Source organism: Chanos chanos, chromosome 2 (genome assembly GCF_902362185.1).
Source record: "Chanos chanos chromosome 2, fChaCha1.1, whole genome shotgun sequence".
In the NCBI taxonomy this organism is placed as follows: Eukaryota; Metazoa; Chordata; class Actinopteri; order Gonorynchiformes; family Chanidae; genus Chanos; species Chanos chanos.
This window is the reverse complement of record NC_044496.1, coordinates 26,217,258-26,288,771: the sequence shown is the minus strand read 5'-3', so window position 1 is coordinate 26,288,771 and position 71,514 is coordinate 26,217,258. Positions and strand designations below refer to the sequence as shown.

General features: G+C 41.1%; 3 protein-coding genes across 4 annotated transcripts; 1 reads left to right on the top strand and 2 right to left on the bottom strand.

Moving 5' to 3' along the window:
* Window positions 1–10,421: 10,421 nt before the first annotated feature.
* On the bottom strand, window positions 10,422–23,814 carry kcnj5 (potassium inwardly rectifying channel subfamily J member 5). Its single transcript, XM_030765207.1, has 3 exons — window positions 23,752–23,814; window positions 20,502–21,375; window positions 10,422–10,774 (listed from the first exon to the last, which is right to left on the bottom strand). Exons 1-3 carry the CDS (start codon window positions 23,812–23,814, stop codon window positions 10,422–10,424), a joined length of 1,290 nt encoding a protein of 429 aa, XP_030621067.1.
* An 18,320-nt stretch (window positions 23,815–42,134) lies between these two features.
* On the top strand, window positions 42,135–43,256 carry LOC115805697 (ATP-sensitive inward rectifier potassium channel 1-like). Its single transcript, XM_030766362.1, has one exon. It carries the CDS (start codon window positions 42,135–42,137, stop codon window positions 43,254–43,256), a length of 1,122 nt encoding a protein of 373 aa, XP_030622222.1.
* Window positions 43,257–49,499: 6,243 nt separating this feature from the next.
* Window positions 49,500–70,891, bottom strand: fli1 (Fli-1 proto-oncogene, ETS transcription factor). 2 transcript variants are annotated; one of them, XM_030764668.1, is made up of 9 exons: window positions 70,809–70,891; window positions 66,548–66,759; window positions 65,749–65,900; window positions 64,784–64,987; window positions 58,587–58,655; window positions 52,514–52,573; window positions 51,851–51,919; window positions 51,337–51,384; window positions 49,500–51,042 (listed from the first exon to the last, which is right to left on the bottom strand). In XM_030764668.1, the coding sequence occupies exons 1-9, from the start codon at window positions 70,824–70,826 to the stop codon at window positions 50,513–50,515; spliced, it is 1,362 nt and encodes a 453-aa protein (XP_030620528.1). In that variant the 5' UTR covers window positions 70,827–70,891; the 3' UTR covers window positions 49,500–50,512. The 2 variants fall into 2 exon arrangements, with proteins under 2 accessions (XP_030620528.1, XP_030620529.1); XM_030764669.1 differs by having other exon boundaries at window positions 51,851–51,916.
* Window positions 70,892–71,514: the final 623 nt, after the last annotated feature.

The following is a 71,514-nucleotide window of genomic DNA, read 5'->3' as shown; positions in this document are numbered from 1 at the left end:
AGTTACATCAACCACTGTCTTCTTGTACAGCTGATTCCTAATAGGAGTCAGATCTTGGCTACAGCCCTGAAAACTTACATTGGCTGTTTGACGCGCAAATTACCTTCTTCAGCACAGTTAGATGACAACTGTACTGAGAAATGAAATTCTCCAAAACAGATGATGATGAAGTGGGGTTCAGTGCCTTGAGTCTGAAGAACTGGAATGCCACATACTGCTGATTTTAACAGAGCTGTTACCAAAACAACAAAAAAATATACAGCGAGATAAAACTTGAGAGAGGGAGGGAGACAGACAGACAGACAGATAGGGAGAGAGAGAGAGGGAGAGAGAGAGAGAGAGAGAGAATATTGCTAAACAGACAAACAGCCTCATTTTACTTTTGCATATCAGGCTGCTATAAGTGCTTAGATAGTCATCTTGCACTTTTAAATGCCAGTAAATCCAGAGATTAAAAATATTTAAATCCTTCAAGTGGGAGAATGGTATATTTACTCATGAAGCTCTACGGAATAAAACACAAACATCAACAGTGCAGGGATGCCCAAGGCAGTGGCAAAATCAAAATAAGAGAGGAAACGTCACACACACGACAGGAACTCATAACAAAGTCAAACTGAATGCACTGAATGCAAATGAGGATGTGGAAGTTAATGATAACTGAAAAAAACAAAAACAAGAAAAAAACCCATGTGCATTTATACTCTAAGAATTCACTACCCTGATTTTTTAAATGAGAAATGCAAATGAAATTCCAGAGGCCTTGGTAGAAAAAAAAGCTCTGTTCGTCAACTGAACATTATATTTAAAAAAGAGCCTTAGCGTTTGCTAACTGAACTGCCGCCACGTCAAATGGCCAAGTGAATTGTACCTGTTATTACTGGTCAAAGGGAGACTGGATTCATATAATATAGTGGGAGCTGCCCAAGAGTGGCTTTAAACATAAAACTACTGTCATGTTAGTACTGTCTTCCATTGACACTACATTGTCTCACAGTGAGAAAGGGCCATTCTGCCATCTGATACAATGTGCAGTGCTGTGTTGAAAAACCTACACTGGTGATAAGGCAGCATAGTGCTGACTACAACAGAGAGGTCAAATGTCACAAGGTAAGACCCAGGGTCTTCCATATACACAACATTAATGTAATCTATCAAGACAAAAACATCAGCTGCAACCAGGTCCTCTCTGACCTTTTTTTTTTTTTTTTTACTGTGAAATCTAGTCTAGTCTTATGCTCTCTGGCAATCTGCTCAGTGTGAAATTAAAAGAGGAAAAACTTTGACCCAGTTAAAGAACTGTTTGCCAAGCTTTTCACTGCCAGAATATAGAATATGAGAAAGAATACGAAAGCTAATTTTTATTTATTTATTTGTTGATTTATTTATTATTTGCTATTACTACTTAGAAAATCCTGCAACTTAGACAATTCTTCAGCTGGTTGCTACAAGAGATTTCACAACACTGGGCACTGTACAAATTTCAGGAATAAGCAGGTAATTGTACAGTTGTGAAGGATCTCCTCTTTTCAACCAATCGCAGCTTCTACACTTGTGGAATTGTGCTTTTTGCATATTTAATTCTTATTTACCACGACACTTTTAAGCCTAAATAAAAGATATTTAAAAAATATATAAAATCATATTTTATGTTAACACATAAAACAGGATGTTTAACATATGACGTGTATTTTTTTTTTTTTTTTTTAGGGGGTTTTCTTGATTATGAGGTGGTTTTTGTGTCCGATATGGCAGAGATGATGTGAAAGATGAGCCTCCGGTGGGAAATTCAGACAGAAACAGCAGAGGGAATTGGCTATTCTCTTCTGTGTGAATAGACCTGAGGTGTTTCTCCACACACTGACAGAGGCGAAGAAAAGAGAGCGTCTATAGTTTCATTCCAGGGCATTGTGTGACAAACAGGTGGAGAGAAGCTTATGCTCTTGAACACAACATATTTTATTATATAACCTGGAAGTCATGTAAGAGATTAGATCACAATCCACTATGAATACAGGAAGGTGAGAGTCTAAGGACTTGGCTGGTTGCACTGGAAGCTATTATTATCATATGGGCCAGAGCACCTGCTCTCTCTCTCTCTCTCTCTCTCTCTCTCTTTCTCCCACTATCTCTCTCTACCCACCTCCACCTATGCCCTTTTCTTTCTCTCACCAAGGGTGCCCCCAAGGGGTGGCCAGGGGGTGGGAGGTGGTGGGGCACCATGCTAAAATTACTGGCCTCCCAAACTGACAAACCCCAATCGTTCCAATCTCTTTCTAACAGCAAGTCCTTAAAAATCTGTTATACAACAACTGAAGTTCTGGCTATGGCATTACAGGACACTTTTACCACACACACAATTCCCTCGTTTTTTGGAATTTTTTGGCCACATTCTCATTTTGATCTTTGGTGCAGTTTCGACACATGTTGAGGTGAGCCATTCAGCATTGCCAGATGCACGATAATTATCATATTTGTACGATAATTTTATCCGTGTATGATGTACGATCAATAATGTACGATAATTTGATCATTTTGTGACACTTATTAGTAGTATTAGTATTAGTAGTTGTAATCAGTCAAGGCTATCTGATTTTAATTCACTTCTCGACATGATCAGGATAGTAAAATATGGATCCTATGTCTGTGTTTACGCATCTCTTCTCATGTGACGTCTCTCCAGCCAATCATGTTATGAAATTGAGTATGAAATCTGATGTGTGGTGTTTTGTAATTGCATCAGAACTTTAGGTTAGACATTTTTGCATCCATAATTCATTGTTTTACTTTATAGAATACAGATACACATAGAATTATAGCCACTTGTAGAATTTTTGGCCACCTAGAATCTTGACATTTGAAATACAATTTCTGTTCAAGGCTATGATTCAAAGAATGGATGATATCTGTAAATAACATAAAATATGATGTGCTGGACATAAATGAAACCTTGGTTATGAGCTAAAATTAATATTTATGTTTAAGCAACCCACACCCTTGATTTATTGTTGATGATGCATTCAGATTGGAATTTGATGGGCTAATTAATGAAAACCTTTTGCAGTTTATTATGCGCTATAATGTGGTTTCTTTACCTTTGTATTAACTTGTGTAACCTGAAATTCCACTATGCTGTATAGCCTTTTTAGTGTGCCACCCTGAGATTTTCACTGGCCCCATCTGCCCCCCCCCCCCCCCCCCCTAAATATTTTCTGCAGGCGCTACTGTCTCTCACTCACTCTCTCTCTCTTGCACCCCCTCTCTCTTTCTGCCCTTTTCTCTATCTCCTCCCCTCTCTCTGTTCCTCTCTCTCTCTCCCTCTCCCTCTCTATCCATCCCCTTCGCTCTCTATCTCTCTCTCTCTCTCTCTCTCTCTCTCTCTCTCTCCCTCTCTCTCTCTCTCTCTCTATCTCTCTCTCTCTCCCTCTCTCAAAGGCACATGCACACACTAAAGTCTCTCATTATCATAACTGCATAAAATATACATACATTAAATATGAAAGCCGTATAACTTGGAATGCCAGAGTTTTAATCCCAGCTGTCCTGCACTGGCTGACAGCAGCTAGGATCCCAAAAGAATATAACTGACCTCACTTCACACTCTCAACACTCAGTATTAGTTACTGAGGCCCAAGCATCTATATAGTTGCCGGTAAACTTCAGAAAAATGCAATCGCCTCTGCAGTACCATGTGACCATCCACAGCTATACCATGTGACACACAATACATAATGGGAAAAGTGTGCTGGTCTCTCTCACCTCAACCTGGTAACTGTGGTATAGGCAGGCAGCTGACAAGACCATGACAACTGAAGGTCCCAAACTGTTTAATATTAAAACTAGAAAATATTTAAACTAGACTCTAAAGAGCACAGTGACAGGGGAACTGAATATGCAGAATACTGTCTCTGTCACACCTTCCGTTCAGATTGTAGCATTTTCCCTAGGTTGATTTAGACGAGTATTTACAATCAAATTACAATGACTGATATGGAGTGGGTAGATGCAGAGAAGGTAGATACTACAGATATGATCCGGGATGGAGACAATCTGTCTCATGATCAGGGGAGCAATGCTGTTGCTGTCTGTATACCAATAAAAGTGCAAACACAATGTTACACATGGCCTATATATGTCTACTTGAGCCTTTATTATATCTTGTCTGTGTTTAGATGAAATGTTCTCCTTAAGTCCTCTAAAAGATCAGAAACCAGCTAGCAGCGTTTCAAAAACAATATGAATGTGTCTTGAGACCTTGCTGAATCATTTCCTTCATGTGTTCATCTAAGGAGCATGTACTTAGATCATCCTCCTTAACGCAGATCCATAACAAACAGAAAATGCTGCCTGGTAGCTTTTTCCCCCATTTATTCATTTATTTATTTTAAAAAGGCAGTGATCACCTTTTTAGATAAAAACGGATTGGAGCTTCTTCACATCTCTCTGCTGTGATATCAGTCTATCAGCCTTAAAGGACATTTCCTCCACCCCAACACTCTCATAAATTCTGCTTTATTTTCAGAGCATGTTAATGTAATTACCATACTAAACTCAAGTAACTTTGCAGTCCTCTGGACGTGTTTTGAATCGTAAGGTATATATATATATATATATATATATATATATATATATAAAAATCAACTTCAAATGGATAGGATTCTCAATAGGTACTCCCCTCTCCCTGGCTCCTATGCAGTATTTTTCAAATCATTTTTAACAAGGACTATTACATTCATATCACGTTGAGGCTCCACTCTGGCTATGCCTCAAAACTGCAGCATCTGCTGCGATGCTCCAGGCCCAGATCACCAATTACGGAATATGAACATATGTCGAGTTGTGTTTTATTTTGAGCTGTTTGTTTGACATAGCTTTTCTTTGAAAAGCTGATTGAATTCATTACTTGGGCCACTGAGTTTTGAAGGTTTTAGGGTGGCTCCCTTTTGGAATAGATTTTTCTTATCTTGATTTTTCTGCAGCACGTTCTCTTTCTCTCTAAAGCTTTTCCAGGGGTAGTCTGGGTTGGTGGAGTGTGAATCAGGTGGAGCGTGTTGGTGTGTGTGTGTGTGTGTGTGTGTGTGCGTGCTGATGGAGTATGTAGTGTAGGTGGAAGTGCTGAGTTTCAGAGACCTCAGGAGTTAAACACAGGAGAAATAGAGAGAGGGAGAGAGAGAGGGGGCGGGGGGGGGCGGGGGGGGGGGGGGGGGGGAGGAGAGACAGAGAGAGAGAGAAAGAGAGAGAGAGTGAATACCAAGGACATAAAGTGTTTTCATCCCACAATATTAACCCCTGACAGTATTCTTACTGGAAGACAAAAGAGACTATTCCAGTTTCGTCAGTCATTTTAAATCAAATGAAACATTGTTCATCAACAGAGAGTCTAAAAGACATACATGGATGTTAAAACATTATTTTAATTGTTCACTTGGTTTTACAACATTCAAATTAGTCTCAAAGACTGTTATCTCTTTTGAGACTGGCCATTACTGACTTACTGAAATTTAAACAGTAGTGCACACAAACAAACATTTGTGACAAAGACTCAATGGCAGTGATAAAGGGGCGATTAGACATTTCCATCTGTGTTGTTCAGTGTGTATACACTCAGTGTGCATACACTCATTGGGCACTTAGGACATAAGGACTTAGCCCCTAAAGTAAGACTTTTCATGTAAGTTGTCTTTAAAAAAAAAAAAAAAAGATCATATGGTGTTCTGCACACAGCCGATGATCTTCCACTTTGACTAGACCTGTTCTGATAGACAGACTAGGCATATTCTTTTCTCATTTCACTGCAGAGCTGGAGGCCAAGAGAAAACTCTAGAAGTTTATTGCCTGTTAAAGTTTGTTTTGTTGAAAGAAAACATCAGAGCTGTCATATGTACTTTCTTTTACTGGAAACTATTGATTGACTGTTGATGGAAATGTTCTCTCTCTGGGACAAGTCTGAGAAATACATGGATCTGTGACAGCAGCTCTGAAAACTATCAAGGTAATATTTAGCACGCTTATCATTGTGATATGTCATTGATTTTCTGACTCCGTGAGAAAATTACTGTAAATATTTGGACAGGAAAATGGTGTGGGCACAATGTATGGAGGGATGTGTCATAAATGCATACACACACACACACACGCACACACACACACACACACACACACACACACACACACACACACACACAGGCACACGTGTAATGTCTGTATATATAAAATCTTTGTTATTTAGAGCTGTAAAACCATTCTTTTCTTCGAATGTATTTCATTTATGGAGGAAAGAGGGAAGAAGAAAAAGAAATCTCGTTAGGGAATCACTCTTTTAGAACCATCTGGCAGTCTTTGCCAACTTGGGGAAATAACAGATTTACAGATTTACTGTGCATGTTTGATGCCTGAGATAAATAAGCTCATTAAACAAAAACACTGGGAGCTCATGTTTGGCAGAAAAAAGAAAGAAAAAAGAGAAAGAAAAGAAAAAGTCTACTCAAACTACTCAAACTCAAAGGTAACTAAATGAGAAAAAAAAACCCACTGATAAACGTCCATCTAGAGAAACACAACTTGTATTTACAGTACATATCCCTTAGACAGTATCTGAAGCAGCTCATCACAGATATGATAACTGAAAGGTAATCAGTGAGTGGAACAATTGAAAACAACAAAGGAGGAAGAACATTTTTTCAACCTAACATCAAAGGGGATTAGGAGGACTTCTCCCACTGCGTTCTTGTTGAGGCTGATCTGTTTTGAGATGCTATGAAATCAAGATGAGAGCAAATCTGAAACAGAGTGGGATTCCTCAGTGAGAGGAAACCTTCAGGTCCAGTCAGACACAGTGATGAGTCTGATGTGGGGAAAAAAACAAGACCCTGGCATTCACCTTGAACATCAGTGTCTGAAAACATAACGACTTCAAAGTATGATATCAAATGGCCCACGTTCTTTGGTGTGATGCCTAGCTGCCCAGCAGGGCCACGTCTGAGGAGAAACTCCGTCTGGAAGGGAGCCAGGGAATACTACATGTCCAATGTCTGAAAAGACTCCTTTGATTTCATGTTCTGAGACAGCAGATCGTTTGTGAAGGCTTGGTAGCGTGTGGGGTGCTATCTGCTTAGCATTTTCTATTTTTCTTTCGCACTCACACTCTTTGTCTTTTAATGAGTCAGTTGACTGTGTCAAGACTACAGCATGCATCATATTGCGTGAAAAGGTCATTCTCTCTTACTCATTCAACATACTCGTGAGTGCGTTTGGAACACAACGGAAAATATGAGGGTAATGCGAATTATTATCGAGAAGTCAGTGCTTTTTTGCCAGAGTTCAAACAATTCCACAAAACAGTCACGTAGTACTTTCATAAACAGTGTCACAACGTAGATCATAATGTTGTAAAACGCCAAAAAAGCAAACCAAACCAAAACAAAACAAACGAAAAAAAAAATGGATGTGTTGCTTTTTGTACACGTGCAAAGTTGGCTTTGTTTGTCTGAGTGTGGATACAAAATGGGTCAGTTTGGTGTTGCTGTGTTTGACCTGAATTTTCCTCTGATGGAAATAAGACTTATATCCACAACATGATAACATAAATATCTTATTTAAAGACTTGGTGCAGTTTCCATAACAGTAAGAGGGACAGAGCATTGGCTGCACTGGAAAACCTGAACACTTTTCTTTCTTTGACTGGGTAGTTTCCATGACTGGGGTTGAATTTACACTCCCTCCTAAAAAAAGAACTGATGCAGAAATTGTGCAACACTGCATTTCAAATCTCCTTTTGAGATGAATGTATAATCAGAAAGAAAGACATTATGTTGCACGACTGCTCTCTGTGAGTTTCCTTTTGGCCCTTTCTAAGGAGAAATACCACTATTAGATGCTGATGAGACAGCCATGTAGAAATCACTCTGATTTAAGGGTGAGACTGAACAGAGCGGTACATTGTTTGTTTGTTTTTTTTTAAATTATTTTGCTGTTAGAACCAACAAGAGTCTGCACAGCACAATAATTTGAGTAAATGACTCACTGTGCTCAGACACATGATATTATTTCCAGGTAAAAGGTACAGCACAGGGTAGGGGAGCAGACCAGAGTCTTGTAGAAAAAAGGAGTTCAGAGTTTTCGCATTGGATGACTGGCTGTATTCTTATGTCAGTCAATAGGCAAGAGCTGGGGTAACAGGAGTAAATTTAAACAAATGCAGTTAACTGTACAGGTTAATGGGCAGTGCAAATGACTGCAGACAATGCAATTTCCTTTCACGCTTAAATAATGCATGCACATGCAGGAGCGAAGAGCTGCCAGCTCTTTGGATATACGCTGCCAGGGTGGAACATCCTGTTTTATACAGAAAATGAAACCTGACAAACGTGTGTGGGAGGAATTCACTTAGAGGAATTCACATGCACTGAAGAAGACTTAATCTGTCCTCCTGTGTTTGCACTAATGCATACACACACATGTACTTGCAAACGGACACACTTATACACACACACACACGCACACATGCATGCACGCACGCATGCACACATACACAAAAATGCACATCTACACGCAAACGCATATGTACATGCAAGTGCACATACACACACACACGCACATACACACACACAAAAAGAACTTGAGTCTTTTTACTTGATCAAGTCAGAGTTTATTTCCTTTGAAAACACAAAAAACAGATGGAATAACAGCTATGGAGCATGTCTTGAGTGGAGAGGATCTCATTTAATGCAAATAGCTTTAGGTAAAGATAAAACACTATGCTGCAAAAGTCTAATAAAAGCTTCTTCAATAATGTAATCAGAAATAATGTTCTTCTATATGTACTATCTCTTTGTATTATCCAGATTTCCACATTTGAAAATTTTGCTTCATAATATCTGTTGTAGAAAGCTTTCTCTGAAGGTTGCATGCCTGTAAAAAATACCCTGTATTGAGAGTGTGGAGAACTTGCCCAACAATTGGAGTAGGAGATTGGCTCGACAAACAGTTCCTCGGAATGAATGGACAGGAAGACAGGGTGAGTCAGCATCTCAGTGCATCAAACACAAAACGGCTGTGACAGACCTGACAAAGGTATGAATTCTCTCCCTGACTAAGAGCCAACATGACAGGGACCAAACGGGAAACTATTCTGTCAGAGAGTTTACACTCGCCCCATTAAGTTACTATAGCATACACACAATAAAAACAAAACAGAGTCCTCTCCCATAAAACTGTGAGCATACTGCTGAGAGAGAGAGAGAGAGAGAGAGAGAGAGAGAGAGAGAGAGAGAGAGAGAGAGAGAGAGAGAGAGAGAAAAGAGACAAACAAAAAAACCCAGATGGATTTATTCTTTCTGCGTTTCCTGTGTTATGCCATGATCGTGCATTCATATGCAGGATTGTGCTTATGTCAAGCATAATACGATTTCATCTGCCATTTCGGGATCTAACACCGCGCAATGGGTTTCACACAGCTATCTGATATGATTATGCGTAGCAAGCAACTGATATGATGGACGCAGCAGAAACATACAATAGCTCATGATCTGTAACTGTGAGCTCTGCCAAACACACTCAGATTGCATTTCCTCATTAAAACAGCATTCCACTTACAGTGAAGCTGGTGGCCTCTGATGGCGGGAGGGGCTGGGGATGGGTGAGGTGGGCGGGGGGGGGGGGCTCATTGACATTGGGAACTGGAAATCAGTGCATGCCATAGATGAAAAATAAGGAAGTCTATAATTGGTCAACCACAGGTTTTCCCAATTCCTGTTCCTGAAGGTCCACAGCAGTTTCTTGCTAAGGGCTTTCCCTGTTCTAAGACACCACCTTTACGCTGTAAAGGGTCTGATAATTAGCTGATGAGATGAATCAGATATGGAAGAGCCAAGAGAGATATCTAACATGTGTAGCAGTGTGAGTATCCAGAAGCAGGATTAGGGAGACGACGGCCAATCGGATCATTCATATGCTGTGATTTAAATTATGGCTACCTGTCCAGAGTTAAGTTACTGTACAGTACATCGGTCAATAATCATGAAAATATGGCTGTCTAAAGTACAAAAAGGCAGCCAGCCTAACCAGATGTACACAGCTGTGTCAGCTTATATGTGCAATGTGTACTGTAAATGTGTGTGTGTGTGTGTGTGTGTGTGTGAGTGTGTGTGTGTGTGCGTGTGTGTATGTGTGTGTGTGTGTGTGTGTCTGTATGTGTGTGTGTCCGTGTGTGTGCGCGCATGTGTCTGTGCGTGTGTGCATGTGTACAGTGCAGATAGGTCTTCTTGTATTTATATTCTAGATCTAATGTCAATCTGTACATCATTAGATAAAGTCTATAGGAGAAGAGTATTGCACAGGATTCACTGGGATCAAGGTTTGCCATAGACTGTGAGTGATATTGTCCTTCAGTCAGTCTACGGAGGAGAAGGGAGAGGTTGTCCTTAGGGCTTCTCTTCAAGAGGGTTGGCTGAGCCGTTGTTGGTTTCACCTCCTTTCTCCTCATCCCCCTGTGGCTCCTCCTTGTCGGTAAGGTGTTGGCGATGCGTGGCAAGATCCTGGTTGTGGGGTCGGGGCTCTGGGGTAAGGAGGGAGAGTTGAGGGAGAAGCTGCCCCTCCCTCAGTCTAGCAGCCAGCTCCTTCGCACTGCAGGAGGGTGTGTTAGTCTCATAGATGTCGTGGAAGTTGTTGTAATCCACCTCGTAGAAGCCTTTCTCCAGAGAGAGCACAGGCGTGAAACGGTACCCCCACAACACCTCTGTGTCCAGGTAAGAACTGCGTGCTTGGCAAGTCATCCCTGCACAATACACACACACACACACACACACACATACACACACACAGATAAAGAGAGAGACAGAGAGAGAAAGAATTAAACACTTGTGAGTTTTAAGCCTGAGGAATTTGAATGCTGCTCAGAGTTTGATAATTGTCTCAGACAGCTTCCACAGTGAGAACCCGCTAAGTGGGAATCTGTGAGAGCTGAGTATGGCTCCTTGCCTTATTCACCATGTCTCTGAGAGTATTCACACAAACAACATGGGTAACTGAATGGGTAACAGAGAAATACATTTACTGATACAAATAAACCTGATGTTTTTGTGCTAGCACATCCTCAGGTTAGATGTTTATCTTCTTGGCAACTTATCAGTGAATGTCAAACAGTGTTCAGCTATTTCTGCAGAGTAATAAATGACCAGAATAAATTTGCTTGGCCATTTGGGAACTAGTCATTATTTAAGTAGCTTATTAAATAAACTGTGTTGGACTCAAAGGCATTTCTTGCAAAGAGGTCTGCCCTCAATGAATGCTGGTAACTTCACAACAACAGTCATGATAAAGGACAGTAAGTGAAACAACAGTACCCATGGGGTGTGTGTGTGGGTGGGGGGGCGGTAATACAACTCTTACAGTTGCCTAATTAAAGTCCATCATGCTCAAAGCCCGGCTGAAAACAAGTAAAAACAAAGGAATTACTCCTCCACCCCACACATGTAATGACACGCTAAAGGACAACGTTTTATAGTATATCCTCTCACACTGTCCATTTGACTTATTTGCCAAATGCAGGAATCACACTAACACAAGGCCTCTGAATGAGAGACAGTATCACTCAGATGCAGAAGTCATAACAAAAACCATAGAACACTGAATGTTACGTTATGAATTTCTATGTCCTGAATATTTTAACCAAACCTACTGTTTATCTTTTCACTGTCGTGAGTAAGTGTGTAGTGGAGACCATGCACTCACTCACACACACACACACACACACACACACACACACACACTTGTTATACACCTTGTTAAGTCATGTGCCTTGTATGTTGACTGATGTGGTAACACAGTGCTCTGACTCATAACTCTGCCTTCTCTTGACCATGTGGTTTCCTGCTGTGATTGTGATTTCCAGTTGTCTGATCCCTGACCAGTCTCACTCAACACTGATATGCAGCCGCCTGTAAGAAGAGGATTTTCTCTGTCTTCAGAGTCCGTGGGACCTGTGAGGTGTATTCCTGCATGTGTCTTTGACCTCTGATATCTCAGCTGTAGGGTTGTATATCAGCCCTTCATTCTACCAGTCACATAGCTTTAAGACTGCCCCTGTGTAAGCCAGTGCATACAGATAGCCAGCCTGCCTTTTATCCTCAACACACACACACACACACACACACATGCATGCTTTTTTGTCCAAGTTGAACCTTTCTGACAAATTGCATACTGTCAACAGTTGAAAACAAGAAAAAAAGACCCTCTGAGAAATAGATATCTTAGACTCGTCTGTCTGACAAACTACTAATTTTCTCAGGGTTTCAGAAGCTTTGACTCTTATCACCTCACAGTGAACGTGACTCGTTTTCATCTTACATTGATAATGATCATGTGTGCTACATTTTTAAATTTAAAGACTGTGATCTAGTGTCTTTCTCTCTTGCTAGATCTATATTAACTTCCTGTCAGACTTAATCATTTTCACATTATTTCTTCATTTCAGTTTCATTTGACTTTCCTTGATTATTATCATTATTATCACCCATGATGCTGCCTGCGTGACTTTTCTTTTCTTTCTTTTTTTCACTCCACTGATTTCATTTTTTTTTTCTGCTGAACATAATGTATCTATGCATCATGACTTGTGCCCTGAATTATTATTAAAGATGACAGACTAACACCTCCCATGATTACAGTCCATTGTAGGCATGAGGGATATTGATTCAGTTGGATCTGCAGACCCAGGGTGCATTGGGTCCATCTGATTTATTCATAACAGAAATCTTTGTGAAGTCCTATGAATCTCTGCATTGTTTAATAGAACATTCATAATTCATTATGTGGTGCTGCACAGGCATTAATAACTGATATAAATATTTATTATCCTTTTCAGGTAAGCTTTAGGAACAAGCATTAACTTCATTTGCATAGCACCAAGATACAAAATGATCTACAATCTAACAGTAAGCTGAATGTATAAATAATTTGAGCATTGTTTTAAAAGCTGACATGAAAGTGGTTTAGCATTGTCGAGTTTATGCTGTATTTCTACAGTGTTTGCAGGATTCCTATAACACAGGGACAGATTAAGTATGAATAAAAGCTACGCATTTGTAAAATTCCTTGATTTCATAGTCTTTCTGTGAATGGCACTGTCCATGTATCAGTATAAAAGTTGGAGAAAATGTTTTTGAGACTGTAAGAGAATAACATGATTCTTTCTGTTAATAATTCACCAGCGTTGGAATGTGCCACAGAAGTCTTCAAAAACAATCAGACTCAGTACAAAGCTGAGGAATCAGGGAGTCTGAGGCAGTCACACACACACACACACACACACACACACACACACACATACATATACAAATACACACACACACACACACACACACACACACACGCACACACACAGACATACACACAGACACACACACATACGCATACATATACAAATACAAATACACATACACACAGTCACACACACACACACACACACACAGAGCATTCTGTTTTTCCAGGCCTGTTTCCCACATCAGGAATGTAATGAGTTTACTACTATATAAATGTTAGCTGGGCTTAAGAGGACTATTTTCAGGCATCTACCTAGTATTTACTGTCTGCTCAGTGCAAAAATACAGGCCTATTTATTGATTCATTTCCCCATATAAAAACCTCACACTCAGCCCAAACAGTAACACTGCACTTTCACTTTTTCCAAAAACAATGTGACGCTTGCTTTGCACTAACAAACTACAACATCAGCGAAAAACACTGAAACACAGCAAGAGTTGAAGTATCAACAGCTGAAGGTTTTTTTAAGGGTTTTTTTGGTTGTTTGTTTTGTTTCGTTTCGTTTTATGACGTAGGCTTCCATGACTCAGAATGATTGTATATTTTGGTTACTGTGGTGTGATGACAGGTTGTGACACGTTGGCGAGCTGTATCTAAGGTGACACGTCCGAGCTGCCTTTGGCGTTTCATCTTCACCACGCGCTCACAATGTGACAAATTACCTGTCAGCTCACATCAAAGGATTCCATTTTTAATATCCTACCAATTGCTGAAATTATGTGAAATTTATGTGAAATTTATGAGAATATATGGGTCTTCTATACCATGTGCAAGCTGCTTCATTTTAATGCCACTGTGAAAAGCTCAAATGCTGTGTAATACTCTTCTCACTATAAGGTTTTAAGCCTTAAATAAAATATTATAGGCCTTTCCAATAACCGTAATTGTAACTGTGGGTATCTCAGAAGAATGAAACAGAATACTTGTAATTATGGAGTGGACAAGACAAGACTGGATAACTGTACAATGGTTTTATTATGGGGATCATCCTCAGGGGTTGTGTGCAAGTAATGAAAGACAGGCTGCTTCTTCACTTCAATGTAACTGTGTTAAAACTGTGTTAAAACTAGTACCTTTAAAACTAAAATGTCATAGTCCTTGAATAAGACATTTTCCTCCATTTTATTGAATCTAATGCAATCTCACAAGAATGAAATGGAACTCTTGTAATTATGAACTTGATATCAAATAACTGTACGATGTATTTATCGAGCACTTTGCCTATGAAAAATCTAAATCTGAAGCTCTCTCGGTGACTCTCTGATGTTTGGAGAGTGCATTTGTGTGGGAGGCTGAAGGTACTCTCCATCTCCCCTCTTTGGTTTCGTTAAACTGCAGTACTGTGCATGGTACTCCCACATGCTGTTCCAGGCTTTGCTTGTGTGTGCATGTGTGTGTGCATGTGTATGTGTGTGTGTGCAAGCATGTGTGTGTGTGTGTGTGTGTGTGTGTAAATAGTGTGTGTGAGTTAATGAGCCCGGTGATGGCTGGTTTCACTTGTGAGAGAGAGCTACTTAACTATAAATACAGGCATGACACTTCAAGGCCAGGGTATCCTCGTGCTGTTTGAAGAGAGCTTCACTGACACTGGATCTTGCTGACAACAGAGAACACAAGGACCTCAATACAGCCCAGAGTCCTGATGAAAACGGCTCCACTGAGCTGAACGGTAACAAAGGGAAATGAATATTTCTCTGTGCCTGCCACCCACCCACACACACACACACACACACACACACACACACACACACGCACGCACACACATGCGATGTTGCCTTCCAGTCAAAGACTCTTATTTGTCCCATGATCGAAATTTCCTTTCTCCACTATATTGATTATAGTTTGTACTGCCTTCACACTGTGATTGGTCCATTCACTTCAGGCTAGAGAATTGATGACACCTCTGTGTGTTTCTTGTTCCTTTGTCATTGGCCGTAACTATTCGTGCCTGTCTTGAATTACGTCTCCACAGTTCATCAGACAACTGACAAAAAGTGAAGTTCCAGAAAACCTCTGTAATACATTCACAGATGATCTAAACAAAGGAAATGAGTAATTAAACAAAAGCACGACCACAAAATATCCTAAAATATTTACAGCTGTGAGGAAAATGATGATACTCTCACTCTCTCTCTCACTTCAGTTCCTCTGTTTCCACTTCATGTGAAGCCTCCAACAATCTGAATTAATGATCTGAATTAACCAAGTTAGTCATTTGTCTCTGGTTTTGAATGACTCATTGCACTCATTATAAAGAGAACAGTATAGTATGGCAGATGTTTTATCTAAGTCAACACCTGATTCGTTCTAATTACCACTGGACATATTCCACAGAGAACAGCTTACAATATTAAAAAATAAAGTCTTGGTACCTGCTGTTACAATGAGAGCTGTAATGTATCAATTCACACTGTGCTGCCAAAGCTACAACTGTGACAGCAGCTTTACACGCAAGCCAGCTGAAGTGTGTTTTATTTTATAATTCAATTATATTTGCGTTTTAGTGTCATTTTGTGATTTATTTCACTTTTCATAGAGTTTCCTTATATTGCACATTTGTTTTATTTCATCAAACTCTTTGGCCATTTGTAGAGTTATCAGATCAAATATCTCTTTATGTCTTCAGACCATATATTGTGTTATGCCTTTTTTTTTACCTGTGTACATGAAGAGGTTGCATATTTCTGCATTAATAAGTAACATTTTAGTATGATGTCTTCTTTTATCACTGACTTGCTTATTTGATAGAGTATGATCCTGGGGAGTCACTGTCTCCACAGTAAATGTTAATTTCATGACTGGTTCTAAGCCCAGTCACGTCTGATTGAAGTACAGACAGGACTGAGAGCAGAAGGGGAGTCTGTGTGAGGAGAGGATAATGAAGTGAACACACCAGCTCATCTATTTCCAGTGACAAATGAGAGGTCAAATAATTGCCCCTCAGAAAGGAAGCAATATACCATCATTAACACTTGGGAGTAGAGTTTCGACCTGATACTGTGTATGTGTGGATTGTGCACTGTGTGTGTGTGTGTGTGTGTGTGTACCACAGACCTCTATTTGTAGTTTAAGCTTGCCCAGTAACACACTAATGTGATTTTGGCTTGTTTGTCAGAGGCTGTATTGTTTGTAATTTACATAAACTCTGTCCGATCAATGACATTAGTGAAAGCCCACCATATTTAACCCCTGTGCCATTGATTCTCTCTGGCACTGGCAAACAAACTACCACTGCAGGACTACAGTGCTGTTTTAATTTGGATCGTACTGACGGCTCCATCTGCACAGCTATCTGAGCCATGAATGGATCCTAGCTGTCTCTTTCTGATGTTAGAGGAGTCAAACACTCAGGCCCCTGCCTCCACTCCTCTGGCTCCAGTACTGTGCAGTTCTCTACCAATGATGAACTGAGGGCCAGAGCAGCCTTAATGCATAACTGAATGAAGAGACATGGTCACAGTACTGTCTGGAACACAATGGGATGTTAAAGAAATGTCACTGGCTTTCTATTCTAGTTGAGAGCCAAATAAAGAATGAAAACTAATCTTTGGCAAAAGTGAGATTTTGAGATAATTTGGTAGTCTAAACCCTGTAGTTTTTGAAAAATGCATTTTAACTTTTTGAGTTTGAAACAAGAACAAGAACTAGAACTCTCTCACAACTTGCAAATGTGATCTTAATATCATTTGCATGTTGCTATGTTTTTTCATGCTAAATGCTGATGTTTCCAAAGCAATCTGAGGGGCAGCTGACAGAATCTGACAGTCTGACAAACTGTCCTAAAAACCAAAGTGGTCAGTCAAGCACTGATTTAATGAGCACAAACGACACACGCTACTGTCACACTCCGAATACAAAGAGATCTCAAAACGTTATCAAAACAGAATGCTAGGGATTTTTTTAAAGCTCTTTTCTCACTTTTCACTGCTTGACTAATGCAAACTCTAAAACTGGGCTCTGATTAAAATAATAAATAAATAAATAAACAGATTTATTTGGAACAGTTGGAATTTTCCAGAAACTCGCATACTATAATGCATAAAAAATACTATTTTTTAACAAAATTCACCATGCTACTGCTCTCCCTGTGCAGCCACACAAGTAATGAAAGCTGTAAGTCTGTGATTTCTGCAACCAAAGAGATATGAGCTGAATTGGTCCTCACTGTTTAAGAATGCATAGAGGACTTTATCGCACTACACTTTTAACTCATTCCCTATTGCATATGCATTATTATTTATCATAAAATAGGAAGGAAATGTAATATGGATGTAGAGTAGTATGTATAATGGGTTACATTAGATTAGATTTACATATGGAGGATAGGGTGACAGAAAAACTTGACCTGAAAATATTCCCCGTTTTTGAGACAAGACCAAATGAGCAAGAGAGGTAAAACGATGAAAATGTGTTCTCAGAATGACTCAGGAACAAAAAAAAAAAGACGAGAGAAAAAAAAGCCTTTGCACGCATCATGAGAGGCTGATGCAGCAGCTCCTCTGTTTCCAGTGACAGATGAGGGGTCAACTAATTGCTCTGCAATATTGGACAAATCACACAGCAGCTCATATGCGACCCTGTTAGACCAGGGGGTCATTAGCTCACAGCACCACATCACAGACAAGCCACAGGACATCATTATCAAATCAGCCTAGAGTTTCGATCTGACAGTGATTTTATGTGTGTGTGTGTGTGTGTGTGTTTTGTTTGTTTGTTATTGTGTATATGAATGTGTAAAAAATTTAATTTCTAAAGCTTGCCCAATAACATGCTGATATGATTTTGGGTTATTTATCAGAGGCACTATTTTGTAATTTATACAAACTTTTCTGATCAATGACATTAGCCAGGGTCCACCTTATTTACTCCCCTTCTGCTGTAGACTCTGCAAACATAAGCAAACCAAAATCTACAGCAGGACCAGTGTGCTGCTGTAATTCCTGGTTTGAGGTTTTCTCCATCTGTTATAAAACTCTCTGAGGAAAAGAACAATAATTACATCAGAGGTTCCCGTGGCTCCCTCTCTGATGTTAGTGGGGTCGAGGTTTTGGCATTCTGTAGCTGTGTCTTATGGCTTTAGCTTTATGTTTTAGGCTGAAACTGACTGACTGACTCATCCCAGAACTACACAAACTGAGACAGTAACAGGACCAGCAGTGAAACAGTGGAATGCTTGAGAAATAACAAAAACTATACAACTGTGATTTCTGCTTCCAAAGAGATAAGAGGGTAATCATTCCTCACTGTTTAAAAATGCATGGACGATTTTAATCTCACTGCATATTTTTCACTAATTCTGTGTTACATATGCATTGGGTCTCATCATAAAATAGAAACATGACAGAATACAGCTAAAGAGCAGCATGTATAATGGATTGTATTAAATAAGATTAGCATAACCTGCCCTTGGAGAATGGACTAATATAAAACTGCACTTGTACGTATTTACCTGAAACGTGTTCAGACAAGACTATACAAGCAATTAACTGGAACAACTCATGAAAAAACAAATATGTAGCAATTAACATTCTATATGGCACTTCCCATGGTTAACAGCACACTAGTAGGGCATGCCAGGATTATGGTCTGTTGCTTTAGATCTTCTGTCCTTGTTAGTCACTCAGTGGGGGCTTTCAGCTTCAAGCCCATCATTACAAACACACTTTAAGGCAAAACAGTAAGCCCCAGTCTCTGCAGACCCAGAGACAGATGATTCAATGTGACATTAACAGTATGAGTTATAGCTGTTGGCACGAGCATCAGTTTAACCTGCATATGGAGATTAACCGTCCTCGGCAGTTTGAAAAATTTCCGCGCTTAGCAATTTGCTGTGAATATATTCTTGATTTATAAGGTGTAATTTGATGTGGAACAAGCTGACCTTGTGTAATTTGGAATGGCAGTCACAACAGTATTAGCCTCCAAAACACATAAATGCTGTATCATTTCATCAATCGATCCACACTTACTCAAGTCCCTCCACTCTTATCTGATAACATCTTAAGACGTTGTTCATCGATATCAAAAGAAGTAAGAGACATAGAGGAAACACAAAAGAGAAGGAGAACGAAAGAGCAACAAAACAGTGAAACTGCACATTTTTTGAGGAGATGGATTGTTCTAAAGTTTATGTAAACTGACAGACTGAACTGTCATATCCAAACGAACCATAAAGCTTAATTAGCTGTTTTTTCCCCCTCTGTCACATCCCATACTCTTTTTAATTCCTTCAAAGGCTGTTTTTCAGTGCAAGACAAGAAGATTGCCACTGTTACTTTCTGTCCTCTTTTGATGATGAAACGACAGCCCTTTTCAGGGAAAACATGGAAAATTAAATTAAAAAAAAAAAGTTCCTTGCCAAAAGACCTAATGCATGAACAAAACTTTCTAAATGATCACCTACCACTGAATGGAAATTGCCTGAGGCCTAGCTCTCACTCCCTCCTGACCTTTGCCCTTGTCTCCCAGCCCCTGTGGGCCATAATAGCATATTCAGCAGGAAAAAAAACAAGCTCAAAGCCAGTTCCTGGTCTTACTAAGAATGGAAATATGGGCCTGGTATCAATATGGAAACATTTGTCTTAGAGTAACCCACTTTTACCTTTCATGTTTTGGGTGGATAGCTTCTCGAAATCCTAAAATCCTTCGATATTTACTTTAATAATCAATTATTTTGATTCCTCCGTTTCATCAAGACAAGAGACTGCAGCTGGCTATACTGATGGTGCTATGAGACAGAAATGAACTTCCTCTGCTCCTCCAAAATTGATAAACCTAGTTGGCTGCCTTCTTGTTAGACTAACTTCCATGTAATGATCACTTCAGTTCAGGTGAATGAGGGTAGGATAAGCTTCCTCAGTCAAATGTACAGCTAATCACTCATTTTTTCCATACATACAGCAAGCTGTGTAGTATTGCCATGTGATATAATATGCTTGGAGGTATAATTCACATAACTATACCTTAGAATTACTTAGATGTCTGACTATCAGTGTTCACCAATAAGTGAGAGGTGGAAACTGGCTAACAGAATATGGTTCTATGTTTTACAGAGCCTTTCTCAAGTGTGCCATTCACCAGCTCTGTAAAAGGGGTATTTTTAAATTGAGAGATTTGAATTAGAGATAATTCAAGTGGACCAGACTGAAACCCCGAGAAGGCTATTCAGAAAGATAACGTACCTGTGGCCTCTACCATGCCTTCCAGAATGACCACAATCTCAAACTCCTCCTTTTCCATCTGAGCCTGAGACATCTCCCAAAAGGGGCTCTTCTCGTTAATCTCGTGTGAAATGATGAGCGGCGACACCAGGAAGAGCCGGTCGTCGCCGGTGTCGAAACCGATGTTGATGTCAGTCTGGTTGAGTGGAATGAATTCTCCTTCCTTTGTCTGCTGAGAGCGAATGAGCTTGGCACGAATGGAGGCCTCCACGATGTGCGAGTTGCGCAAGTCTCCCACGCGAAACATCAGGCAAAGTTTGTTGTCCCGCACTGAGATGACAGCTTTGTGCGAGAACATGAGGGTCTCCGCTCGGTTCTTGGGCTGCGAGATCTTGACGAACATACAACCAACCATCATCGCGTTAACGATGGAACCCAGGATGGCCTGCACCAGCAGCAGGATGATTCCTTCTGGACATTTCTCTGTGATAACACGGTAACCATAGCCGATGGTCGTCTCGGTTTCGATGGAGAATAGGAAAGCCGAGACAAAACTGTTAAGGTTCTGTACACACGGAGTCCAGCCTTCCTCGTCAGCATGGAGCAAGTCCCCACGGATGAGCGCAATTAGCCACCAGAGCAACCCAAAGAAAAGCCAGTTGACGACGTAGACCAGTGTGAAGATGAAGAAGCTCAAACGCCAACGCAGGTCTACCAGAGTGGTGAATAAATCACTGAGGTAACGATAGGTTTCCTGAACGTTGCCGTGGTGAACATTGCACTTGCCGTCTTTCTGCACGTAGCGCTGCCGGGGTTTCTTCACAGGGTCGGCGATGAGGTGGGTGCGGTCCGTCGGGATCTGTGGCTCCCTAAGATGTTTGGGAAGCTTCTTCACCTGTTGAAAAGGGAGAGGGAGAGAGAAAGAGGGTGCGTGAAAGAGAAGACCAAGTTTAAAAAAAAACAAACAAACAAGATAACCTAATGTCCTGCATAGACTAGATTTGCTGACCGAGTTTCATTCTACAAAAAGAAAAAAAATATTGCACGTTCCAAGACTTCTATCTGAAACTCAATCGAAATTGTAGCAATAGAGATGCAAACTGGCATAAAATTGCTCTGCTTGAAATGTTTTGCCTTAATTCACCTTGAGAGGTGGATGGTTTATTGAGATTGCTGCAAGGCATAAAGGTTGATGAAATTCTCTCTGGGAGATTTTTATTTCTCCGATATATGATTGACTTGTTGTCTTTTTGTTCCATTATAATCCATGACAAGCCTTGACATATTTACCACACTTACACGCAATAATATTTTTATTGATTTATTTATTTTACAGAGCCTTCTCTTAATGATAGCTGTGTTTTTGTGTGCCTTGTGCCATGCCGTGACAGTCTTCATTGCTCTCTTATTTGGTACAGTACACAGGAGTGTGCCCCATGTTTTGCCCCAGTGACTACGCTAAAGTGTTCTGAGAGCTGCATAGTTGCTCTGACATTGTTACAGTGGTAGGCAGAATAAGGGAACACAAGGGCACTCAGGATCTCTCTCTCTCTCTCTCTCTCTCTTGCCCCCCCCCCTTTCTCTTTCTCATGGCTGGCTCTGGTCCAAACCTGCGATCTGGCTTCACAGATGCTTTCTGTTATAGTTCTCCTGCTGCTCTCCCTGTCCTCTCTGATGGGTCCTGATAGTAATACTGTCACCCTTCCAGAACAGTGCGTCCTTCACATGAGACAAGGGCTCATTGGCACTCTGTCTCAGCCATTCAGGTGACGCATTTGATTGCTAATTGAAACGTGGTATTACATTAAAGCGATGGTGCGTGCTGTCCGAGAAGCTCTAATCAGACGACTTGCTCAGCCCCCGTGGGTACGCACACACCTGCGCTCTCTCTCTCAGCACAGAAAGGCTACAACAAAGGAGTATGGGCTGTCTGAACTTATCGTTATACAAACTGTTGTTTAGCATTGCAACATTCCCACTTCCGAATATGAGGGGTCCCTGGCATAGGCCTTGTTTCTCCTGTAAATGGGCAAAAAGCTGGCTTTCTACGAAGCGAGGCATATAGAAAACAAGTTCACACATGACCTGTTATCTTTTGTGCTAGAATTCTTTATCACATGTTTTGTTATGTAACCTGTTTATGAGATCTGTTGATGGTGGTGGATTGACCAAACTGTCTCTCCATCACTCTCTAGAGAAAACTTAAACATGATCAAAAGCTTAACCATTCGATACAAAACCTCAAAGTGACCATTTTAGTGCCATCATAAGTCCACCAAACCCATATGATTTAATCCTTAAATAGTGGGCTGTATATAATTAGTGGACATTAATTACATATGTGATTGATTAATTGAGTTAGGTTTCTGTGTGTGTTAATGTGAGGGCTCTGATGGGAAATCAGTGTTTCCATTGACTCGAGATGCATGACTTAATTCATTGATCAAGGACTTATGGCACTGGCTGTGCAACCATACATTTAAAAGCCATTATACAAGTAAAAAACTAAGAATAAGTGTATCCATATGAATTCAATAGTAAGCAATAACAAACTGTCTATATAGGTTTTTATATCCCACCACTGTTCATAATATGAATATGCAATAAATTTTACTTATTTTTCTGATACAGCACGTTTCTTAAACAGAGACTTTCATTTGCCGGTCTTACATGGTTCAGTTGGTTTTGTTGCTTTCCAAACACTAGTGTCTCACACTATGCACCCTAACTGTTCTCTGCCTGCCTGTACTGGCTGTAAAAGGATTGTCCCCTGCTTGTGCTGTCTCTAACCGGACTGTTCTCTAACTGTACGGGCCATAAATGGACCGTTCTCTGCTTGTGCTGTCTCTAACTGGACTGTTCTCTAACTGTACTGGCCATAAATGGACTGTTCTCTAACTGTACTGGCCATAAATGGACTGTTCTCTGACTGTAGTGACTGTAAGTGGACTGTTCTCTGCCTGTACTGGCTGTAAATGGACTGTTCTCTGACTGTAGTGACTGTAAGTGGACTGTTCTCTGCCTGTACTGGCTGTAAATGGACTGTTCTCTGACTGTAGTGACTGTAAGTGGACTGTTATCTGCCTGTACTGGCTGTAAATGGACTGTTCTCTGACTGTAGTGACTGTAAGTGGACTGTTCTCTGCCTGTACTGGCTGTAAGTGGACTGTTCTCTGCCTGTACTGGCTGTAAATGGACTGTTCTCTGACTGTAGTGACTGTAAGTGGACTGTTATCTGCCTGTACTGGCTGTAAATGGACAGTTCTCTGACCTCTCTTGGTGTCACTCCTATCTCCATGTCGTGGTCCATGTGGACGCGAGAGTCTCCTGCCATCCTCAGCTCAGCCTGTACGCCTAGAGAGAGAGGGAGAGAGAGAGAGAGAGAGAGAGGATTTCACTGAATATGACACTGAATACAGGAACAGAACAAATTCAAGAGTGTATGCATTTTTTCAGTTCATTTTTATGGATCGTAGTCGTCATGATGTTGAATGAAACATGATCATGACATATGAACAGGACATTTTATGCATATTTTAAATATTTTACATTAATTATCTTTTTACAAAATTATGATGCTGAGGGAACAGCAAGCTCATGTGTAGATGGAATCAGAACAAACACAGAATAATTACCAAGGAATTAACGGATTATGTCTGTCTCAGTTTTGCATTCTCAACATGTTTGTCATGTCAAAGACGTCAATAAAATCTATTTTATTGTGTCTGTCTCACTTACTAATTGGTACACAAAGCAATAAGCTTGAGGATGTGTGCCTTCTGTAACTGCTTTTGCAAGAAGCAACATGCCACACACACCTTTCTATAGCCAACAGAAAAAGAGGTTATCTGAGGGATTAAGCCTTGCATCGCTGGGGAAGAGGGGCTTCGGTCCTCTGGTGAAGATTGTGTGTTGCTAATTTGTGTCTAAAGCAAGCAGTCTCAGCTGTGCCTGGACACTGTGTGCTCCCTAAAGAGCAAGCACATCAACACTATCTCCCCATGAGTCCCAGTTCCCTCACACACACACACACACACACACACACACTCACAAATGCGAGGACTCAAACAGGTCATAATGGCTAGCTAGCCCCTCATGCCTGTTCATAACCACATGAGCCACTGAAACTGTTCTCTGTTATCTGAAGGGACAGATTTCTTCTGTCATAAATGTTTCTTTTTTGTGTCTAAAGCGCATGTCATTTCATTAGCTTTGTGTTGTTGCTAGACATCCAGAAGAATATATTAGTTTATCTAGCTCATGTAGAACTGTTTTTAAAAATGCAGTAGAAACTATGCTATTTCATTGATATTCTGTGTTGTTCATTTTATAATGATATAATGTAATTACTATATATTCATAATTACTATGATATAATCAGTATGGCATATTTTTTTTTAAAGGATGGCACTCCAAATAGTACTTCAATAAAAACACGAAAGAAAGAAAGAAAGAAAGAAAGAAAGAAAGAAAGAAAGAAAGAAAGAAAGAAAGAAAGAAAGAAAGAAAATGAAATACTACTTCTAGGTTGTTCCCAACAACACTGAGTGTTAAAAACAGAGGCAGGGGAACAAGGCAAAGCCACTTAACTCTCTTGAAGTTGTAACCTTACAAATGCACATTTTCACTTTCAAATGGAACACTGATCAGGCTGTGAATGAAGTCATTGATAAAACAATGAATAGAACAGATTAACATTGAAGCAAATATAAACCCCATACTGCTATAAAGTACTGAATGGCAAAGGAAATAATTTAAACATATTTAAAAAACATGCAGGGATTTATGGATAGTAAAAGATGATGTCATTGTTAGCTGATTAATTATAAATGAAAATATTAGAGTTATCACTACATATATTAGATGAAAACCCACAATTTTAACCTGAACTTTTCTGTGGGATGCGTTAAAATCCTTAAATGACATTTCCTCTTTCTGACAAGAGCTACTGTTTGAAATGCAAAAACAGATGTGTATAAGATTAATGTCTTACTACAAAGGAAACCAGTAGAATTGAACAGTTGGGCCACTGAAGGTGATGGCATTGACAGCTCTACAGAAGTCAACAAACAACAGCGCTGTTAGTCAAGATGTGTCTGAGAAATCAAATCCAAAATTTTCCAGTAAGCCCTCCATCTAAAACCTAACGTCATATTGAATCGGTAATTTAGTTTAGCAATTCAGTGAGAAAGCAGCATGCCTGTGTCTGACATAAGAAAATCCAACTCATCTCATTGTCCTTCTCTGGGGTGACACGTGTGTTTGCGGTGAGACGCTAGACGGTGACTGTGTTTGAGACGAAGATGCACAAATCCACGCAGGAATACGCTGTTGACATTGACAATGCCACTGCAAAGGGCACAGCAACGTGACATGAATGAGACAGCCAGAGAGGGGGGGCAGGGAGAGGGAGGAGGAGAGGGAAAGAGGGTAAGAGAGAGAGAGAGAGAGGGAGAGGGAGGAGGAGAGGGAAAGAGGGTAAGAGAGAGAGAGAGAGAGGGAGAGTATAAAGGACAGATAAATATAATTTGTCTGATGCCTGAGGTGAGAACAAAGATGAATTGGTTTATGTTTAAATCTTAAAAACTCTTAAAGTGTTGACCTCCTGACCCCTTTATGTCCACACACTATCTAAATGTTGCTCTCTCTCTTTCTTTCTGTGTGTGTGTGTGTTTGTGAAAGAGAGAGAGAGAGAGAGACTGAGTGGCTCGCCCTTATCTTGCAGCTCTGAGAGTGTAACAAACTCTTATCAGGCTGTTTTCTAAGTGACAGCATGTTTGTGGCTGGAGCGGAGAACCAATCCCCTGGCGAAGCGAACCCCTCTCTCCATGGTTCATCTTTAGGATGAGTCCATCTTCGACACATTCCACTGGACTGGACATGAGCCATGATCCAGTGGCCCAACACCAAAAAGAGGCCTCACACCTCCGTCTCCTCTCTTCCCTCTCTCATTACGAATTTTTAGTCAGTGCCCTCGGTTGTTTTTATTTATTAATTAATTTATTTATTTATTTATTTATTTTCATATTCTGCTGATGCCAGCTCCTCTCCTCCTCTCTGAAAGGTGAGGTCTTGCCGTGAGCGCCTGCCCAGCAAGGCCTTGTGTCAATACTAATTAGTGTTTCAAGAGCACAGCCTGAGGGACAGGGCCGTCTGCGTCAACAGCCCACCAGTTCTCGCAGATTAACCACTACTCAGCCCTCGACCGCTACTCTCCAGGAGAGAAAACAGTCACCTTTGTCAGTGCATTGGTGCTATGTGTTGACACTGCAAAGGAAACTCAAAAAGTGAGTATCGGAGTGAGTGGCAGTAGGGGAAATCAACCATGGGGTGCTTTGGCGGACACTGGTGAGGGTACAGGAAAGCAAAACGCAAACACTGCAGCACAGTCACTGCAGCTCAGCTCAGTTCAGACCAATGGAGCCATTCTTCCATGACCTGTTTTTTTTAGGGAAAAACACAATCCTGACAAGTCAGCAAAACACACTGCAACAGACAGATGTTGACCAAATATAAGCTGGGATATCGGGCACAGACAGTCCTTGTAGCTACTAAAAAAAAAAAAAAAAGGTCTGCTCTCCCACACCGCTACAACTCTTAAATAAATCCTCTGTCATCCTCGTCCTTGTGGTACTAGGGGGTCTTTTACAGGTCTTGTCAGTGACAGAGAAGGTGGGATCACTGCGGAACACTCCAGAAGCTCCTATCTCAAAACATTTACGGCGCTTAGAGGTCACACGGGGCAAACCATTTAAAACGTCCCTGAGGCCAAGACTAGCCAGTGTGGCTCCAAGCCAGCTCTCTTCACAGTGTGTGTGTGTGTGTGTGTGTGTGTGTGTGTGTGTGTGTACCATTAATGTTAACCATTAACCATTAACAGTTCGTATCCTTTTCAAGAGTGAGATAGCGGCTCCAGTAGGCATCCTTTACGTGTAGAGGACAATTAGCCAAATGAATTGAGTGAGTTCTCCTGGGAGTGCTGTCCCGTCTGAGCCCAGAATAGCAGTCACAAGTTGAAACTTAGCTCTTACCCTTCGTCCTTTGGCGCCATGGTGATGTGTGTCCATGAAAGTGTTTGTCTCAAAGCTCTCTGTGATGAGTGACGATAGATTCGTAACACTCACTCAGAGAAGCTCACCAATTTTTGTGAGCGTATGTGTGTGTGTGTGTGTGTGTGTGTGTATGTGTGTGCGTGCGTGCGTGTGTTTATGTGTGTATTTATGTGTGTACGTGCTATCCCACCAACATGTGGTCACACAAACCCATCAAAGAGTATTTGTGATTCTGTTGGTGTGTCAGTGTGTGTGTGTGTGTGTGTGTGTGTGTGTGTGTGTGTGTATGTGTTCGTGCACACATCCATGTTAAGTATGGGGTAGAACCTGCACTCTGTCTCTTATCAGTGTGTTTGTCAGATTTGCCCTCACAGAGAGTGGTTAGGAGCAATACTCAACTAACCAATATTCCAGACGCTTCTATCCATCAGCCCATCAGAATGCCTAATCATTCAGTAAACTTGGCTGAGCATATACTACAGTTCATCTCCTCATCTCCTATGGGGATAATAAGCAAGTGAGTGTGATGTGTTAATAACTGATCTTGAGTATTTGAGTTCCAACAACAGATGTTTCTTTTCTTAATTAAATAAATAAATGAATAAATAAACAACGATCCCATCAGAAGGACGCAACCCAGTGTGTAGTTGTTCTAAATAGTCACAGGTCGTCTAAGCTTTTCAAATCAGAATACGCTTCCATCAGTTTAGATTTTTAAGGACCAGAAATCGATTTAAGGCATATTCAGTATGGTACAACATAACAGACCCTTAAGTACAACTCAAACTCAGTAGCACCTTTTACACTAAACAGTTAGCACACATTTCATATTGCAGACACAGACTAGGAGAGTGTCTGTTTTGTTTTTTTTTTAACCGCAGTAGTGGTGACCCGGGTTCTATTGATCTGAGACTGGGGAGTGTCACCACAGGGAAAGGCGGAGGTGATGACCTCTCTTCTCTCATATTTCTGTGCGTCTCTCGTATTCCTGGACGTCTTTTTTATCAGACTGACTGTGATCGAGAGAGTAATCTGGATCAGCGTTAGAGTCCTTCAGTGCCGTGCTGCTCTCGGGCATTCAGGCTCTGGGATGTGACCCTCATTAACCTGTGTCTGCACTCTTCTGTCCTTTCCTCTCCCTGTCCTGTCCAAGGCTGTGGACTTTTACTGACAAACAGGCCCATATGACTGTGTTATGCAATGTTCACTCATAAACACATAAATAAACACACACACACACACATACAGAAACACGCACCTGCATGGGTGCCACACACACACACACGCACACACACACACACACACAACAGTGAAGTAGAACTGGAAGAGTTCTTGTGTCGCGGAAAAAACTTACGAGAGAGAGAGAGAGAGAGAGAGAGAGAGGAACAGAGAGAGACAGAGGGGAAAGACAGAGAAGAACAGAGAGAGACAGAGAGACAAAGACAGAGAGGAACAGAGGGAGACAGAGGGGAAAGACAGAAAGGACAGAGAGAGAGACAGAGAGACAAAGACAGAGAGTAACAGAGAGAGACAAAGGGAAAAAAAACCCTGAAAAAAAAGCGCTGTTATTGAGTGAGAGAACCCTGGTTGTTCTCCTTTGGGTGCTGGTTTTAACAGGATGTAGTAGTGCATTTCCCCCTCTCCTCCTACTATGTATCATATTTATGGACAGAGACTGACTTCCATCCAGCACGGCCGACAGAGGCAGAGGGACGAGTAGCCGAATGGTCCACCCTTCCTTAAATCAAACCTGAAATTGCCCTGCGTGACATCTTTAAATGTGGTAAACACATCAGAACATGAAAATTCGATTATTTACCTTTGGAGCTGACATGATTCTGTGGGGAATTTATTGGGTATATATGTGATTTCATTACTGTTGGGTGATAGGATTGTTCCTGTGGAGCCTGAATGCTGAAAAGACGCCATATCTCTCCACCATCCCCACCCCACCGCAAAAGAAAAACCACAAAAGAAGAAGAAAAAAAACAAACAAACCCAACATGTCATAAAAGCCAACGAGGGCTGCATCTTATTAAGAAAGTTCGAGATGCATCTTTCATGGGGGAATTTCTCTCAGTGTAATCCAATCTAGTTTGAAATAAGACTAGAGCAAACAGAAAACCAGCCTATGGAGCAAATTCAGTCTTTTCCAGGGCAACTTCTTTTTTTCAAATGGGTTACATCTCACTGGACTGTGGCCCTGTAAAACTCAAACTCTGCTGCATTTGATGCAGTCCAGCATTTTAAGCCGGCCTCGGTGGTCCCTGAAGACTTTTGCTTAAGCTAAATAAATGCTCACAATTAATAATTCACACTGCAATATAATTTCAACTGCTCTGTGCATGGGGACTTGGAGCAGTTTAAGAAATAGCCAATCAGAGATGCACGTGAAGGATCTTAACGTGGTGCAATCTGCGAAATTTTCCAAAAAGAGAGACTGAGGCACTTTAGTTCACATTTTCGGGGGAAACTTAAAGCCACTCTAATGGCTATCTCTGCACCTGAGAAACACAGTTACCCTGCTTTCAACATCACTGTGTGAAATAGAGCTGAATGTGAAGTCCATGCTACAAGCCTTCCTCATAAAATCATATTAAACACATCATATGTGCTCGTAACACATAAGTGTAAAATGACTGCGCTGTTTGTGTATGTGTGTCTTCCCTGAGGTAAAGAGAAAAAATAAACACACACGCACACACACACACGCACACAGACACACAGACTGTTAATGAGGATGTTTCTCTTATTTGCTGTGATGCAGGGCATATTTAGTCGTTGTTTGTGTCTTCTATTGTCATTCATTAGTATAGAACAAAGAGGTCAAATCTGTACAGGATAAAGACAATAAGCAACAGTACCCTTTTCCCCTATCTCACTCTAAAAAACAAGGCTTTGCTGAAACTCACCAAAGCCTCTGTGTGTTTTTTTTTTCCCCACGTATTTTATTTTCCAGATACAGCAGGAGTTTCTGAGTTGACAGTCCTGGGAAGCACTGAGGCATGGCTCTAACATGGTACCACAGACATATAGCCCTCAGGGCATGTATGCACACACTCTCCTGCTCCGCAATCAGAGACAATCAATAACACTAAAACTCTCTGCTTCTCCATGACACACCAGCATCCCAGCATCACAAACAGAACACTACCACTGGACCCAGAGGTTTTCTCTCTCTCTCTCTCTCTCTCTCTAATCTCTCTGAGTCTCTCTCTCCTTCTTCTTCTCTCTTCATTTCTCTCTCTAATGCTCTCTCTGTTTCTGATTGTGCAGGCACACACACACACACACACACACACACACACACACACACACACTTAGCTGATGTGTTGTAAGCTCTCCCAGGATACTGTTGCCGTGTGCTCGTAAAAGTCCTGCATTGCACTGAAAGAACTCCAGCTGCCACTTACACACACCGTCACACACACACACACGCTTACATGCGAACTCACACACATACACACACACACACACATACACACACACACACACACACCACACACACACACACACCACACACACCACACACACACACACATTGAGTCAAGTCTCAGCGTTATTTAATGGCACTGCAATAGCACAAGATACATTTTGCCACATTGTGTGTGTGTGTGTGTGTGTGTGTGTGTGTGTGTGCACGTGTACTTTTCACTGCACTCTACCTGCATACAGAGCCAGGCTTCAGTTATACCTTTTGGACTGACTTTCTAGCACCCCCCCCCCCCCACCCCACCCCAAACACACACACACACAGGTTAATGCCAGTGTATAAACACCCAGGAGAGAGGTACATAGGTAGATAGACACTCCATAAAGGACCATGAGGATGCTGCAGTAGAAAGTCAGAAGCCACTTGCATCCATGTCTCTTACATTCTGTCTCTCGCTCTCTCTCTCTCTCTCTCTGTCTCTGTTTCTCTCTCTCTCACACACACACGCACGCAAAAACACTCTCTTTCCCTCTCTCTCTCTCTCTCTCTCTCTCCCTCTCCCTCTCTCTCTCTGCTTGTGGCCAGTGCTTACCTTCACTTGGCTGTAGAGGTAGCTGGCTGGTGTCCGTAGAAGCATGTCACGGTTGCAGCAGCTCTGTCTCTCTCTCCAGCTGTGTGAGATGTCTGCCGTGCTTTGTTCAGCAGCAGCTCTGCCTCCTCCTCCTCCTCCTCTTCACCTCTCCACTCCTGGATGTGTATGCATGCGTGAGAGAGAGAGAGAGAGAGAGAGAGAGGGAAAGAGAGAGAGATGTTCCCTCCCCTACAGCCCCCATACTCTCCTCTCACTCTGTGCGTGTGCGTGTGTGTGTGTGTGTGTGTGTGTGCGTGTGTGTGCGTGCACGTGTGTATGCATGCATGCGTGTGTGTGTGTTCATGTATGCATGCGTCGTAACTGTGTGAGAGTTTGTCACCACATGGCTTATTTGATTCCTCTACCACTGGCATACAGACCCTGTGAGAGCTGCAAGGTTTAGAGAGAGATGGAGAAGAGGAGGATAGAGAAAGAGAGACAGAGAGTAAAGTACAGTTAGAGAGACACTGGATGGAAGTGTTGGATAGTCATTTGCTTTAATACTTATGGTAAGATCCATGGAAAGACAGGAAAAAGACAAAAGAGAGTGATAGAGAGGATGGAGAGAAGACGGCGTGTAGAAAAGACACGTGGAGATCTCTGATTCGTCTCTTGCTCTTTGATGACAAGGTCATTGGAATGATGAGCGGTTGCCTTCAGTAGCACGGGGAACGCGGGACAAGGTTAGATATCAGACAGAGCTCTGTCCTGCCTCCCTCAACATGCCTTTTCTCATGGAAATGCGCTGGTGATTTATGACTCTGCAGCTTCCGCACTGTAACGGCACACGCGACTCTGGCACACCAGGGGAGGTGCGACTCTGTGCCATGGACGAACCGGGTCAAGCGGTATTGACGCGGGATGAGCTTAGCGGGATGGGTAGATTTTAGGTATTCCCAGTGAGGCTCTGCATGCAGAAGCAGTGGGCAGAGATGTGCTATTAATCAAAAGCACTCATTAGAGAAGCCCCCCGACCTCATCTCTTAAGCACTTTTCTCTACTGACAGTCCCACTGGACACACACACACACACACACACACTGATGGAGGTGGGGGTACGGTGCTAAGGGGCAGAAGGGGGTGGGGAGGTTTGCAAATACAAAGGTGTTGTAATGATTTAACTTTTCCTCTCACTCTCTCTCTTTCTCTCTCTCTCTCTCTTTCTCTCCCACATTAGTTCTGATTGATTCTCTTGTCAAGATGAGTGACGTCTCAGTGAGGTGAAATGTTCTGCATGCTCAGGAACAGGAGGGAAGGAGCCGGAAAATGAGAACATGGCACTGACCAGTCCCAATAATCCAGTCACGTTTACAACCTGCTGAGAGAGAGAGAGAGAGAGAGAGAGAGAGAGAGAGAGAGAGAGAGCGTTAAATCCACGCTTTTGTTTCTGATGTGTGCCACTTACCTCCACGCTTTTGGTCATTTTTCATTTGGTCTGATTAGACTACTAATTATAATTTTTCAGGCTGTACTGGATTTTTTTCTTTTTCTTTTTTTTTTGCCTTTTAACTGCTTATTAGCACATTTTACAATGACCCAATTAATTTGAATGATTCTAAAGATTTCTGAAGGCTTCTGAGGATGCAGTATTTTTGAACTTACTTCCGAAGAACAAAAAAGTGCTCTCTAAATCTTGTCAACAATATCATCATTTCAAAGTACATGAAGAGCCAGTTTTACACTGCCTTTAGCAAAAATAGAACATAGTGTTCTCCATTCAGAGCACAGTATTAACCTCTGCTAAATGATGATTATGAGACATCTCACAATATTTGCTTTATTCTAAAGCTAATATGACACAAACAGATTGATCCTTGAAGTTCTCTATGCTTTGTATTCACTGAATTAAATATCCATTGTACACAGCCACTGCTGCTGTTATAACACCAAAGATCATATATTTAAAGCATAGAGAAACCTTATGGGGAGAAGAAAAAGGTCCAATGGGTCGTTTATTAGTAGCCAAGGCATGTTTTAAATCATGAATAATTCCTGAGGTTTTAAGGGAGAACATTATTCATTCATGTCCATAAATCACATGTGCCTAACAGACTGCCACTCTCTGAACGGCCTCAAGAAAAGAGACAGGCTCTGAATCCCAGGAGAGCTGAACTCTCTGCTTACAGAAACTCTGAAAAATGTCACATTGGTTCACACTTCAGTATGGAATATCAAATGATTTTAACTGTGTACATTTTTACTGTGGTTTCAAGCTGTGTCTTCATACACTTGGCTTGACGGAGTGAAACGCTGGTTACGAGAGTGGACGTGATAATATATCGTATGGACAAACTTCAGCAGATCAGGCAGAGTGTGCAGGAGTGCCACCACATGGTGAAATAAGGATATAAAGCTCATTTAAGAGACACAAATATTTGGGATCTGCCCCAAAATTCTCATATGGGTCTCTGTTAGTTTCTCAATTCTCACTTAACTGTTTCTGTCCAGATTTGTCAAATATATCAAAGCCTTTCACACACACACACACACACACACACACAGATACAGCACACGTACACACACACCTTGATCAGCACTTTCAGAGTTTGGTCCCTGAGCTGTATGTGTGTGTGTGTGTATGTGTGTGTGTGTGTGTGTGTGTGTGTGTGTGTGTGTGTGTTATCCAGCTCTGCCATCCCATTGGAGTGTGTCTGTGGCAGTGCTGTCCTGGCACAGACGTGGTCCTGGCTCTGGCTGTAGCACCTCGTCAAATGTCTCTCAGACGGGTGTCAGAGACAGCCTTGACTGTGCTCCTGCCGCCTTGTTTTATTGGTTCATTTGGATCCTAATAAAGTGTCTCTGTACAAATTTAGTCCAGTAGACTGCAACATCAGCTCCGTTTTCAGACTGTTCAGACTGTTTCCAGAGCCAAGCAGGAACACATTCATGGCAAACCTTTCTTTTTTCTTTCACAGGAGAAATCTTAGCAATGAATTCAGAGGTCATTGTTAAAAAACATGGACCCAACATTTTTTTTTTTTGGCAAAAAGTTGATAGATGAGATGAATAATTGCTGTGTGGATTTCCTGGGTGTCAGAGAATGTCTGCTCTACATGCAGACAGTTTTCTCTGTATTTTTCTCTATTTTTCTGGGTCATAAAAACTCTCAGTCATCTTCATGTCCCATAGTACTTTAGCCAATCTTCCCAAACCAGAGCGAAGTGGAGAGGAGCAAATGAAGTGGTCAGTCTGGCCTTTCTTTGATCAGCAGTAACCTACATTTCAGCCTACGCTGGATCCTAACACTGTGTTTGACAACAATGTGTTACACAAACGCGCAGCCGTCCACTTATTAACCCAGAACACAAAGGGCTTCAGGAATGGATTTTCCCCATAAGAGGGGGAACGGATTTTCTCCAGCTTTGGTGTTGGATTATAATGTTTGGTGGCCTCTCCTTTTACCTTTGTCTAATGAGTAATACTCTTATCGTGCCACTCTCTCGTACTGTCATGTGCTTTATTGAGCATGACCACAGAGCAGGAGTCAGCATCGTGTGTGCTCTGAGCAGGTACACCCTACACCTAGTAAATAGACAAATGAATGAAAAACAAACAAATGAATGAAAAATAAATAGATGATCACATATTTGGTCTTATGGGTGAAGGTTTATATGTATATAAACCTCATATATACAGACTCATTTATGCAATGAAGATCTATCTATCTATCTATCTATCTATCTATCTATCTATCTATCTATCTATCTATCTATCTATCTATCTATCTATCTATTTATCTGTGTGGCATGAATGAGTCTGTTTTAGGACTTGCTAAGCTGCAGGTAGCAAAGCTGTGTTTGGATGAGCCTTCACTAGGTACACTGCTAATGTCAGATCACTGGGACTCGGTAAAATGAGAAAAAAGTTGAGGACTTTTTTTTCCTTAAATGTTCATTTTTTGAGTATGCTAAACTTAAGATCTATATCTTCATACTAGTTCGTTACGCCTCTCTGATTTGGTGGAAAATAGTTTTGGAGCGCAGAACTGGAAATTTCCTGGTAAGAAAGGTTCCAGCCGGAGGGGGAGAGACTTTGATCTGTGTTACTGATCAAACATGACTTAGAAAATATTTCTCACCTATCTCCACTTCATGCACTCTTCTAATATCAGGGAGCAAGTTTTTTTTTTTTTTAAGAAAAAAGGAAGATATGGGGAAACGAATTAGAGCAATGTTTCAGACTCCCAGTGGAGAACATCTGTTAACTGACAGAAGGAGAAAACATCTCTCCAAAGCAGCCAGTCTGTGCACTGAATGGAACTAAACCCCATCATAAATGTTCACACTTACACAGAAATGCCCAATTCTGCAGCTGGCAAGGGGCTATTAGAATGACAAAGGTGACTTTAATGTAAATCTCGAGCTCCAAACTTCTTAGAGGTAGACTTTTGATGTAAAGGTTTATGAATCCCTAAACAGAAACATTCCCTGGGCCAGACTGTCTCTATAAAATCTTTTTTTGTAGCATTACTGAATGTACTGGCATTCATGTGTCCCACAATGCACAGTGTCTGAACTGGAAGACATGCTCTACTTGCTCACTGGTTTGTTCTGGTGATTTTTCTGTTGTGGAAATAATAATAAAAAAAGGTCACAGAAAATGGCTCAGCTTTTTTTCAGACTTAAAAAAGAAACTAGCATTGCTGGTTTGAATCCTTGAATCACAAAAGTACCAAAATATCTACTTCTGAATCTTGAGTGGAAAAAAATGGGGAAAAGGTGGAAAGACTCCATTTGGTCATTAACTGTTCCACTTGTGAGATTTTTCAGGTTAGCTTAAGGCCTGTTTATCACGGTTAGTTATTACCGAAAAGACATTATGAATTTTCCCCTCTAAAATTAGTCTCCAGGATGTTTAAACAATTTCTACCAGACAAAACTTAGCTAAAAGCTGTTTTAGCTGCATTCATTTAGCAAACCCCAACATATCTTTGAATAAACCCATTATGATGAAAGTGTTTAACAGATTGGGAGTGTGTGTTTGGCATTTTTTTTACCTGAAAAAGAGGATTAATTAAGACTCTATAAGCAAATTAAGGGACGCTATATGGGTTGTTTTGGAACACACCAGCCAAATGGTAAACAATCAATTATAACCAAGGACAAACAACTGATTGCCTGAGAGCAGATGCTAGCAATAAGATGTGAGGAAAAAAAGAAAAGAAAAGAAAAGAAACCACAGACAGCATTTTCACAGTCCTTCAAGTGTGAAAGGTGTTCAGGTCTGAAATGGCATTCTCATTCTCAACGCAGTCATCTTTTCAGAGCGGTGTAATATGGAGCATATGGCCTGGGAATAAAGCATCACTTTTGCTCCTTACTTTTACTCTAAAGCACCATTCAACTAGATTTCAATCACAAAGATAACCAACATTAACACCAAAGCAAACCGTACCTAGGACATCACTGAGAATGGAGACCGGATAAGGAAAAATTGAGCTGGACATAACTTATCAGCACAGGTAGTTGGGTGTTTTATCATACGGCAAAACTGGATGGAAAGGACTAGATATCTGCTTACGTGACAAGAGAGGGGATCATCTTTTTGGGCCCTGTACAAAACGTTTCAGTGTCTTTATCGTATGTAAGCAGACCCTCTGAAATTGTCTCTGGAGACCAGATAAAAAGATTTAAAAAATGTTAAGATCGAGGGAGCTCCATCGTTCTCAGCAGAAAAAAAAAAAGAAAAAGAAAAAGAGAAGAGACGAGAGGAGACGAAGCGAGGGATCCATTTCACATGTCACAAGCTCAGCCTGGCTTTTCCTTTCCACGTCCTGGGTAACAACACAGCGGACCAGTAAATTGTAGCCTTACCCTTGGGTGCTGTTCCCTCTTTTGTCCACTTCTTTTTTTCCTCTAAGAGCCATTGAGTATCTAACCTGTTTATGTGACCCAAAGCTTGCCTCTCATTCACTCTTTCAGACTAACCAATACAATGGCCCAGGAGTAAGAGTGTACCCTACTCAGTCAAACTGGTGACACCATGACAATGCTGCCTATCAAGTGTCAGCAAAGGAACTCCTATGTACTTCAGTACCCTTCAATTAACCCTCAAATATATATGAAGGGATAATGTATAGTCTGCCGGTCATTATCGAAAAATAAATCCCGAAAGGACGAACAGAACCCCGCTGCAGATTAGCCTATACGGTTACTTGCCAAAATGATAAAAGAAACTTCACTCAATATTTTATTTCAATGATTTTATTGCTGATTTGTGGCTTCCGTTGAGAAAAATAGTCCTTCTAGCAAATAGAACTTTAGAGTTGCAGGTGTTGCATAGAAACATGTCAGACTACCTGCAGACTCGTCAACTTGTTGCGGATTCCATAAATGGTGCAGTTTGAGAGAATTAATGGCACATCTTGGGGGAAGTTGAAGTTGATGTCCCCATTCATGTCTTGTCTTTGATTGTCCGCAGAAACATTTTATGACAATGAATTTCCGTTACGATAAGTAAGCGGACTACTTGCAGAAAGATATATCATATATGAAAGATGTGAAGCAGTAGCACAAAACCCGTTGCCAATGACAGCGGCCATTAATTTTTTTCTTCAGCGGTCATTATCAAGAACTATCGGACCTTCAAATGTTGGGATGGGCCATTCAATTCAAAGGAACCTTCGGCAGCATTCTGAGGGACCGTATAATAATTAAAGATAATCACTGACTCCCACTGTGTGTGTGTGTGTGTGTGTGTGTGGCCACTCTGCCACCATGACCTTGATCTCTTGCTCTGTCTACACTGGCCAGTATTTTAGATCATCTGTTTGCCAGGGCAATCAGCATTGCCAGAGACATGAGTCAATGCTAAACAAGCCCGTGTGCTCTCTGTCACGGGACATAAGACCAGAGGATCTTGGTCCAGGCCTTTGGGTGTGTGCTATGGCATCACAAATGTAAACATATAGTCCTCTGGCCCAAGGAAAACGCTGCATTTTTGTGTATGGATAAACACTGTCCACTGGTCCCACAGGTGCGAAGAGGGAATAAAAGCCAGAGCTGTTACGCACACTGTTAAAGACACACCTTGATTGGTAGATAGAGAAAGAAAGCGAGAGAGAGATAGAGATAGAGAGAGAGAGAGAGAGAGAGAGAGAAGAGCAACAGACATAGATAAAGACTTAATGGTTTGAGAGAGTACAAGAAGAAGTTTGAGAGACACAAAATAAGTTTTCGCCAGCACTAGCAACATTTTTGGAAGACCACTGAAGTCTCATTGTAACAGGTAAGATATGACAGAACACTCATAACAACGGATGATAATTAAGAATAATTCTCAATAATTAACTGTGAATAAGTTTGACACTGGAGTCCTGCTACTCTCCTTCAAGAAACATGTGCATCTCCACTCATTTAGTTGTGGTCTGGTTATTGTAGATAAAAGCCAAGTGGATTGTACTGTTCCTGATCATTCATTTATTCATTCTCAATCAGTCAGTTCGTTGGTCTGGCTTTCTGATGTATTACCCCAATGACAGCACACTGAGTGTTGTACTGCATGTGGTACAGTTTTTGAGAACACTGGTTTCATCATTCTCTGAGTGTGGACTGCCATACCTTACTGTCAGAGAGAGCCTTGGGAATCCATCCACTTGGCAGAGAGAACATTTTGCATTCTGAGGTGTATGTGTGTGAATGAGTGTGTGTGTGTGTGTGTGTGTGTGAGGGGGCGGGGGGTTACTGCAGAGGCAATACATGATCCGTATTCTCACACACACTATTTCACTGACCTGAATGCTCTACAAAGAGACACTAAGTGGATCTAACCAGACTCAAGATCTGTTGTTTATCTTAAAAATCACACAGGAGAAGAGATTAGCGTCAAAAACTCACCAAGCAAGCTTGTGTCCAACACAGCTTATCAACGTTTGTGTTTGTTTATGTAATTAATATCCATGAAACACTTAAACATGACTTACAGCTTTAGCAATGTGATTAATCAGAGACTACAGTGAGACTGAAGGGATGTGATAAGAATTAAATGTAGAATACCAATGTAACTTCAAACAGTAAACTCAATTCGCAGAATGCATTTGTAATTCATAATGTGTTCTCTTGTATAGTTCCCTAATCAAGTTGAGTCATTTTCCATAACAGAAGACTTGACAGGAGATACTGAGTTAAATCAGATAGAAACAAGCAGGTGTCGATCTTTCTGACAGGGAAGACTTTGCTCTTTTCATATGGTAATTAGATTGCTACTGCAATTAGTAACTTCTTTTCTTTTTAACGCCCATGCAGCAGTGCTCTGCACAAACACTAATCAACCAGACCAGCCTTGCAATACATCTAAATCTGAGTCTGACACACTCTTAACAAACAGTAGCCATGTACACATATCTCCATAAACAGCCTTAGGGATAACCTGGCACCTTTTGTTGTTTACCTCTGGTGAGCAAATCCCATTACGGACTTCTTTGCTTTCTTTCTCTGATTTAAAAATTGTTCTTCTTGGGCATATATCAAGCATTTGCTGGTGTTGTGAGAGCGATTTGTTATGAAAATGAGCATATCTGCAATTTTAAGTGTTAGTTGGCTGTTAGATTAAATGAGGTTTAAACAGTACCTCAGAATGTACAGCTAGAACATGGTATAAAACTACTACTAATTTGGAATGTATTTAGAATGACCACAAGTATTTGGAAGGTCGCAAGAACCATCAGACTACAGCATATCTTTTCTCTGGAATATACTGGAAACAGCAACATCAACAACAACAGTAAACAGAGAGAGAGAGAGCGAGAGCGAGAGAGAGAATACAAATAATTAAAAAATAAAATAAAAAAAAATCATAATCCCTAATTATTAGTAGCTTTATTATTCTTTTTCTGTTTGTCAATAATGCTTTTACATACAATTTTCATCATTTACAGAATACTGAATTACATTTTTGGTTTGTGTAAACACAAGAGAGATTAACTTTCAGAACATGTTGTACAAGGAACAGATTTCATTGTGCACAATGGTAGATGTGAGCCTGCAGCCCTCATTCAATCCCTGTATTGACATCGGCTGCTCAAGCGTAAAGTCCTGAACTATTTCGCCATGCTCCATTGGCTAATATTGCCAACATAAATCGCTCAACTTTGCCAAACTGATAGTTCTGGTCAGAATATGTAAGTTCATAGCAGATAGCTTGCAAAGGTATTTGATGGTGTGTTTTTCTCAGCAAGAGAGAGACAGAGAGATTTAGCAGTAAATTTAAATCTGTCTTTTTCTTCTGCCATTTGTTTGTGTTTGTGTTCTATTGTTGGCTTTTGAAACCTGTTCAGCTGTGCAAAATTTCAGGGAGGATTAAAAGACACGCATGGAAACTTACTACACACAGCACTGTGTCAGTGTAGAAGCACTATTTAAATGGATGCCAGTTTGAGATTTACGCTTTCAGGTGGCATTTGCATATTTTTTTCCTGTTACAGTAAAATATGAAAGGGAGTTCTGGGAGAAGTTTTCGCCAGTTAGGGAAAGTGTTCTACTTCATTAATTTAATTAATTTACTTGCAGTTTAAATTTAACTCACCTGAAATTTTGAACTCACACCTTGAGGCCTCATGCATGGCATTCTTTAAAAGTTTCCCCACCCTTTAAATATAACCCCAGCCATTCACAGTTGCTTTGAGTCAGAGAGTAGTTGTTCTCTCATCATATCAATGTACAGTTCAGTCAGGAGATGAGGCTGTCTTTGTAAGTATGGAACTAAATCTGTTTTTATGTATTTATTTGAAATATTGTATTACCATATTGTCTCTGTTCAGTGGTCAGTTTTTACCACTGTCTAGCAGACTTTTTGATAATTGTCCAGATTTCTGTGTAACATGCAGTCTCTTGTTTGCAACTCAGAACCTCAGACAGAAGATTTTCAAAACTGTTCTTTAAATTTATAACAGATTGCGTATGTTCCAAGTCATAAGGTTCAAAAAATGAAACTGTATGAAAAATAGATTAATATTTACTTTATACTTTAGTAAACTAACTCATAACTTTTTAATAGTCTCAGAACATCTAGGGTTTTTTTTTCTTCAGCAGATCATCAAAGTCATTCTCAAACTCAGATCTGAGAGGAAAAGATTTTAACACAAAGAAGTAGAGAAAGGACTCTATTGTCCACAACCTAATTGTTAATTGCCTTAAATGTGATATTCATCAGATTGTCTTTCCTGCTTGCAACCTCTGAGGACAGTTTCAGGCAGGTCCATTTTCATGTGTGTACTTTGTAGGCTCAATGTCCCTGATCTCATTAATGAACATGCATAACAATGCTCCCTGTTTATCCACAAATATTATTCTTCAAGCCTGTCTACGTGCATTTCGTGCTCTTTTCTCTGCCTCTCTTAAAAATCATTTCATACTTTTGTTCAAGAACATTTACACCAAAACAAACTATGCTCTGAGTGAATACTTTGCAAAAAAAAAAAAAAAGAGTGATTAATAGTTTAATAGTGAAGATTTCATTATATTCATGACACCAAGCCTAATCGTGTGTATTCTTTTTTTCCCTCTTTTTTGTTTGTCTCATAGACGCGCCTATTTCTTGAAAATGACACGCTCCTTGCGACAGTGCCTCAGGGACTACCTGGCCGAGCGCCGAATTCGCCGGAACCGTCTGGTCACCAAAGACGGTCACTGCAATATCGAATATGGTAACATCAAGTACAGCAGCCACTTCACTTACTTGCTGGACTTCTGGACCACCTTCGTTGAGATCCGTTGGCGCTACGTGACCTTCTTATTTGTTGCGTCCTTCACGCTCAGCTGGTTCATCTTTGGTCTCATCTGGTACTGGATCGCCCGCAGCAACGGTGACCTGAAGTGGCAGAACCCTCAGTCTGGACACATTTCATGTGTGGACAACGTCGAAGGCCTAACCACAGCCTTCCTCTACTCCCTGGAAACACAGACCACCATTGGATACGGCGGGCGAGCCATCACCCCTCACTGCCCAGGGGCTGTGGCCCTAATCATCATTCAGTCTCTCATAGGCGCCATCATCAACTGCTTCTGGTGTGGGGTGGTCATGACCAAAATTGCCCTGCCCAAAAAGAGGGCCAAGACCATCAGCTTCAGCGAGATGGCCGTCATCTGTCCTAAAAAGGACACACTCTGCCTTCAGATCCGGGTGGCCAACTTACGTAAGACCCTGATGATCGGTAGCCAGATCTACGGCAAGCTCCTGAAGACGACCGTGACCGCCGAAGGTGAGACAGTCATTATGGACCAAATCAATATTGACTTCATGGTGGATGCTGGTAAAGACAACCTGTTTTTCATCTGCCCTTTGACCTTGTACCATGTGATTGACAAGTCCAGCCCATTCTATGAGATAGCAGTTGACACCATGCACCAGCTTGCGTTTGAGTTGGTGGTCTTTCTGGATGGAACAGCTGAGTCTACCAGCTCCTCCTGCCAGGTCAGAACTTCTTACATCCCGCAAGAGATCATGTGGGGCTACAACTTCCTTCCAATCATCTCCCGCAGTAAAGAGGGAAAATACCGCGTAGACTTCTCCAACTTCTCCAAAGTGGTTCCTGTGCCAACCGCACACTGCGCCTCCTGTTTCCACAACGACAAAGGTCACCATCTCCACGACAGAAGAGGCACTGCCAACCCGGGATTTGAGGTTATCAACATCGATGACCCACCGAATGGCACCAGGATGTAAAGCTTTTATGGCCAAAAGATGAACTTAAGCATTGTAAAGAAATATTGCACTCAGGTGGCGAGGGAAGGTCAAAGCATTTCCATGCCCCACTTTATGCAAGGACTGAAAGGACTCTTACAAGACTCTTAACTTATGTTTGAGAGAACCGCTCTGAAAAGACGGTTATTAAATCATTCTTTGTTGCCTTATGTTTCCTTTAAAAAGAAAAAAAACATGACTTGAACCTATGAGCAGGTCCTGAGCAAAAGGGCTCACTGGCTCTATTTACAACTTGGATACGCTTAGAAACTCTGAACTTACTGTAGCTGCTTCAAAGGACAAGAAAAATGTGAGAATTTTTTTTGACTGAAAAGCACAACATGTAGCGTGACCTTGACTTGAGTTTGGAGTCAATGGTTTTCAGTAAAGCAAAAATAATACTCAGGTCACTTTGCCTGATATTAACTGACAAGGTCCGACAGGAAATTTCACCAGGACAGAGAAGAAAAATATTTTTTTTCTTCTCTTGACATTTCTGTTTTCTGATGGACCAAATGTGAAAGAGACTCATATAGTTGATTAGTTATTAAATAATTTATTGTGAAACATTCAGAAATTGAAGCAAATAATTTAGAGAGTTCTACTCTACACCATACAGGTTTGCTTATGAGGTTAACATTTGCTGTAACGTTAATAGAGATGCCTGAGGATGTGGGAGTTTATCTTTTTTAATTTAAAGATTGCTGTGAACAGCAACTATTAATGCACAACAATGATGTATTGTATTAATACAGTTTGTTTTGCATATATCTGTTGTTTATCATGTATGAGTAATAAAATTAAAGACAATGAATCAAAAACATGCTTTATTTGCAATGATCATTTATTCACATTTTGAAAACAAAACAAAATCAAACAAAGCAAAAAAGGACACAGAAGTATAACACTACTACTACCACTACTGCTATTGCTACTACTACTAATGATAATACTAATAAGACAAAGAAGACAAAGAAGAAGAAGAAGAAGAAGAAGAAGAAGAAGAAGGAGGAGGAGGAGGAGGAGGAGAAGAAGAAGGTTTCTGTTCAATTAAGCATTAAGGTCATTGTGCAGTCATGTGACCATTTTAATGGTTTCTCCCATTATGATATTCTCCATCCTCCATGGTCCTCACAGCACTGTTGACTGTTTGCTGTTTACTATTCAATGATGTAGTTGTGTAGTTGTGATCAAAAGTCATACGGGCCAGCTCCATGACATTACCATGGTGACTCCAGTTAGAAAGGGGCTTTGGAGTAGAGCAAATAGGAACTGATATACTGGCCAACTTTACACTCAATCAAATTAAAAAATAAAAGACATTGCAAACCCAAGGGTCATACACTAAAGAGGACAACAAAACTGAATAGGTATCTAAAAGCACCACATCAAAATTAACAAACCTACCATAAAGCTTTGTAATAATAAAGCCAATAAAGCCAGTAGGCTCAGCTTTCTTTTATCAGTGTTAGCAAATTAGCATTAATAGCATGTTGATTCTTGAACGTAGTATTAACGTTGGTGAATGCAGGTTTAACGTTGGCAAATAACTGACAGAGTTTAGTGTAAACAAAAGTGGTTGTTTTGCTAACATTAGCGCTTGTTCATGTCATAGAGTGGCATAATAAAGCAGAGGAGTCAACAACAAGGCCATGTCCACATGTTCTCTTTTCCTTACTAATTTATTACAGACTTACTGGAGTGAGACTAAAATAAGTTGAAAACATTCATATTCACGGCTAATTTTTAACACAAGTGAAAAAACAAAAATACAATAGAGACATGTTCATGTACATGTTCAAGGGCTGAGACTGAAAGCGAATCGAAGATCGGTGTCAGTCTTTACCTCTTTTTCTATAAAAAGTTAAGATCATAAGTGTTCATAAGATGTGAGAGACAAAAGGGAAACTGGAGAGAAAGTACGCTGTATGAATAGATAGGTGGATACAGTTGTTTAACTTCTTCACATAGAGGCCAAGAAAAGGCACTTTCATGTTTTACCATAGTGAGAATTGTAACTATCACGTCAGTCCCTTCTTCAATCCATTATCTGTATCAATGAGCCAGTTTCTTCGACAGTGTTCTTATCATCATTTTTTTTTTTTTTGCCAGCATCAGGAGGACCCAGCTTATTTTGGATCTGATACATTGGACACATTATATAAGAGGGACTTTTTCCACTCCATTCATTTTTTTCTAAATGAATGGTTACACTGGAGGAGAACATGTTGCATCAGATTACAGTGTGTCTGAATGGGAGACAGAGCAGTAAAGGTCACTCTAACAGTGAGGCTGGGGTAAGCCCTAATTCTTCTTTCTTTATCCATAAACAAAGAAGAGTTTAGACTTTAAACAGATCTGTCCAACATCTTCACTTCGGTCTTATCGCAGTTCTGAATCTCCTTGCAACTTTTGGGCAGACATTTTTCAATCACACAGGATGAATCACATTTCCCCTATGAAGATATTTAATGAATAAAAAAAAAAGTAAACAATAAAGCATTGTGATGAAAGACATCATGAATTCACACTGGTCATGTTTTGAGCATCAACAGAAGGGGGAAAAAAAAATCATCTAATCTGCAAATCTCATCCGAAATAAATTAACCTTGTCTCTTTGCATCAGAGGATGGTTCCAGTAACAACAAAAAAGACATGTAATCTCTACATTTTATCATAAATAATGTTTGTCTCTTAGCACTCTCTGCATGCTACATTAATAATCCTGCTCACAGAGGAAGTCCAGTAAGTAAAAAATTTCATTTTGAACTTGACTAAATGTGTAAACATCCAGGACTCACCTCCAGCCTCGCTGGCCAGCATATTAAATCTAAACAGTACATCTGCCCTGATAATATGAATCAATATAATTACAGCATTAGCTAAGGTTATTATGAAAAGATACTTTGAATAAATGCTAAGGAAATAAACATACCACAACATAATATAATACAATAATAACACTGAATACACAGAAGAGAGCAGAGAATAGAGAAATAAATAGTAGCAGATTTATACAGTTTATTAGTGTGTCAGAAATCATTTAAAGGGACAGCCAACTCAAATGAATGCATTGTTCTGCTTAGCTCTTAAATTTACTGTAAGGTAATGCTATTACAATTTCATGTGACACTGAACCTTGCGAATACCTTGTGTCATAGCTACAGATACGTTGGCCAGATTTAGGGAGGGCTTGTTTGTCCTGTCTGACACGCCACAAGAGGGCGAAAAAGACAAAGACAAGAAGAGCTTCAGGCTTCAAAAAAACTCTTTGTCACCGGAAAGGCCCGGCAGGCACTGTGTCCACTGATCAGATTTACTGCACTGTTAGGTAGAGACCTACCAAAACCACAGGAGGAAGAGAGAAGCAGTTTCTTAAACGCATTCCAACACTGTGGGCCTTCATATTATACACTGACATTCTAAAGCATTTTCAAATGGATTTTCACAGGGACTGTTATAATCTCATTTAAACATTAAGGAAAATGTTCTTGAAAAATAATTGCAAATTCAGTTCATTTTATTTCATTTCTTTAGATCAAGAAACAGCAAAACCAAACAAAAGAAAACAAAATTAAAAATGTTTATGTTTATGTTCAAACATATTCCAAGAATCACAGTCAGCTCTAGTCAAAAATGTTACTACTCCACTAATAGGAACAATAGTACTCTAGCAGTTTCAACGTCAAAGTGTAGGAGGCAGAGGAGGCACTCAAATGTTCTCCCATAGGGAGATATTGAGAACATTTGTCACATAATTTGTCATTCATCGTACGGATCATCTATTTACTACATCACATTGAACTCATTTTATAATAAGGACAAATCTCAGTTCTTAGGCTCAGAAAAAGACACACAGCTTGTCCATTTAGTTTATCTAGAGTTCTGTTCTATCAGGTTATGAGATATATTTATGTTTGTCTCATCCCACAATTCCTGAGTCAGAAAGATCAATATTGATGCATCTGATCAATATTGATGCATCTGTACTGAGATTTTGGCTTGAGAGGTGCTACAGGATGTCACTACGGTAACAGTGATGGGAAAGCAGTTTTCATCTTGTGCGTAAGACAGGGTGGTGCTAGGTTGGAATGCCTTTGTTTGAAGCTGTTGCCCTCTGACTCACCATGTGTAAGAAACGGTCTGATGCAGAAGTTGTTCCAGTAAACAAGATCTGAGCATGTTTATGACAAACACCCCCTCACACTCACACACACTCACACACACACATGTGCGCGCACACACACACACACACACACACACACACACACACAGGGAGTACTTTGCGAAAGGTGGGGAGGAAGGAAAAAGTTGGAACAAAAGCGTAAAGTCAGGATACGAATTGCTCTGACTTCTGTGCAGATCCGAGTGAGAGATAAGCTGTTTACTTTGACATTGTAAAGTACCTCTGTATGATCTATGTCTCCACCCTGGTGAGTGGATCTGGGCAAAGCTTTTCCCACATCTCCATGAAAGACAGATTCCATCCAGGAGACTTTTTCCTCAGATGACAGGTTAAACACAGTTCAATCAGGAATGAGAGAAAAGGACAGAAGAATTCAAAGCTTCAGATCAGCTTTCACTGTATGTAGCTTATGACAATTAATCATGTGTATACATGTTTATTATAATAATGTTGATGATATATAGAGAAAAGTTAATATGGGTGGTGAACTGTTGATTGCGGTTTTTAGCTGCATGCACACTGCTTTTTTTGAGGATGACTGATAAAACTATTTGGGGCCCTAAAATGAAAGAAAAACCATATATTAAAAAAAAAAAAAAAAAGATTTGGTCTGAAGTAAAAACATTTATTTTTTGTCACATTTTAACCTATACATCAGCCCTTTTACAAAAGGTAATACATAATACATTGCTGGAACAAAAATAATAACAAAATGATTAATTGCAAAATTATATATATTTTTTCATATATTTAAAATATCCAAAATACATTGCATATATGACATAGCGCAGCTCCTTTTCATGAGATAATAATGCTGATAAGATGTGGGCAGGGAGAAATCTCATGTTTTCTTTTTTTACCTAATGCTACACATACGATTTTGAAGCTGACTGATGTTCGGAGATGCTTATGTATGTAAAACCAATTTAGAGGCACATACAAAAGCTGCCAATGTCTGTTGTTTAGAAAAAAGAATTTTAAAGCCTGAAGAATGCCTAATTTTAATACTGAGAAGATACCATAACCGTGATGTAGGAGAACAAAAAATGTTGGTGAAAATAGGGTTATGATTCTGGTAAGGCGTGTGTGGTTTTGTTCAGGAACAAACAAACACTTTAAAATACTTTCTCTTTGTCAAAGCAAAACACTGAGGACAATAGAAAAAGTTTTCAAGGTTAAAAAACCAAGGAATCAAACAAAAGAAATAAAACCTTAAAAGAAACAGTGAAAAAAAAATCCAGAACATTCATAAACTTATTGCCCAAATGTACAGATATTTAAACACGCTCATGTTGCACACACTACCTTCAGAAACTGTTCTTTTTTTTTTTTTTTAAAAACAAAAAAAAATTTGCATTTTTGACCGAGGTCAACTCGTATTAATTCTCTTGAACTTTTTAATACTGTCACATATGAAAATAACTCTGCATAATTTATACAGTAAGATGCTTTTAATGCCTAGTTGACCGTTGAATTTTAAAAAAATATTAGCAAATAGCTCTGACAAACGCACAGCGTTCGCGAATCTGAGGATATCTCCGGTTTCAACCTTTATTGTGTGTTTTTTATTTCTATTTTTTTAAAAACTGTTTTGTGTATTTCAAACTTGCCTTTTTTTGTCCTAAAGAGGTACTTAGCATTGTGTCCACAATCGTCTGTTCAGTAATGCACATATTTTTTTTTAATTTTTGGAGCTCTGTGACATGTAGGAATGTGTTCAGAATTTAGTGTGAAGAGAACCTTTTTTCTGCCAGTGTGAACTGGGAACCTGTTCTAGGAAAAATGAAGACAATGACCTTTTTTTTTCATTTCACATTATCTTTGCTTCTTCTCTCCGTTTGTCACACATTAGCCTCTAATATTTTGTTCCTTTCCGTGTAAAACTTGGCTTCATCTCTAATGATGAACATAGATGTGTGTACATATATATATATATATATATATATATATATATATATATATATATATATATATATATATATATATATATATATATATATATATATATGAGGAAGACCACTGGCCAGAGATGAGGACACAGAAGATAGATAATTTCAGCTCTGCACAGACATAAGATGGCAAACCAGTAAAAAAAACAAAAAAACAAAAACAAACAAACAAACAAACAATTTTTTTTTTCCACTTGATCACAGAGCTTTCACATCAGTACTGGCTTGGTGACACACAAATCTTCAGCATACAGGAGGCTTAGAGCATAGGCAAAAACTGCAGACCTGGGTTAACTGGTCTGGCAGTGAACAGCAACTTACAACAGCCATTTTTGACTTTTCGGCTTCCAGTTACAAGGAGAAGTAACAGGTGAATGGCAGCCTTTTCCAGTTGCCAGATTTTTTTTTTCAGACATCCTAATTTTCAGTGTCCCTTGAATTTCCAAACATGCCCGAAACAAGAGGATGGTCAGACAGACAGACAGGCAGACAGACAGACAGACAGATGGGCAGACAGATGGACGAACGACACAAAATTAGGCAAAGCCAATCAAGAAAAGACACAAGTTTCAGAGAGGGTTCAGACCCACAGGACTGGGGCTCATCCTTGGAGTAAAACAATACAGAGGCAAAACATTGAAACTGAGCGTTGATTGGTTCATTAATTCTCTGTAGGTAGTAGACTCCAGTTATTTGTCTTACTGTTTTGCTGTTGTTATTTTTGTTGTTTTTGTTTTGTTTTGGGTGGTTTGTGGTAGTTAATGCTGTCTGGCCCATACTTGCAGCTTTCCAAGGAGTTTTAAAGGCACAAAAACACAGACAAGCTCTGAAACAAACAACAAGCAAACAAAGTCACTCGTCCTGTGTGAAGAATAAGTAGTACACCATTTCTGAGTGGATCCATAATCCAGTTAGTTTTTTTTTTTCTTTTTTTTTTTCATTTAGTCAACCTCCTTAATTTTTATGAGTTCAGACAATTTAAGACTTGAGAAAGAAAGAAAAAAGTCAAACTCCCTTCCCCCTTCGAGCGTCTTTCCGTTTCTGTTCCAAGTGCAGCACTAGCTCGGCTGTGTTGTTTGGCGGGAGGCTGAGGAGAAAGGATTTTAGTAGTAAGTGCCCAGGTGTGAGGGCACATGGGAGTTAGGGTGGCGTGGGACGCTGGCGCTGGGGTATATGCCCGCCGTGGGTGAGCTCCAGTAGGGGGCGGTGGGGCCGAAAAAGTTGGAAGAGGTGACGGGCATTGAGGGCGGGTGTGGTGAGACAAAGTTGACTTTCTGCTGGTGGGCGTGGTAGGATGGCATGTACGTCAGGTCAGAGGGGTACTTGTACATGGAGGATTCGGTAGGGTGGGGCTGCAGGGCCTGGGCTATGCCGTGGAAGTCGAATTTGTAAGCATAGCGTTTGCCATGCACCTTGGTCATGATGTTCTTGTCGTAATAGTAGCGCAGTGCGCGGCTCAGCTTGTCATAGTTCATGTTTGGTTTGCTCTTGCGTTCGCCCCAACGCCGCGCCACCTCGTCTGGATCGGTCATCTTAAACTCGCCGTTAGTGCCCTCCCAGGTGATACAGCCAGCGTTAGCACTGTCTGACAGGAGCTCCAACAGAAACTGCCACAGCTGGATCTGACCTGAGCCTGACAGAGAGAGGGGGGGGGGGGGGGAGCAGAGGGGGGGGGGCAGAGATCGACACGGAGAGACAGAGAAGGAGGGGGGTGGTTGGAGAGATGGCAAGATACTAAATAATAAAGTATATGAAGGAGGCATATTTTTCCAAGTACCACTGGAACAGTGACAACAACAAACTTATGAGTTATAAATTTATAAATGAGCAACGTTATGAAAAGTATATTTGACTATGTGTTTTTATGTGCATATCAATCCTCTGAAAGGATGACAGGGTAACACAAATGACTTTCTCCGGCCCTCACCTGGGTTTGCAAGTCGACTGCTGGTGGGTCCAAGGATTTGGTATGGATCTGTGGGAAGACACAAACACAGTTGGCCGCTGGTTAGTCACTGGAGCAGTAACCTGGACAACTAAGTATAATAAATAGAGGTTTAGTTTCTGGGCTTCAGGATGAGACGACAGCGGAATTTTCCGTGGATCTGGTGCAGTGGAATCCTACCACAAGCTGGAAAAAAAGCAGACAGACTTGCTTTCTTTTGCTGTCTAAAGCGGTATACCCAAAGGTTGCCGTTCTCATAAAGAGCTAAAACGCATCATAATTTCGGGGGAAAAATTTGCACTCAAACACATTTAATGTGTCAAATTCTCCTTTTCTACATTACCAGAGCACATATGCTGAGGTGTCAAACTCTAATGAGAAGAAATAACCATAATGGGAATTAATGCTAAGTACTAAACCATTCTGTGTGTGTGTGTGTGTGTGTGTGTGTGTGTGTGTGCGTGCGTGTGCGTGTACATGTGTCGTTCATTTTCACCTGGCTGGGGCCGTGCTTGCTCTGGGGGGGTCTTAGATACATTCTGGGTCACCACGGCAGGAGAGGCTGCTGAAGAGAGAGAGAGGGAGAGAGGGAGAGAGAGAGAGAGAGAGAGAGAGAGAGAGAGAGAGAGAGAGAATGAAAGAGTGTCAGACTCACTTGGCTATACAAGCAGACACATCAAGTTCACTTTCCCTCAGACACGGGGCTGAGTCCAAAGAAAACACGGCCAGTAGCGGTTCGCTCTGCTAAGTGCTTAATGAGGCTCTCAGGCTCTCAGCATCTCGAACTGATAACATGAGCTTTTAATCACTGGCTGTCTGCCGTGCAGTCCCTCGCAGTCACACACTGATCCTGCTCTGCTACCTGCCCAGGTTACAGCTTGCTCTGAGAACAACATCTAACACCTAAAACTGATAACAAATTCTGTTCATTTATACCTAACTCACCCTTCACTTGGATAGGTTTGGAATCTTAAAATTTGTAACTTGTCTGCCGAATTAGTAAAACAATCAATGCACATGCTTGTAGGTATAAAGTATGTGTTAAATGAAACCTGATGTTTGGGTTGAAAAAAGACTGTGCGATGGCGCTGTGTGTAGTGATAACAGAGAGAACGGGCAGTCTCTTAATCTGAACTGGGACTGTGTAAGGAATGCGTACCTTTCCCACTATGCATGTTGTTTGACCAGCCTGTCCTCCTCACAGCATCGTATGAGGAGTCTGTGGAGGAGAGAACAGGTCAGTTAGACATATCCATCATCCTCTATGCACAAACAGATACATATCCACACACTCTGGTTCAAGCTCTGTGAAATACACGAAGAAAAATAAAAAAAGGACAAAAGCACCAAGAGACAAAAAATTTACGCTGGCCAAGGCTTTGTCTGTGTGTGCGTGCGCGCGCGCGTGTGTGTGAGTGTGTGTGCGTGTGTGAGTGTGCGTATGCGTGTGCATGTGCGAATGTGCATGTGCGTGTGTGTATGTGTACGTGCGTGTGTGCATCTGTGTGTGTGTGTGTGCGTGTGTGTGTGTGCGTGCGTGCGCGTGTGGGTTTGATTTAAGAGGGGATATCTGGCCGGAGCTGTGTGGTTTCATCTGGAGCTCAGCTATGTCTACGAGCAGAAGAAACCCACAAGATGGCTTCCATAAATTACAGTTAAGCAGGTTGCAACACACAAGCCTCTGTTTAAAAACACACCGCAAACAAACAGACACAAACACACGAGTCAGACTACCAGACATATTCACCACCACAGTTTGGACACACTGGTATACCCTGAAAACCAGCCAATTGAATAAGTTTCCCAGTCAATTAGGTACCCACTCAATAATCTTCATAACATTCAGTGAATGAATCACACAACCGTCACATATCCCAGTGGAGCTGGGAACAATAATAATTTGTATTGTGGGGCATGCAGGGTCTGTTTCGCCCCCTCTCCTCATACCCCCGAGAGAGAGACAGACATGAAGGAAAACTCCAAGAGCGTAACTCTTTGAGTCACAACACAACTAATTAGATGAATGGAAACCCAAGAGACACTTGCGATAGCTTGGGTTCCCATGCCTTGTTGTGTTTTTTTATTTGTTCTGTAATGTATTCTCATACATTTTACTTAATGTTTTAATCTTGCCCCGCAGCTTCAAACTTATCCCTCTCTCTCCTATACGGAAATGATCGGGCTATGATGGCTAATGTGATTTTCTCCATGCTCCAGACTGTGCTCACGGCCTTATGACCATAAAGATGAAAACAGCACTTTTCTTTTAGGCAGTAAATGGAACTGAGTTTGACCTTGAGATTCTGCAAATTACCTATGTGTGTAAGCCTAGCCACAGAAATGCCTCAAACAAAGTACACAGAGCAAACGCAATGGAAAAAGTCAGCTCATTTATGTTGTGTAGGTTTAAAATGTTTAAAACAGAGAAGTAGAATAAAGTCCCAAAAACTGCAAGTGCAAAGCCAGAGTGATAGGCAAAACTACTACATTATAAGGACTCCGTTCTTAAATCGAAGATGTTTAGATAACTGAGGTGACACCAGAGACTATTATGGTCACTATTTTGGCCGTGACAGCTGTCCCAGATTGGCCACAAATGGTCAAATACTGCCCTCTTCTGGTACAGAAACTGAAAATCCAGCAAGAACAGTGACTGATAATGTACTCAAGTTTTATTGTCATGTTCACAATAAAGAGCAATGTTGAAACAAAAGAAAAGATGCCACATGGTTCAAATCCATGGGCAGCCAAGAGCTTTCACAGAAGCTGACACAGAGTCACTTCTTTCACACCTACCATTCTGCAGCAGACAAGACATACACACACACACACACTCACACACACACATGCTCGCGCGCGCACGCACACACAGCAAATCCAACAATGTTAAAACAGAATTAAGCTTCATTCAAGTCACAGAACCTTTTAGTCATTGTCTTTGTGTTTATACAAAGCTACTTTTAGTTTTTGGAGTCTGATTTGGTTGTTTCTGACATAATTCATGAAAACACAAGATGAACGATACGTCCTACAGAACCATACCACTGCAGTGTCGGGGATAGGCTCCAACAAAACCGTTTTTTGGCAAGGAAACAGTATCATAATTTTACTGTGAGTCTCCTTGTAGCTGATTTTCAGTTATATTTTTTTCTTTAGAAGATTTTGATAGCATCAGCTCATTCAGGCGCTCACAGACGTTACCGTAGACATCAACATTAGCTATCTGTATATTTTCATTCAGCGATGGCTGACCAATGCTTAAAAAAACACAAGTCAGGATGAGCTTTGAATACTTAAAATGAAACCTCTGTGATGTTTTCTTCCTCTGTTTCTTTTCTTTTGCTTTCTTTTTCTTTTGCTCCTTTCTCTCTCCCTTGCCCCTCTATACCAATTTCTCTCTCTTTCTCTGTATCTCTGTGGAGGTTGTCAGGTCTGATCTGGAGCAGGACTTGAAGATACGCAAGCAGTGTGTGTATGTGTGTGTGTGTGTGTGTGTGTGTGTGTGTATGAGGGTGGGGGGTGAGTCCTGAGAGAGTTCTGTTTCCTGCCTAGCCCAGACTGCACACACAACCTCTCTTTGTTTTACTGGGCCTTTTTTCCCCTTGCTTTTTTTCAACACCCCCCCCCCCCCCCCCCCCCCCCCCCCATGAAAAAACACACATAAGCCTACCTCCTTCCAAGAGTAGAAGAAGGGTCACAAACCAGTGGGGAGAGAAAGAAAGAGTGAAAGAGAGAGAGAGAGAGGGAGAGAGAGAGAAACGAAGAGACTAGAGGAAAAAACAAGAGAGAGAGCAGACCAAACACAACGTTGGAATTTGAAAAGAAAATAATGGTTGTGGACCTTGCTACTGTCTGATAGGGCTGAGGTGGTTGGAACCAAACTCTTTTCTTTCTTTTTTTTTTTTTTTAGACATGAGAGTGGAACTGAGGCACCACAATGGCGGCCCAGTCTACAGAGACCTAAAACAAATGCAGGGGAATGCAGCTGGAAGCATGACTTCAGAATCAGACATGAGGCGCATATGCGTGGCTCTGGACTTGTACAGATTGCCAGAGCAAAGGTAGAAAAGCCAGAAACCTATAAAAATAAGGCCCTCGGACTCACAAAAGAAGGTCAGATGAAGGACGTTTAGAACTTCAACCTGAAACGAACAAAAAGTAACTCTCCTTTCCTTGGCTGCTCTCGACATTACGGTCCATTTCCACCGTGGACTGGGTGTGTTTCCCCTCAGAGACTGAGCTAGAGCAGGGCTAGTCAAAACAAGCATGGAGCAGAGCTATCAGCACAAACCAGCCTGCTTTTCTATCGGCCCTAACTCAGGCTCGTGGACACCAGTATGACCTGACATGTTTATAGAGCACATCTGAGGTGTATCTGAAATATGCATAAGATGGGCATCTATGAGATAGTTAAGCCAACATATTCCTGTAGCTAAATCTTATGTATTCTTATTCAGTCTGGCTTAATAGTTATTTGGGCTTTGTCAGTGGGATTATATGTAGTGTTAGCCTGCATGTCTGTGGGTATGAAACACAAATCTTTGTGCACTGCTAGAGAGCTACACAAATAAGCAGAACAGCTGAGAAGATTGTAAAAATATGCTCCAAATCACACACACACACACAAATATACACACACACACACACACACACCAGTGTGGACATACACACAAATGCGCATGCGCATGCGCGCGTGCACACACACACACACACGGTCTGTCTGCCTGGGAGGCCACAGTGTGACTGGATGAGGGGATGAGTTGAAAGAGTGTGTTGGGGAAACAGCACAGCTCATGAATCTCCACATATTCCATCCAACTGAGATAGCTCTGCATGCCACACACACACACACACACACACACACACACACACATGCAGACAGACACAAACATACACACAAGCAAAAACACACAAACGTCAACACACATTCATACACACACACACACACACACATGCCCACACACACATGCGTGCGCGCGCGCACACACACACACATACACACACAAACACATTGGCATGAATCAGGCAGACGAAAGAATACACATGTGATGGCTACACTTTCCTGGTTACACAACACTTTGGGTAAAACCATAGTGGTCTGAATGTTTGCTAAACCCAGCCTGACACCAGCTCTGTGTGTCCTGACTCGGCCATCTGAAACACAATTCAATAAATCATTCTTCCCACTCAACGACCAAAAGTACAGTGAAAAAAAGTCTTTCACACAATGTTCATTAGTCATAATCCTGACGAAATGTTAACGATCTTTACAAGCACTATCAGCACAATGCAGTCATGTCAAGAATTCCCTAAGAACAAAATGTATAATACTTGATAACAGTAATTATACATTATAAATAACCATTTCAAATTTAACAAATAAAAACTTGCATTTTAATTATATGTCCAGTATAATTGTTTCATGAGTTTCGATTGGACGATTTTGTCTTTGTAGCCATACAATAAACTGAGACATAACTGTGGAATGTACCTTTATACAAAGAAAAAATGGCTCAGGAGGGCAGGGTCAAAGGTCGGCGCGCTCGTCCGGGATTATCTTATCTGAGCTAAGCACATGGCTAATCATTCTAATGAGAGCAGCGAGAGCACAGCAGCACGCAGACACGCACAGGACTGACACAGGCACTTATCAGGACAGCCTTTCCCTGGGTCCTGCCCAGATAGCACCGCTCCCCACGGCCTATCACTGTTATTACAGCCCTGATGCGTGCCATGTAGAGGGAATCCCCTCTGTCTCAGTCTCCATGGCAATGAGAGTCTGATGATAATTATACCTTAAGCCAAACATCAGTGGCAGGTCTACACTGACTAGAATCATTGAAAGGTTATACATTAGAGTCCCTGAGTGTTCCAGTGACATTTCTTCCTTTCATTACTGATTACTGTAACTGCAGTACACGTTTATCAGTAATATGAGACAGTATAAAAGTCACACTGGGCGCACATGGCTTTCTGGGCTAAACACAGTATTACAGCAAGTAATACTGCCATCATTCAGTCACTTCACACACGCACACACATACGCACACGGACATGCACACGCACACGCACATGCACACGCCCGTGCACACACGCCACACCTCACTCTGATAAGATGCTGAGATGCTAATTTGTGAAAGCGATAAAAAACATTTCTCTTCTGTTCCACATCTCTATCTTTCTCTCTCTCTCTCCCTCCCTCTCTCTTTCTCTCTCTCTCCTTTATGTGATGAGGAACACCTGTCTGTGTGTCTGTGACTGGTCATGCTCTAGTGTGTGTTACTGTGTGGGGCAGGCTGGCCCAGCAGTACGTAGTTTTTGTTTTGCTAATGCTCTCCTTTTTGAGTCCTGCTCTACTGTCTTTATTCAGGTACAGCCTGAATGGTCAACCCAGCAGCCGTCTGTATTATTTACACCAAACAAAGACAGCACCTGCCGAATGCCTGGCGCACACACACACACACACACACACACATGCACACACAGATGCACACACACACACACACGCACACACACACAGACACAGACACACACACACATATCCAGACACAAACGCGCACACACATGCTCCTACAAACACGCACACATGCACATGCACTTATAAAAAGATACAGAGAAAGAGAGCACAAGAGTGTGGTGGCAGAGCCTGCCAATAAGAGGCTAATTCTCCATTATTTTATCTACAACCAACATTTTCTTTCAAATTGCATGTAACGCATTGTTCAGTTGAAATCATCCATAAGCCCAAACCAAACCTCTCTTCAGCTGGACAAATTAAAAAAAATGCGACATGTGAACAAACACCAATAAAATTTCTCAGACTGCTGTTTCTCTTTTCTCAGGCAACATTTTCTTTTTTTGCCTCATCATCTCACTCATAACTTGTAATAGAGAAAAAAAGCTGCTGCAAACAAGGCTTTATGAGTTAAGAATTATTTTAAAGATTATTTGTTAAGGTCAGGGATAGTAACTTTTTGAGTCTTTTGATATTATTATGAAACAAGAATAGTGTGGTTTATGCAAGGAATTTGTAAAATCTGTGTTATGAGATCAGGAATCAGGCTGAAGACAAAATCCTTGTCAAATCCACAAACTCAATTAACTTTTCAGAAATGAATCTGGCTACAGTCTGTTTGCTTGTGTGTGTGTGTGTGTGTGTGTGTGTATGTGTGTGTGTGTGTGTGTGTGTGTTCATGTGTGTTTATATTCATAAAAATGTTATTTTATCATACCTTCTTTGGTTGGCAGACGTGGTGATTGGTCCGTGTGAGATGGTGCGTTGTATGATAATGATGAGCTACCTGTAAGATACAGAAACCAACAAGCAATATAAAGACCATAATTAAAACAGCATTACCTGTTTATGTGTATCTAGTCACATAGTTTTATGTAATTTATCTGCATATGTATTTTTTACAGAGCACTGAAAATCTTACCACTGCTATACTGTGTCTCTGATCAAAGCAGGCATGAGGCATGAGCTGCTGGGTAGTTCTTTTTTTTTTTCTTTCTTTCTTTTTTTTAACCACAGCTATAAGTCACAGATGGATAAAAGTGAAACTAAAAAAAAACTGTGTGGTGAATTTAACTGGTGTTAAATTGATGCTGAAAATGTTTACACTGTGGGACAATACAAACATTTACTTCAACAGCAATGTAAATATTTGTTTGAAATATTGTGCAACAAAAGAGTTCATTTATCACCACCGTAAACATTCTTAGAGTCAGTTTATCACCAGTGCATTTGTTGTGTACAGGTACACTGGGCATACTTGTTTGTTAAGAATTTGACAGGTAATCTGTTTAAACATAGGAAAGGCTTGAATTCATGTTGGTGATGTAGTTACAATGTAACTACATTGTAACAGATTCATCATGTACAGTCACGCTGTAAAAATTACACACAACTCTTCAGCTTACATAGTTTACCTCAAAGATGTCGTAGGGGCTATTAATGCATGCATGTATCTATGATGGACAGCATGTTCACATAATGCAGTAAATCATTAAAAACTGAATCGCATTCGGCAACAAACACATAGAAAGGATAGGATGAATTCTCATAGAGCATCCACTGTTTAAAACCTGAGGAGCTCAGTAAGGTCTTTAAAACTTCATCTTAGCTCTTAAATCATGAAATTCAGATAAGAAAATAGACGCCGGTCAAGCTGAAGAAATGCACACACAGGGAGAACCATGCATATGATGTGTTTGAGTATTGTTCTCTACACAGTCCTCATTCTCATTCAGGCACCTCCAGCAGCACATGAGGCCGGCTCCTCATTCAAGTCGCTCTTGTACATGAATCAGTCCACAGGAAAACAGAGGGGGGAAAATGCACTGGTAAAATACAACGCTGGCTAGTGTGAGTGGAGTGTGGGAGCTTACACAAAATGGCTCTGGGGAGTCAGTGAAGGGAGGATGCTGCTCTGTTTTTCTCAATGAGAAAAATGGATGTAGGTAATATGTTTCTCTGTCTCTGTCTGCCGAACTCTCTCTCTCTCTCTCTCTCTCTCTTTCTCACTCTACATTTGGGGCTACTCTGGATGGTAGAGGAGAGTTTTGCGGACTGCTGAACTTTGTGTGTGCATATGTGCATATGCGTGTGTGTCTGTGTGTGTGTGTGTGCGTTTTGAGGGGGAAGATGGGGGTGCTGCACATATTTTAACCTCCAGCCTCCACACACCCCAGAGCTGTGCTATGGAGGCCTCAACACAGGGCAGTCATTGTGTGGGGCACTATCCCCATACAGCTATCAAAAACTGCTGTTACACACACACACACACACACACACACACACGCACACAAACAAAACACCCACACGACCAGGAGAAAGACATGGAAGGAGGGTTAACCCCTTCTTTTCCTGAGAAACAGTGCAGAAAAACAGAGCAAACAATTTCAGTTGAAGCGTGGTTTCACGTTTAACCAAAATGGGTGAGTGTGTGTGTGTGTGTGTGTGTGTGTGTGTTAGAAAGGGCGGGGGAGGGGGACTCAGAGAGAGAGGGAAAGAGAGAGTGTGTGAAATATGCTCACACTCCATATTTGTTTGTTTGTTTGTTTGTACTCCCACCAATAAACAAACAGTTTTGGGGTGAGGAAAGTGGGAAGACTTTTCTCTCTAAACCACATCTGGTCAGGGACTGGGTCGTTACATAATGGTACACCGCCCACTCCTGCCCCTCCCCAGCTCTCGTCCAAACCACTGAGGCTCAGACCACTGTCCTTCACTAACCAAACCAACAGAGCTGGGCCAGAACACCTGAACCTCAGGTGACCTATGGGTATGTCTACCCTTACAGGGCTTTGGCACTCACATTATTTTCAGCAGAAATACTTAGCAGAATAAACTGTGGCAGCTGCGGCTTCTTATTCGAGTCTACATACTTAGATTGTTGAGAACAGAGAGTATACACATACATATGTGGGAATGAGTCTCTGTGTCAAACAGGTCAGAAATACACTGTCCATTTCAACTTGGCCATGGAACCACTCTGTGGCCATGAATAACCATTATGGAAACCTTCCACTACACTCTCTCTCACACACGCACACACGTGCGCGCGCGCGCACACACCCCAATGCAGCAGCCGAACGGGGCCAGACAGCCACACTTGTTGAGCCTCAAACCTCAGTGCTAATCTGCCACAAGTGGAGAAGCAGATCAATAAAAAACCAGAGAAGAGAAGGACAGAAGGAGAGACAGTGAGAGCTGGAGAAAGCTTTTGAGAGAGACAGAGAGGACGGAGAGAGAAAGAAACACAGAGAGGGAGAAAGAGAGGGAGAGCGAGAGAGAGAGAGAGTTGTTACTCGTGTTTATGGTGTATATAAACCATCAGAGAGGACTAAGAATGTCCCTTTTGCTGCAGCCACTCCCTCCTTTAAGCTGTTTCTGGTCGCTGAGTAAAACCGCGATCAAAAAAACAACAACAACAACAAAAAAAACCCTACTCCAATACAGTCATCCCCAGTCATTTCAACGTGTCTATGTATGTGTAATAAAACTTTCCAGATATGCAATCTCCACTACACTTGTGGACACTAGGCCTTAACTCAGAAAACTCTCCTGACCCACTGCGACAATAAAGCAAGCAGCTTTGCTCCCCCGCACTCCAATTCACTAATGTGAACAAATTCTCAAATTGCAGCCAAATTGAAAGCACATTGGAGAGTGGGAGGAGATCACTTATAAAAATCTGGATAAAGGACCAACAATGAGGCCGAAATAATGCAGACACAAGCTATCCGCTCCTACTCTAATCACAGAGCAACTGTTCAAACAGCTGGACCCAAAAAAGAGCAAAAGAGATGCCGTGTACAAAACCCAGACATGGACACAGTCTGCAACTGTCATTGTGTTCATGTCTCTCCTCACTATCTCTGCCTCTCTCTGCACATACAGTGCATAAGTGCTTAGATGTGCATATAAATATATGCATGTGTGCACGTATGTATTTCTGTGTGTGTGTGTGTGTGAGTGAGTCAGCAGCCTGCTAGTAGTGTGTCCTGAGGCGGAGGAAATGTCCCCACACTGCTCCGCTGTGTATAACCTTAATGACACAGAGGAATGCTAATCAGACTCTGAGTAAACACAACTAAACACACATCATGTACACAGATGTGTATGAAGTGATTGGACTGCGGACCGTCAAGGCCAGAGAGAGAGGCTGAAGGAGACGTAACAGCACCGGCAATCGTTAAACACTTCCAGGGTCTGCCCCGTCGATCCGAGTGTGTGCGTGTGTGTGCATGCGTGTGCACGCGGGTAAAGGAGAGAGTAGCTTTTCGTCTAGCATGAAAAGAGCCAGAAGGCTCTTTTCTGGACACACTCATTGCCTGTCTGCTTGTCTGTGATTGTGTTTGTTTGTGTTATGCGAGGAAAGAGATCGGCCTCAGTTTCAAATAGCAAAACCCCAGGGTCCTAGAACAAACCCCACCCATACACACACACACATACACACACACACAGAAAATTATGCCTTTAGCGAGTCAACAAACTCAGAGTTCCTAAGAGTCAGAGTAAGTGTCCTGTAAGTCACAGGACAGGAGCATTTCTCGTTTTATTACTGTTATTATTCTTCTTATTATTCTTTTTTTTTTCTTGGGACACGGTCCAAGACAATTCAGACTGCTAAGCAGGAGGATTCCCAAACATTTCTTTGGTCTCCAAAACACACAAAAACTAAATCAAAGGAGAAAGTGGCGGGGCAGACCCACAGTGCATTGCGTTTAAGCTCGGCTAAGTCCCTGCGGCAGCCGTCCCTAATGAAAACTCTGTTCCGTGAATAAGGAAAAGAGGAGGCTGACAGCACTCAGACATACCCAGGCACAGCCTTGCCGTTCACAATAGCTCTCTTATATTCAACTCTTCTCTCCACGAGTTTGGCCCGGTACTCAACTCCAAAAAACTGTTGACACCCACGGAATAAAGTTCCCATTACATCATAGTCAAACCCATCGTGATTTTCTCTCTCTTTTTTCTTTTTTTTTTTTCACAACCGGTCGTGCCAAAATGGGGACTCCACCCGCCCAGTGCTTGTCATAATGTTTGGATGGGCCAGCTGCTCTCGTCGCTGCTCCTCTTAAGGTCCCGGCGTCTGCGGACGACCTATCTGTCGTCTGCAGTTAGCTAAGGTCACTGATTACTGACTAGCCGACGGCCGTGTTTTGCAAAAAATAAAAGTTAGGAAAGAAAAAGAAAAAAAAAACCCTCAGAGTGACAAGCAGAGAGGGCCGCATTGTCGTCATCTTCAGCGACTGCTTCACATTCCTCAACAAACTCCAGATGATTGTCGGACGGCACGCAGATGCTGTGCGTCTCCCAGACGTTTTGCTTATAGAAGGAATTTGCATATTAGAGGAGACAAGACTTGGTTTTCTCTCAACTGCCAGTGTGTGGCTGCCAAACTATATACAGCTATAATCTTTATATAATCTCTGATGTAGAAAGGCCTGGAAGGAAAACGGGCCGACTTTGCCTGGGCTGTGAATGTGGAATAAACTTTTCTGTGCTGTAAGCACACAGGCCATAGACTGAGGGTCCCCAGGCTGTGCACCTGGGCCTAATCTCACGGAGGAGTCTGTGGTTGACCATCCCCAAAAGGGGAGATAGTTGGCCAGGATGGTTATCTCAGTTCTTTGTGGTTGTGTCAGTTTTGCCAAACACAACAAAACAAGACATTTTGTAAGACTTATGGGGACACGCTGATCTGTAACTAGTCATTAGCTGGAAACCAATGGGGAAAGTACATAAAGTCACACCGACGTCAACTTTTATGTACCAGATATGCTCACACCCGCTAATATTTCAAATGGCATGGATCACATTTTAAACCAGACATTCAAGGGAGCCACACAGGCCAAACAATCCCTCCGTTAAATGTAACCAAAACCACAACTGGCACAGTTGTTGATCTATACGCTTTAAACTTCCTCATTCCATACTTAACACAAGCATTCATTCACAGTCATTTTAGTATGGGGGTGCTGACTGCAAATGCATTACTAATCACTGGATTTGTACCCAATTCATAGATTCTCTTCCCTTTCTGTGCTGATAAGGATAACCTCATTGGCTAAACTGAAAAAAGTAACCCATCTTTGACTGGAACTGAGCGTGGAAAATATTCAGACAAGGTTCTAACAAAGACAACAAGCCTATTTCACCCTAAAACAGTAGAGAAAAGAATCAGGAGCTTGGACCTCAAAAAAATCAGAAAGTCAGAAAGTAACCAGGACACTTCTACATCTCAGTTAGAGTTTAGTGTCACTAGCTTAGCATTCTGGCCTCACAAAGAGGGAAAAGATTAAAAAATTGCAGAACCCACCTGTGTGATATGTCAAAGAATCAGATATCACCATGGTGACAAATCATGACATCATAGACAAATCCCAAAGTGTGAAAAGTCATAAAAAAGAGAGCCTGATCTTTGAGTGAGGTAATATGACATCAGCCAATCAAAAAATCTGACATCATCATCGCTATGGAGTCTGATACTACAAAACAAGAAAGTCTTACTAATTCTAAGCATTCATCCTAAAATAAGCAAATCTGACAATGTCTGATGCTCCAAAATCAGCAAATCTCATATAACAAATCATACAATGTGGCATTAAACCATCACGTCATATCTGTCACATCCTTTCAATCAGAAAGTCTGGCATTGCACGTTTGTGTCAATATCAGAGAGCAAAACACTTCAGGTTCAATCACTGGCACCATGTACAACACTGACACTGCTGATCCAGCAAAATCCAGAGCCGAGAGTATATGGAGAGTATAGAGAGCTTGCAGCATTGTTTCTTTTACTGTACTTTTACTGTATTATGTATTCTGGAATAGAGGCTTTTGCGACACCTTGCTAAAGAGCTGAAAATCATTAAATCTATAACCATTGTAAAACAGTAGGTGGATGGGACAGGGACTTACTTTCCCTGAGGTAATTAAGGTGTGAGAGCAGGACTTCTGCGTTGTAGACACTGGTGAGCCTCAGGAAGTCCTCCTTGCTCATCTTGCAGAGTTCTTTGCCGTCTGTGTTCTGAAACATGGTTGTGTCGATCTCCAAAAGTCCGTACTCCTTAATGGCCCACTCCAGCCACTGTCTGACATGGTCCGGGGACCAGAGAGTTGGATCTGAGACAAACAGCAAACACAGTCATTCTGCCAACTTTAGGGCTTTAGGAACATATCACACACACACACACACACACAGCATAATAAATAAGCAATCATAATAAACTGTAAATAAATAAACAAATGACCATATACAGAAATAGCCATTGCCATACCACTGGCACATGTGCATAATCATATAACAATAGCAGAATTAATTCTACCGCTGACATTACACCCATGCACCCAACCATCCCACCCACCCACATGCACGCACACACACACACACACACACACACACACACACACACACACACACACACACACACACACACATTCATCATGCAGAGCAAGAGCCATAGTGAAAGAACAGCAATGCTTGTTTGGGGTCCAGTTTTCCTTTTTGTAAGTCTATTGATTTACTCGATCAATTGGCTACACAGCCACTTGGAATGGTTTAAATAATGACATAAACGCAGAGATTCACAGTTAAAGTATACTATATTATATTACAATCGTTAATGTATACTGCTGGCTCAGATCTGAAGTGAAAAACCAAGGGATTAATTCTTATCAGTAGATAAATATAACAGGAAAGGACATTAACTGGGGTGTAGAAAACTTTAAGGCGTTAATATGACTGGTTGCCAGTATATACATTAAGCTGCATGAGTGAGGCTTACTGTGCATACTGTAATGGAAAACAAAGAAAAAGTCAAATACTGTCATAAAAATGAAACCCTAACTGCTTCATGATAAGTGTCTGACTGTCCTATTCATACCTGCAGGGACTATAACTCTCCTCTCATTGGTCGTCATGTTTGGGGGTGGGGCATTCTTCTCGTCCATGTAACCTCCATAGTTCATCTGAGATGCATCTGACGCCCCCACAATCTTATTGCATTTGCCCACACTGCAGTCCACCGGGGATTCTCTGTGACAACACACACACACACACACACACACACACACACACACACAGAGAAAGAGAGAGAGAGAGAGAGAGAGAGAGAGAGAGAGAGAAAGAGAGAGCAGAAAGACTCAATTAAAGTGTTTTAACAGTACAGATTTTAACAGAATATTTTAACAGATATCCACGGAAACTTGAGCTCCAGCAAAGTACGACGTGAACTACAAAAGGGCATTGCCTGGGAAAAACGTAGAAACAGACTGTCCTCAGTGAAAAGGTGGTCTAGACTAGAACATTTTAACTGCTGTCTGTGAACAACAGAGAAGCAGAGGAATGACACTGCCTAAGAGATGTTTCAGCAAGTGTCCCTCTCCATTGCTTTACGTTACTTCAGCGCAGGAAGGTACCATGTAACAGACAGAAAACATCCAGGGAAGGCTGTATTCCATAACTAACAGGGAAATGTCCGTCAAAACTCAGGATGAGCTACGGGGACATGGAAGCAAATACTGGTTGGTGAATAACTACAGACTACACACTTGGGCTGTGAACAGAGAGACACAGTTCTCATCTACTACTAAAATACAAACATATTTCTCTGTACAATGAGGGAAGACAAGACAGCAGTGGACAAGCTGTATTTGAATTTGACGATATTTTTTGTGAGGTACCTGGATCCATTAATGTGGTCATACTCGCGTTTGACGTTGACCCGCACTGGCTGGTTGATCCACTCCTGCTGTGGGGGCAGAGGGTTGATTTTGTGGGGTTGTCCATAGTCTTGTGCACTGGATGCAGTCATGTCTGTCTTAGGTAAGGGAGCTGCAGCAGCGTATGGAGGCTCAAACAAGGACTGGTCTTCACTCACCACTGACAACGCCTCCTAGAGGAGAGGAGATGAAAGGTTATGGCTTTTACATAGATTTTGCACTTTGTCATGTAATAAAAATTTTTAGATTAAATTAGCAGTTTTATATTTTTTTCCCAACCAAAAAACAAAACAAAACAAAACCAAAAAAAAAAAACAGTTTAATAGAAAATAACTAATTTAACTAAAGTTCTGCCAACAGGACTTTATAAAATGGGTTTTTTTTTGAAAAAGGTTTTAAACACTGTGGTTTCATGTAGTTTATTGGGCCAAACAAATCTCCTTGATATGGTCAAAATCTCACTATCACTCTAATCACTATCATTCTCCATTTTCCTCAGTGGAAACCTGGCATTTAATGAAACACTCCAGCTTGTTATTTTACGATGTTTAAATGAGTGTAAAAGAGGTAAAGCAGCTCAGATCTGACCTCTGCTGTCTCCCAGTCCTCACACAAAGAATAGAACTCAAAGACACAGGGAGCAACTTCAGCCCCACAATCTCTTGAGAATACAGCTCAGTAGTGACCATTAACTGTATTGTAACTTCATTTGACTATGCTGTACTTTTACTTTCAGATGTTAACGGGCTCAATGCTATGAAGTCAGACTGAGCAAGGGGGCTTTCAGCAGCGCTAGAGTGATCACAATATTGATTTTCATTCACCGATACACAGAGCGCTCCACATGTCTCAAGGACTTTCAAAAGCGGTGTTAAAATGCTTTACAAAAGATGGCATCCCAAACTCGTCTTTCAGTGTCGTTCTGAGTAAAACACGTGTTTGTCTGAGAAAACAGGGCCTGACGACTAGTCTGAGGTCATTTTGACATTGACCTCCTTGCAGGAGCTCAGCTGGAATGATGTCGCTTTATTAAAGAAAACAAACTGAGAGACAGGCTCCGTCTGGAGACTCCTGCCTTTACACACGCTTCTACTCATCCCTTGGACCACTGCATGGCACAGCTGTTGCTCCTCATGGCCATAGAGAGGAGATTTCATTCATATTTTTCGGCAATACTCATATTGTTTCCACGGCTTATTTATGCTTTTAACTTTGTGCCAAGACAGTAGACTGGTTCTCTCTCTCCTCCTCTCATAAGTAATAACCTCCTTACAACATCTGCACCTGTTTAGGTCATGCTAAGGTGGTTTATTACACTATTCAATCTTCTCACAATTAGTACAATCTGAAAGCTCACAGACACACATATCTTCTCACAGTTTTCAAAAGGACTGAATAGAGACAGACAACTTTAACCTATCAGCTGAGGAATCTGTGAGAACCCATAGACAAGACTGAGGGAATAATGTAGAAACACTGTGCATGATTCCATATTAGAGGAAAAGGAATCCCTCTGATTCACATTTAAATCACAAGAAGCGGCAATGTACAGTTCTGGACGTTTTGGATAAAATGTGAAAGTACATGGGACTTTGGAGAAACTTTGTGCGTTGCCTTCTGAACATGATGGGTGGAGTGTCTCTGACATGTGCCACTGATTTGATCAATAGAGCCAACATAGCTGTCTCATTACTGTCCATGTCACGTATCAGACAGGGCCATAGCATCGAGCTTCACAACGATAAGCGTGGACGAGTAAAAGAAAGCCTCTATGGTGGCAGATAAGACCAGCGTTGAACATTGCAGACTGCTGCACGTTACTTACACAGAGACATATCAGCCTGCACCATATAATTCATGATTGGCAGTCGTGCGCTACCAAGATTACAGAGGGTTTTTAAAAATAGGAAAATCTAATTCCACACATGCACTGCGCAATGTAGCACTGGCAAAAAAGCAGCATTCCAACAGCTATAAGGGACTTGAAAGATATGCAGAGCCAACCTTTTAATTACCCTACGTCAAAATGCTTGCATAAGTGCTATTTTCCTCAGCTTGTAAATTAGCTTTACCTACAAAATGCCACTCCGCCCCGGCAGAAGTGGTAAACCTTTAGGCTTGTATGCTTATTGTAGCATTGGAAATATACTGTTGAAAACGCCAAAAACAAATTTTTTGCTCAGATGTACAAACAACGGATGGATGTGATAGTGTGATGATTTCCTTTCATAATTGGGGCCAATGATTCCCTTACTTTGTGCAAGGCATTCCCCACAAACTGGTCTAGAAAAACTTCACCATTATGTCTGGGAGGAGATTAAATGTAGTGACACTTCTGGGCATGGCAACCATCACCAGGATGACGGATGTGTCATGACCTCAGGTTGGGATGGACTCATCCTCGTCTAGATTGCACACGGCTACGTGGTGAGGCAGAGGGCATTCCTGTCTTTTGTTTAAGGAGGAAAGGGAAACCTGACAGGAAACCAGATTATGCGGAGCAGGAAACCCCCATGGTTCGATAACCCCACCTTTGATGAGTAACGCACTAAGTACAGTTAAGAGACTAAGTCTAAAATGTAGCATCGGATCAAAACAGAGAACTTTTGAAATGAATATGTTTTTTGGACTTAGCTAACAGCAGTCAGACTTGCACAGCAACAACCACAACCTAAGTAACATAAATAGAAGTGGTAGTAGCAGTATTATTATTATTATTAATAATAATAATAATAACAATAATTATAATAATAATAATAATAATAATAACAGATATGCCCTGACATTTCACAAGAGCAGTACTATTAGTATTATTTGCACTCTTTCTGGGCTGTAATCTCAGCTACTGATTTTATGTTGACTTGGCCTTTACCGGCGTTTCAATACATGATGCACTTGCTCCAAGTAATGTAATCACAACACGGGTGAACATGATACTATCTGAATAAGCATTCAGTGCTTCTAACGCTCACGCTCACGCAGACCCCAAACATACACCACACCCAAAGCCGCTGATACGACTTCAACCGCAAAAAAAAAAAAAAAAAAAAAAGAAGAAAGAAAGAACGACAGAGAAAATTAATTAAACGGTAAAGGGATGTTTTACTGAAGAATGTGAAATACGGGGACCCATAAGCAGATGAAGCCTTTATTTGGCGACCAAACAATTAACAAGTAACCTTTAGACATGTCTATAAATGACCATAACATATCCTACCTGACCACAGTGAAATACAACAGTTGCGTGATGCACTTTGAACAGAGGAAAAAAGAAACTAAACCATTCCTCTGGTTCCTGTGGCCGATAGGATAAAAATAAAAAGAAAGAAATACATAAAGAAAGAAAGAAAGAAAGAAAGAAAGAAAGAAAGAAAGAAAGAAAGAAAGAAAGAAAGAAAGAGCCTTCATATATGCGTGGCCTCGACTGCTCATGAATTCATTCAACCCTTTGTAAACATTATCAACTATGTGAGAGAGAACAGTATCCTTTAAATTTATAAACTAAAACAACAACAACAAAACAACAACAACAAAAAACGCCGTCTTTTCGAACTGACAAAACACACGTGCTTATCATAACCAAAAATATTTTTTTTCAAAAATTGTTGCTCTTACTAGGAAAATGATTTGATTATCATTGCCAAGAAATATCATATAGTGGGTGGGCTCGGCATGGCCGTCTGAGTTTTGAACCATGAATGGTTAGACGACCCCGGGCGCTGTGCCACTACAATTGCGCAGCCACATCTTAGCGCCTACGCTTTAGGATTAAAATAAACGTCTAAAAACACATGAACATAATGGTCTCTTTATCTTCCCAAGCCTTCCGTAGACTTAAGTTTCATCTCTGACCCTGAAAGCGTAAAGTTGTCCTATACTGTGAACATTCGTCTTCCTTGAAAAAAATATCCTTTTATTTCATCTCAGAGTCAGACGTGCGTCTATACCGTGCGCTTGTTCCAAGTTTTTCCCGTCTGAACGAGCCGTATTTTTCCCCTGTGAACTTGGCCTCCGCTGATTTTTAACTTTCAACGAAGTTTCGGAGAAAAGGAAAAGGAAACTTGGGAGAAAGAGGAAAACGGTAGGAAATCGTGAGCCCGCTTTCAGAGCAACAGAAAAGTCGCTTCGCGAGCACTGTGCTATCGTCAGAGAACCCCACACTATTCAGAGGCGCAACTCCCGAATGCAAGCCGTCTCAAAAATTTCTGTCCTCCACCCTTACCTTAATAGTTCCGTCCATTTTGCGCAATTTTCAGTGGACCCCAATAGTATTCCAAACATGACACTGTCCTGAATTAATTCCAGCCCCCGATATGTCGCGGAGAGAAAGAGACAGTTAACCGGATGGTTTTTTTTCCTCTAAATTTGGGAAGTGAAGTCACTGCCTTTGAGAAGGAAGCTATGTGTGTCACTGCTAGCCCTGCCTTCGTTACGGCAACGAAAAAGCAGGATACTTGTCCCAAGGAGATAAGGAGTGAAAACAATAGCGTTTCTTTCCTCTGTAAATGTTTTTACTTGGAAATATTTACCGAATGACTGCCATCGCTTCGCATATGCTGTACATTTGCTTGTTTTTACAACTGCACATCACCACTTAGCCTACGGCAAAGAACGTTTTTAGTGATGATGCTTGAATTTGCAATGATTAAAAGGGATCAAATTGGACAAGCGTTTAACGAAACATCGGTACATTATGAAATATGTCTCGGAGACTTTTTTATGTGCTTTTCCTTATGCTGTTCTTGTTATCTCTTAATACGGGTGAAGCCCTCTAGTCGTGAAAGTATTAAAGCAGACCAATTTCAGTCGGATAAAACTGACACGACACCAACATACTCCATCCTTCTTATCTATTTCACGAACTCCTCATCCAAACAGCCCATCAAAAAGAAAGGTAGGATGAGTACTCTGTTGCTAGTGGTCGCATC

Coding starts and splice junctions, on each gene's coding strand:
- kcnj5 (XM_030765207.1), bottom strand. CDS start 23,814: ATGGCAGGAGACTCTCGCGTCCACATGGACCACGACATGGAGATAGGA. Junction 21,376..23,751: donor TAGGAGTGACACCAAGAGAG/GTCAGAGAACTG, acceptor CCTTTTCAACAG/GTGAAGAAGCTTCCCAAACA. Junction 10,775..20,501: donor AGGCATGGTAGAGGCCACAG/GTACGTTATCTT, acceptor TGTATTGTGCAG/GGATGACTTGCCAAGCACGC.
- LOC115805697 (XM_030766362.1), top strand. CDS start 42,135: ATGACACGCTCCTTGCGACAGTGCCTCAGGGACTACCTGGCCGAGCGC.
- fli1 (XM_030764668.1), bottom strand. Junction 58,656..64,783: donor CCTTAATTACCTCAGGGAAA/GTAAGTCCCTGT, acceptor TGTATCTTACAG/GTAGCTCATCATTATCATAC. Junction 52,574..58,586: donor ACGTCTGCCAACCAAAGAAG/GTATGATAAAAT, acceptor TCTCCTCCACAG/ACTCCTCATACGATGCTGTG.